The following is a 72,089-nucleotide window of genomic DNA, read 5'->3' on the forward strand; positions in this document are numbered from 1 at the left end:
CTTTTGATAGATCTAGACAAATCATTAAAGTGTGTTTTCTTTCATTTTGACTATTTAGCACTGTGCACAAGGCTTGATAAATCGCTCGTGTAGTAGATTTGCCTCTTCGGAAGCCATTTTTGGTGGCACTCAATAACTCAAACTTTTCTAGATAGGCTATATGGCGATTATATACGGCTTTTTCGAATATTTTACTAATGGTCGATAGTAGAGCTATTGGTCTATAATTTTCAATTTGATTTCTATCATCTTTTTTGAAAATTGCTTTTATGTGAGCAATTCTCAATTTATTGGGAAATATGCCATTACTAAGCATCATGTTGACAATCAATGTTAAGGGTTTTGAAAGTTCTTGCGCAGTGAATTTCAGTAGTTTTACAGGAATTTCATCATAGCCGACAGATCTGATGTTTTTTAGAGATAGTATTATGCTATAAATTTCACTTTCAGTTGTTGGTGTAAGAAATAGAGTTTGGTTCGCTGATGGTAAGCTAGCAGGATTATTTATTTTATTGTTTGCTAGTTTGGAAAGGAGACTAGCAGGGTTATTTAATTTTGGATTCGCAGGTTCCGAGCATTGATTTATGTAAAAACTGTTTACTTTATCTAGAACCAGTTTTTTATTTACGTTTTCTGTATCTAGGTTTCTTAAAATTGTGTCGCTTTCATTTTTTGCTTTCCCAGTGTATTTTTTAACTAGTTACCATGTTGCCTTGCCTTTATTTGAAGCATTTGAAATATATTGATTGTAAGATATTACCTTCGACTTCTTGATAACATTTTTTAGTATTTTGCAGTATTGTCGGTATTGTTCATTTGATATAAGTTATTTTAATTTCTTTTGATAGAGTTTCTTTTTATTTTTACATGATATTCTAATGCCCTTAGTCATCCAGTTTTTTGTGTCTTCATTTTTAGTATTAATTTTTTTTGGCTTAAATAAAATATTTATCAGATTCATTATTTTATTAATGAATATATCATAAGCTATATTTGGATCATCAGTAGTAGATAAATCTTTTCAATCAAGAGAGTCTATTTCAAGTCTGAATTGCTCCATCTTTGCTTCAGAGAATATTCTTTTGCATCGTGTTGCTTTGGGTCTCGTTTCGCTTAATGTGTATAATATTAAGATTTGTCCTTCATGATCAGAAAGTGCAGTATTTAGAATTTATTTAGAATTTTTGATTCATAGTGTTTACTTGTAGGGATAAATATATTATCTAGAAGGGTATGTGATTTTTTTGTAATTCTTGTTGGGTCAAATATGGTTTGATGCATATCATAGGTGGTTAAAATGGTTAAAAAGGCATTTGTCAGTGCGTCTTTTGTTAGTAGATTTATGTTAAAGTCTCCGCATAAGATTATATTAAATTTAGAGAATTTCACTAAACATGCATCTAATATTTTACTCAGTAAGTTGAAAAATATTTCAATGTCCCCTGAGGGAGGACGATATATACATAATAAAACTATTTGATGTGATGCACTTACAACTGACGAGCTTTCAAAATGTCCCTCAGCATTGTTTTGATGAAGTTCGGCGAAGTCTTCACTGTGGGTATTTGTGTCTGATCTGACAAAAATACATGAACCGCCATGTATACTATTGGCTCTAGAAAAGTTAGATAGAAGTGCGTAGCCATTAAGTTTCATACAGTTCTCTTCATGTTCTGTACCAGTGTTCAGTGAAACATATATATGTAGGTTTAAGGTGTAGGTCTCTTAGTAGAACTTCTATCTCTAGTGTCTTGTTTTTTAAACTGCCGTGTAGCTATTATCGACATCTAGTGTGCGATCTTCATACCTGATACCTTCTTTAAATATCAGATTGCCGCTTTTACGAAGTTTTCTATAGGAATATAGTAAGTGGGCAACTTGGCCATATTGCACTACATGGCCATATTACCTTCAGGTACCTTACATTCCGGTACGGTACCGGTACGGTAACCCTGTACCTGGTACAGAATCAACTTTGAAGGAGAAAGTAAGAATAATCAGTCAAAATGTTTGTGTAAGTCGGTATACTGTTTGACAAAATCATACAATACCACCATATTTTACTATCAATAATTGCATTGATGCACCTGCACCAGAACCTTAAGGTGTTCACAACTATCTGCTTGTTAGAAAATCCCCGAACGTCCAATCAACTAAAATCTCTTTTATTGTATTTGTAATCAACTTTGGGGCCCTTTCGATATCGCACGGTCTAACATGCACAATTATTCAAAAATTTCAATTTACGACCTATCTATATGAGCAATTATTTTTAATTGAAATTTTTAATATCCTTCTTCATTTTCATTAACTCTATAGATCTTTTTTAGTGAAATTCAACCGGCAATAAATATTGTCACAAGCGATTTATGTCTCAATCAACACAATTCGGATAATTAATATTTGTGTTACGCCAGAGTGAGGAAGATGGTGATAGAAAACATTCAATTCAATTTCAGGACAGGTATTTGAATTGCTCCAGCCACATACCATTATTCAATGTCGTACTTCGAGTTCAAATCCGGTGTTTACGAAACTTATCAGTGGAGATAGATTTATACTGTGATATAATGAGTTATGTATGTATGGGACGGGTAGCATATGGATTTCGTAGGGAAATATTTCAGAATTATCTTGTTGCGTCCTATGTGGAAACGGGAATGAACGAATTAAATGATATTTCCATATACAGGGCGGTATTCCAAAACGATCTTCAGACATTTTCAATGGTGGTTTCTTTTTTTAATCTCGAAGAAGGTCGATTGTTTTTTCAACGGGAATAGGCAGGGTTCTTGAAGAGGGAAATGGGTTACGAAATGCCGAAGATTCTGGTTCCCTTTTTGAAGATTACATTTGAACTGGTACGTTATACATACGTGTTTGTTAAAACATAAGGTGAATGCTCAAATTTCTCGGGCTACGTACATTTGAAGATGGCACCAAATTTTAATGGCACCAAAGTTTTAGCGTATGAACACAACCATGATAAAAGAACTATAAAAAAATGATATATATTGAAAAATCACCAAACACTATAAACAATAGAACAGATATCAACAACCTCAGCCAAATCTACCACACAGTTCTTTAACTTCAAAAATATCCTAACAATTCAACCACACTTCATAATAAAACTACTCCTATTACCCCTACACATAGCAAATAAACATTCCAACAAAATGTAAAAAAAAGACCCAATTGCAAAACAAAATTTTATATCCGATATCCTGCAGAACTGACACACGCACTGATATACATATTGACACACCGTTTTCCATCAACTATAACATTAATTGTTAAAATGATAATATGGAAGAAAGCCAAATATAATAATGAATTATGCAGTACTTGCCAAGGTATGTAACCCTCCTTTCTTGAATACTTGACACTCAATTTAATATGTTTTTTTTGTTTTATCTTCCAGCTGTTAATTACTGAAAAATGTAACCCACCTTCACTGATTAAAATATAATTTTACTGAAGATGCCTCTGGCCAGAGGCGAAACGTTTAATTGAAGTCTTTCTTTTCGTATATTTTAATTTAACATGTGCCCAATAACCCAAGAAAATTAATCAAAAATACATACAAGGGCTCAAGAAATTACATATATATAATATCTATATATATATATATATATATATATATATATATATATATATATATATATATATATATATATATATACTATCGTGTGCTTATATATAAAGGAAATTTACGGATATATTATAGAAGATTTCGGGTGTGAAATTCAAAACCATTTACAAATTTCACTTTGTTCGTGATTTTCTCTATTTATAACATTGAGATTCTCAAATATATTCTAAAACTCTTTCAAAAAGTGATTTGCTCATCTAGACCTTTAAATGCGAGATTGAATTTTTTTTAGCTCGTGCATCCAAATTAGTTGAATATGTCGAAAAGTTTGTTCATATTTTCAAAAAATTCTGAAGTAGCATCGGTTTCCTTAGGTAGGGCACAAATTTAACATACATTTTTAAGGCTGTCGAAACGGTGGCAGTGAATAACTGAGTTGCAAATTTAACTTTCATTTTCAGTTAGTGGGAAAGACATGAGACTCTGTTAGTTTTGGAGCCTCACGAATTGGATACTTTTTCCTACAGTATAAAATTCAATTATGTAATTCCATGTAATAGTTTCATACCATAATATAAAATTATATTTCATTAGCATATTTCTCAAAGCTTGAAATAAGATGAGGTATAAGATTAGGAGAAATATTTAAGATACTTTTCAACTGGATGTTATTAGATCCCATATCTGAAATAAAAAATCTGTTTTTTCGTTAACCAGCTGTCGCACCTCTACGAACGACAACCCTCAGAAGTCGAAACTTGTGCGAGCTATGGATTACCGAGGTATTACTTTTTACGTGTGATTACTAACACGGGTTGGACGATAGCAAGTGAAGATCGATTGTTCAGACTAGGGCTTGAACCACCGACCAACACGGCAGTCAATTCAAGTGAGTGAACAAAGCACCCACGTCGAACAGCTTGGTTACCGAAGATAAAAACAAATAACATTAGACCAATCTCTTTGAATTTGGTAATTGCCTCAAAATTACTTCCTTCAAGTTTCTACCAGGATAGATGGTATTTTAAAAATGATAAGCTAATGGTTGCGTCCAATTCAGAAATATGCATCTTACCATATTGAAGTGGTTGATACTTTTTCCTGCTCAATTTTTTTTTGTTACCAGTATCTTCGAAACCAATGATATAGTCGGGATGACTGTAGAATATATTGGCTGTTATATTCATTCCGTCAGCACATAAAATGCAGAATTCATCCTGAAGACATAGAGTGTCTACTTTCAATTTTAGCATTTTGAAAACCATGACATTTTCCAAGCCACAGGATATTTTTAATCCACTAAATAATTTTCTTAGAGTTTGTGGCGCTGGCAAACAAAACAGCTCCATTGAAACATTTTTATATACCTTAGGCCCAGAAAAGTATATTGATAAACATTTGTATTTAAATTCAATACTATGTCTTCTACCTTTGGGGTAGACTGGGGTTTGAATAGTTGTTAATTGAGAAAATCAGTGATCTCTCTTGATGGGCAAGTATTAATAATCAGTTCTTGTAAGTTTCCTTCTCAACTCTTTGCACAGTTTTTCGTTTTGTCTTCCTAGGTGTATGGTTTGATAAAATCGCAGGTGTCTGAACATAAGTCGTACTAGACTTGGGGTCGAGGTTTGGGAAAAGAGATTGCTGAATCTATTAGCGGTACGTCGTCTTTCTCAAAGGTTCTTAGCAATGTACTAGATTTTGGGAATGACGTTGTAGTAGAAGGGATGGCCAAATCTATAAAATTGAAAATGGCAAAACAGTAAAGGGTATTGTTTAATAACATTATGAATGAAAACGACATAATCATACCTATATCAGTATTTGACTTTGATGTCCCGATAAATATCGTTGGTACAGCATTCTACCACAGAAGTTTTTTCTTATGGCTACTTATTATCACATCATTTTCAAAATGACTGCCACGTAAACGATAACTGCTTTTGTACAGTGTTTCTAATATGTTGAGTAAATCGGGTCTGCAGTATGGTCCCAGCCATATTTTTGCTCTAGAATAAAAACCATACAGATTGAACTTATCAGGTACTACTCACTTTTCAGGATCTTTCGGGATTCAAAAAATTCCTCACTACAATTGTAGGCCTTGTTTTTACAATCATTGAAGCAGCAAACATTTACTGACTTCTTTAATAATGTCTTTTTTACAACTTCAATTTTCTAATAACCTAATAATAAAACAAACAACAATAATCGATTACAAAAACTGAAACCAATAATAACAGCGAGTAAACTAAACACAATATCAATTGCCGACCGTTTATTATAACTAATCCGATGCTTGTGGTACCACCGAATCCTTCGATACTACAGCACTAAACGCGCTAGATGAGAATCTCATCCTAAGAGAGGTTGAAGGTCCCCAGCAACTCGGGCGGATCACGCGGTAAGACAGTCTACTGGTTCTATTACTTTCCTTTGGTCAAGCCATACTAGCTGTCAAAGTGAACGGGAGAATATTCAAAAACGTTTCAACGAACTTGTCAATCAGTATTTCGTCCATTTCACGTTTTGAAAAAGCTATATTATTCTTAATTAAAACTTAAAAAATATGAGAGAACAAATGTTAATACATACATATAGAAACACGACACAATATAAAAATAAACTTCCAGTCCAGAACTGCTGCTTCAGACTAATTTTTGTTGTTCATCCATAAGACGTGAACTATTGCTAATCGGATGGCCTGATATGAATAACCAAAAAAAATCTTTTTCTGTTGTCTTCATAAAATATTTCTCTTACCTTTATTCGAAAATCAAGACATACATAACCTAAATATTAGGCAGAGATGTTGACATTACGGATTTCAAACGGTCATTCAGGTATCAAATTAACCACTCTTATAACCAGATACCACAAAATAACAAAAGTAATAATTTCAAGACGTTCAGAATTGAGTATGAAAGAATGTTATTGGAATCTTGAATTTGAAATTAAATGTTTCAAATTAATTACATATCATATAAGAGAAATTATTAAGGTTCAGTGAATGAGCAAATCTTGTGGTAGTTAATATTACAAAAATTAAATTCAGCGCTTCATTTCGATGTTATCACTGAATAACATTTGTTGTTACAACTTATGTAAAGACAGTGAATATTATATTTATGCATATTAATTTCCTGAAATATAAACCCTGATTTACCTCTTGTATCACAAGTGGCATAAAATATTGAGGGTTTAAAAACCGTTCCAGTGATACACTTATTGATATATTAGACAGTAATGGTATAACAATACGTTTCTCATGATGATTATTTTCATGAAATTTTAACTATGCTCAAAATTCACTTGATTTGCTCGTGAAGATCTCTCAATGAACTGAATCTATATTCACGCAACATTCAGACAGAGGGATTTCTGGAATGGAACAAATTTTCAAATACGAAAGACTAAGAATATATACATTACAAAAGATTTATTTATCATATTTAAAAATTGATTGATACAATAAAAATATATAACAATGCAGTTAGATCAAAGACAGATGTGAATATTTTCTTAAAAGTTGCCAGAATATGATTCATTTACATTTTGAGGTAGATTATTATCATTTATATCGGTCGGTAGCCGGTCGGTTCGACGTGGGTGCTTTGTTCACTCACTCAAGTCAACCGTCGTGTTGGTCGGTGGTTCAAGCTCCAGGCTGAACGATCTATTTTCACTTGCTATCGTCCAACCCGTGTCAGGAATCACACGTTAAAAGGTGAGACCTCGTCAGTCCTTAGCTCGCACAAGTTTCGACTTCTGAGGGTTGTCGTTTGTAGGAATGCGACAGCTGGTTAACAAAAAAACAGATTTTTTTAAACAGATTTATAAAATTTAACAGAATATAAATTCCACCTTTTCCAATATTTGATACATCTCAATATGATTTATTCATAGTTATATTATAAGTTATATTATTAGTGAGTAAACCTCTTCAATTTCAATACATATATTGTGAATAAAAATAAATATTACTTCTTAGTTCCATTAAGTTCAAAACTACTTTAGTTTTTGAAAAGTATTTCAACTTCATTTATTCCTCTTCTGAATAATTGTTTCCAATAAATCTTTTTGGTTTTGATAACTTCAAAACTTCTACATTTTGAATAATACAAATCGATACTGAATATTATGAGCATTTGGCTCTGGCGGTTGAATAATATTGTAGTGTGAAGACCTACTCTTGCAATAGAAAAGTCATCATAATGTTAGGAATCACACGTAAAAAGTAAGACCTCGTTAGTCCTTAGCTGGCACAAGTTTCGACTTATGAGAGTTGTCGTTTGTAGGGGACGCGACAGCAGGTTAACGGAGAAACAGATTTTAACAGATTTTTTTTTCTATTGTGAGAATTGATACATTACATACATACATTGCTTTAGCTGTGATCAGATACTATCCAATTCAAGGAGAAATCGGATTTTTCCTGACCAGCGGCAAAAAAAATTGGAATCAGTTTCACTTGGACTTTACAAACCAAGTTACGCACATTTTTCGAAAGCCTTCTTTTGGGATTGATATATACAAAAGTTGTTCCTTGAAATTCATCTCAGGATTATCTCCAGGATATGATCAGTTGATACTGGGCTTTTGCTTCAATGAATTATCTTGGGAAACCTTTGGATACTCATTTTTCCATCGCACATGTGTGTGTTCTTATACATTTGCACGCTCATCAAATTCTCTAATCATTGTTTCTATATAACTGAATTATTATGCTAAAACTCTATACATGCAAAACACAATTAGCAATGAAAAAATTGGTCGAATGAAATGCGAGTTCTTTGAGTCATCTACGTGTCCACTGATGGATCTGATGGATTCATTCATTACATCAGAATTTTTGAATTCAATTCAAGAACTCGCCTAAGCAAACACGTGAGGTTATTGAACGAAACGAATTTTTCCTCAACTCAGGTACTGTCTCAGGTACAAACCATGGAGAACATGTAGAACATAGAAACTATTTTCTGTAATGCGTTTAAATCACTTTAAAAATTGCATTTTTAGAGTGTCGAGAATAAAGTTTTATTTAGATCCTAAAGCAGAATCTGATCTGGTTTTGATAAGAATAACAACTCCTTGGGAATATTTCAAGATGTGGAAATTTGGGTCCAAATTGTATTCATGAATTATTTTCATTTCGACAATCATTGCAACGCTTTTCGAATGATCTCATTAATTAGTGATCCTTGCAAACATATATATTCTCAACAACGATTGTTCGTGTCCTAGAATAAAATGAAACTGGTGTTGAATGATTCACGTGTATATGCTCTATTTGCTGCAGAATCGCCGCATTTAAAATTGTCTAATTGACACGTTGATTAAAACCATGTTTTCAATATACACTCACTGTATTGCATCGATGAAAATTTCCCATTGAAAGCATTTGTTTGGAACCACTCACTCAATTTCCATTGTTGATGTAAATGAGTATTTTCGCCCACAATAGAATATAATAGACGAGTACTAGTACGCCACCTCTAACAATGTTATAGAACACGTTTGGAAACTACTATTGTGTGCTGACCGGGACATGGCAAACAAAAAACAGTTCAAGGGCTGTTGAACATTCATCGAATATCTTTTCACTGAATACATGGCTGGATATAGTTTTCAACGTTGTCAGGGTAATGTTGGTCCTCTTGACCAGAAGACACTGTGTGTACCTCTTGCTATAGGATGATTGTCGACGCAAAATTGATTACAGTAGAAGGTATAAATGTGTCACTTTTATAGCAACTTATAGGGAGAAAGGAAGTCCAAAGTGGGTGAGTCTATTCCAATGGGGAACACAAGAGCACCCCAGAGGATTGAAAATATCCTAGATATGATTTGGTGAAATAAATTTTATAATTGGGAAACAAAATTCAGGTCGACATAGATAGATAAAACCTAATATATAAATAAAGCATAACTGTTTTTATACGTTACAGAATATTAATTAAATTCATTATTTTAGGTACTCTTTACTTATTTTTAGAATTACAAGGGGGTCTCTGTAGATTTTGTGTAATGATTTTCCAAAACATACTCTTGAGTGGACACAGAGACGATATTATCATTGAGGCAACTGGGAGATGTTTCGGCGAAGGAAATTTCATGGCAGTGCTAAAATTTAGAGTTGACGCTGGTGATGACGTTCTAGCCTCACATATAAAAATTGTGGAAGAAATGCCAGTTACATCAGCAAAACTACGCAGAATGAAATTATATAAGTTATCACCTACAGGCGGCTGATTTGGTTGAAAGAAATAGGCCCAGTAATGTAAATGCCTAGGACAACAGCTCGATAAAAAAACGATATAATTCACAAATAGTCTCAACTGAGGCAAGGCTCTCTAAAAAGGAGATGGGATGAGTGTAGACAAGCTGCAAGACAAGATATTATACTCATCGAGAAAGTATTACAAATCGTGAAATTATGAAACAACAATGAAAATTACTTGGCGCTCCGAGGCGGCTTCATTGATTCCAGCGGCGCATTTGCTTTTTCAGCTGCAGAAAAACCCGAAAAAACCTGCAGCACCACATCATCTGAAGATCTTGATCTTCCAATGTCCTATCTTTCATAAAAAAAATGTAGGGTGTCTCCAGAGGCTCCAATAAATTCAAGACACCGACAGAACACGACTATCGTCAAACTTAAACCAGTCCTTTCTTATTAGTCAGTGGGCTATGTTTGAAGACTGGCAGTAGACAATTCTGAAGAAATGAACTTCAAACGTTCAAGCCAGTCTCGAATATACCTACACAGTAGGTTGAATGGACTGACGCCTATCAAAAAACAACTGCTCCCCTGGATAATACCACGAAGGGCGTTGGATTATATCCGACAGGCGTAAGTGCAGGAATCTTCACATAAAATGTCCTGCATATGCAATTGGCAATTCAACTGAAAGAGTCGACATTCAATTTTGGAACGGGCACACTTGTAGACCGGTTTCGGGCTCATTAGCCACTCATCAGTGCAAAATAGTGACCATCATCGACCTGAAGTCAATGACATTCCATAATTGAAAATCGGAATTCTCTCAGAGTATTTCATTTCTCTTCCTAAGTTGCAGCGAAACAACAACTCCATCTAGTGGACGAGTTACTAACCAACTGCATATCCGTAATCTGCCCGATTTCTCTGTATGAGGAAGAAAAACTTTCTTATTAGTCAGTGGGCTATGCTATTCTAAAGAAATTAACTTCACTGCCAGTCTTCAAGCATAGCCCTTATTCAGAGTAATCGGGCAAATTACGGATATGCAGTTAGTTAGTACCTCGTCCACTAGATGGAGTGACATTTTGTTGTTTCGCTCCAACTTAGGAGGAGGAATGAAATACTCTGAAAGAATTCCGATTTTCAATTATGGAATATCATTTACTTTAGGTCGATAATGGTCACTATCTTGCACTGATGAGTGGCTAATGAGCCCGAAACCGGCCTGCAAGTGTGCCCGTTCCAAAATTGAAGGTCGACTTTTTCAGTTGCATTGCCAATTGCATAGACAGGAAATTTTGTGTGAAGATTTCTGCTCTGACGCCTGTCAGATATAATCTGACAGGCGTCAGAGCATTTTCTGATAGGCGTCAGTCCATTTAACCTACTGTGTAGGTATATTCGAGAGTGGCTTGAACGTTTGAAGTTCATTTCTTTAGAATTGAACCAGGTCTTTGACTTGGTCTTTGGTCTTGGTGTTTGACCAAGGCGTAATAATGACTGCTAGATTGAATTGTTCATCTATTTCGAACCTTCGTAAGAGTTTGGTGCGGCTGTTAGGGGTTGAGTCATGTTTGAAGATCATCAGTGTTATTATTATATTATTATGTTCGATTATTATTGAATTCGATCGATTTATTATTTTTGATATACATATTTTTGTTATTGTTAGTTGTAGTGCAGTGGTTTTATATTTTTTGTTCAACAGGAAACCTTCAAGGAATCAGTGCTGCATGGAGGGGTTATATACCCCCATACTCTGAGTTGTAAACTGACCCCCCAAAATGACTTTCTGGATCCGCCACTGGTCTATTCGATCCTCCACTTCAGTTCGCGAGTGTTTCTTGTCGTTCACATCTCTCCAAACACGACCAAATGAGTCGATATTTTCAACGAAACCGATATGTTTATTCGATGAGATATCTTTATGCCAAATGACTTGAGTGAAATTCTGGCAAACTTTGAATGACAGTTTCGGCCCATAGCGGGACTGGCACAGAATATTTGCTATAAGTAGGTCTATTGTTTGGTTATATAGTACGAAGACTTTAGTAGAATAGGCCAATTCTGATTGATTTTTGCCAGTGTCCTGAAACTCTTTCTGCTGTTCAGCTATTCATTGTTTATTGGCAGAGCCTTGAGTTATTCCAATGACAGATTATGGTGCGATATAACTTGCGTGCTTGCAAGGAATTTAGCAACTTCATCACCTTCCAGCCCACGTTTATTGGTCTGACCTTTATATGTTCTATGACAATCGGATCATGGAATTCCATACATACCCTGGGAATCATTGACACTTTTGTCCTTGTGGGAACGATGGTATGTTGAAATTTGATTGTTGTTGGTGAATTTCGTTTTTATGTCCTGTTTTTTGGGAATTCGGTCAAATTTGTCAACATCTTCAATGTAGGGAAGGAAAGCTTTGTGGCTAACGTTGTTGTCTTTTGGATCTCTTAGACTAGATGGAGAAGTTTGTTGACGACGGATGGATCTGTCGATTTGATGGTCTGTAAATTCATTTTGAAGAAGCCTTGATTTGAGTTGAGCCAATTCTTGTGATTTGTTGTGGAGGTCTGTGAGGTAATAGATCTGTGCATGAGATTATTCGAAATGGGGTTGGTTTTTGTTAGATGATGCTGAGAGTTTTCTATGAGGAATCTGTTTGTGTGTATTGATTTCCTGTAGACCGTGTGGGTGAAGGAGTTATTGGATTTTGTGATGAGGACATCTAGGAATGGAAGAGATTTATTGGTTTCAATTTCCATTGTGACCTTTATATTTGGGTGGTTTCGAAGTCTTCCATGGAATGGTTTGTAAAGACTGGTGAAAGGGGAGAACCCATGGGGTCGCCATTTACTTGCTTATAAAAGATACCTTGAATGAGAAAGTATGTGCTGGACATAAAGTGACTGATGAAGTTGAGGGTGTCTTTGGAAATTTGGTGTTTTGTTTCGATACGATACAGGGATATTTGTAAATAAAGACACACCTACGTCGAAACTATCAAGGATGACAGTCTGTTGGATATTGAGGTTTTTGTGGAATCCAATGAAGTGAAATCAATTTCGTACATATGACAAGGACGAGGACTGTTCTGCCAGGGGTTGGAGAGTATTTGCAAGGAGTTGAGCAAGATTCTGTGTTAGAGAACCGGAAGCACTGACATTGGGTTTGTGTATTTTTGGGAGACCGTATATGTACGTAAGGATTTTTCTCGGTGGATGAGAACTTTCTCAGTTTCCGTAGGAAGTTGTTGATGAGAGTCTTGGTTTTCTTCTCAAGATAGAATTTTGGGTCTCTATCGGTGGGTTAATATTGCGAGGAATCGAGAAGTGTAATCATTTTATCAACATATTCAGAGGTGTTGAAAATAACTGCCTCTTATGTGAACCTACGATTTTGTAGATACCCGATGATAAAACAACAACTAACCCTTACCCAACTAATGATGCACAGAAAGCTGAAGTTAAACCTCCAGGCACTTGTGCAATGTGTTCCATTTGGAAAATTCGTCGCAAGTAACTTCCTATATATGAAAAGCTGCAATTGATTTCATTTGGTTGGAGCGGCCACCGATAGACCAGTTTTGGTGCACTACCTACCTGCTCATCAGTATCAAGAGGGTAATTTCAAACGGAGTGAACCGTCTAAATATCCCTAACGAACAAAAGCAATTCCAACTAGTCATAATCTCTTTCTGCATTTGATTCAGTAAGATGTACCACTGCGCCACCTGCAGACAAAGTCCGGAAGAAACTTCACAAATACATACTCCGATGTGGAAGTCAGAATGTAAATATATTCCGAAAAGGTGCATATGATGTGCTCCACAACAAACATTTGCTTTTTGTGAATACTGCCTTTTATAGTTAATCACCCAGTTAGGATTTTCAGTGCCCCAATATCGAATGTTTTGTGATGAAACCACTCCATTTGTTGTAAAACTAGCTTCATCACTGAATAAAATATTCTTTAAAAATGTCTGTCGTTGAGGTACTCGCCCTGGGCCCATAAGCAAAATTCCAAAGGTTTTTTTGATCAAATATTTTGGGATAAATGCCTCAATTCGTTTTTTTGCAGACTTCGCCCAATATTCTTTTAAGATTGGTTTAAATCTAAGCTAGCCACCCTCAAAGTATTTGAATTATTTCTGAAATAATCTAAAATAGTCTGATATTTCCATTACTTCTCCGTATATCATTCTTCAAAATATACGTGGATACTGTTCCAGTCCAATTGGACACTCGAATAATTTTATGTTATCAGTGTCATTGCTTTTCGAGTTTGAAAGTCGTGGATTTTTGGAATTTCTTCCTGACGTTTCGCTGACGCGAGTGGCTAGTTTCTTCAGAGGTTTAACCATCATGGCTTGCTGCCCGATGACTACCTTTTAGGCTTCATAAAGCGTATTTATGCCTTGTCAGGTAATCAGTTATATTTGTACCTGTATTTGTACCTGCATTTGTACTGTATTCGTACCTGCACTTGAACCTGGAACATTAACAATTTTAATAATAATAATAATAATCTTTATTTTCTTTTTGACAAACAGAAGTTTGTATAGAATTAGTCAAATCTTAGATCTAAATTACATAACTAAACAGGCAATACAAAATTTACAGTTGCACAATAAAAAAAGAATTAAAGTCAACTATTTGTTTTCAAGTAATTGTCCACTGAATAAAAACAATGGGATAATAAAAAGTCCTTCAATAATTTCTTAAAACCATTTATAGTTGAGCACGTTTTTATGTTCGCTGGGAGTTTATAGAAACATCTTTATCCCAATACGAGAGGAGACTTAAACTGAATATTATCCTTAGAAAATGGTACATGAAGATCATTTCGATTTCTAGTATTGAAACCATGAACCTGATTATTTGTTCTGAATGCTTTCAAATTACAATAAATATAAGAACATACTTCAAAAATAAACAAACATGGTAGCGATAAAATATTGAATTTTTTAAAATAGTATGCGCAACTAGTTCTACGGGATACACAAGCAATACATCGAATCAACCGTTTTTGAGAAACGAATACATTATTAAAATGTGTGGAAGATCCCCAAAAGCTTAATCCATATCTAAGGCGCGATTCGGCATGTACGTGATACAATATAATTAATTGTTTTTCTGTCAAAACTGATCTAAGATTCCGTAGCAAATAGTTTACCGAATTCATTTTTGAAATAATCATATGGCATTGCTTTTTCCAATCTAGGTTTTCATCTATGAGCAGTCCAAGAAATTTTACATATAGGACAGTAACTATCTGATTATCATTGATATTTAAATTAATTTGGTCAGTTTGCTTATTTCCATTACGGAAACGTACACAATTTGTTTTATCTGCATTTAGGAAGAGATAGTTCACAGAGAACCATACATGTAAATTATGGAGGGCATTATTACATTGTTGCACGAGAAACACGTTCGATGTTTCCGGGACCAGAACGGATGTATCGTCCGCATATATCGTGAAATGAACAGAGGAATCTGCTAAGATTGGGTCATTCGAGTAAATTAAGAATAATATGGGTCCCAAAACTGATCCCTGCGGAACACCAATATCTATAAAGAGGCGATTAGAATTTGTGGTATTTATATAATTTCCACTGACATCCATTATACTGACGTATTGTTGCCTGGCACTCAGGTAGGATTTCATCCATTTCGGAGCCGGACCCTCAAAGCCTACATTGGCTAATTATTTCAAAAGTAATTTGTGATCGACACCGTTGAATGCCCTGCTGAGATCACAAAATATCCCAACAGGGCATTGTCCCATGTCCATAAGCCGTGTTAAGTTCTCATAAAATGAGTGAATAGCTGTAGTGGTGGACTTTGATCCCTGAAATCCATGCTGATTAGTTACAATTATGTCATTCAGTTGTAAATATGCATTCAGTCTTTCCACGTAACTATATTCAAAAATTTTTGAGAATATTGAAGGGATAGTTATGGGTCGATAATTTTCAACACATGTAGGGTTCCCTTTTTTAAAAACTGGACAAACTTTACCGATTTTCATATAATCCGGAAATTCGCCATTTGCAAAGGATAAATTAACAAGATATGTCAAGGGTGATATTATTAGAGAAATTACTCTTTTCAACAAGTATGCAGGAATTTCGTCAAAGCCATATGATTTTTTGTTCTTCAACTTTATTTGTAACAGTACTTGCAGATCATTTTGTGTGAAAGGGCATAAACGTAACTTATTCTCAGTAGAAATTACATTCTCAAAATTCCTATCATTTTTGCCAGAAATATGAGAAATATTGGAGATTATATCATATGGAGCATCCCTAAAAAATGAGTTAAAAGTATTTGCCACATCTAAGGTATTTTCAATCGTATCATTATCAATAGATAAAACTATGTTGTCCCTTGAGTTGTTTTTATTAGTAAAATCAGATATAATTCTCCATGCACTTTTTGTTAGATTATCAGAAGATGAAATTATAGTTTGATAGTAGTTTTTTCTAGTTGATTTTAAAAGTTTAATATGTTCCTTTTTTTGTTCAGTATAGTAATCACGCATTTCTGGGAAAGTTCTAGATAAGAAATGTAGATTTTTTAAGTTTGTACTAGATTACAGTACTTCGTGATTTATCCATCTATTTTTATTTTTATTTTTGTTTATTTGTCGATTCGCCACTGGAAAGTTTATATTAAATTAATACATGAATACATCTGCGAAAGTATCGAAAGCGATATTGGTATTCACATTACAGTACACCTGATTCCAGTCAACGAGTGAAAGGTCATTGATAAAACTTTTTATAGAATTCTCGGTGAACTGTCTTTTTCTGCAAAAACTCTGAACATTAGAGAGATTACAGTTGACCTCCACTAACACAGTACGATGATCCGATATGGTGTTGTCAAATACACACGTTAGACCTGAGTTGCTGAAATTTACAAAAACGTTATCAATTGTTGTAATGCTGTTCGCAGTCACTCTTGTGAGCCATTAACAAGATTGTCATGGACATTCAAAGTCTCTAATACATTTAACAATTTTAAATAATCACTATTCATGGTTTTACTGTCAACATTAAAATCACCACATACAATAAAGCACATATTAGGTTTATATACATAATTCATGACGCCCTCAAGATTCTCTAAAAAAGTATTAAAATTACTTGAAGGAGATCTGTAACAATTCAGTATGCCTATCATCTTATTGTTATTGCCCTTTAAAATGCAGTAACAAAATTCAGATACCTTGTCAGAACAAAATCGTTCAACATTCACATTACTATACTTTAAAGATTCTCTTAGCCATATTCCTACTCCACCACCCCTGATAGAAGCTTTTCTTGTATAACTAGTGGCTAATACAAAATTGTCAAAATGAATTTGACCTATAGATTCAGCATTTTCCCATAACTCGGTTAGACAAATAATATTAATATTTTTATAATTATTGATTTCTAAGACAATGTCACAGATCTTATCAACATTTAAACTTTGTACATTTAATAGCATTGAATTTGGATTGAAAATCATTCCTGAGGTCGACTGTGTTTCCTTAGGTATAAAAAATTATTTAAACAAGCATTTTTGGGCCACACAGTTGGGTTCATGGCCTTCTCAAAGTTTTCCTCAAAAATACGAACCTTGAATGATGAGTAAACACCAGGATAACGAGACTTCATATTTTCACACAATACTTCTGGAAAGTGAGGCTTCAATAGATTTTCCATTGCACTAATATCAGTATTAGTATCAACTCTATATACATGGAGGTCAACATATTTAGGTATACCTTTTATAGTACCAGCAGTACCTTCCGTGCCTGTTCCAACAAGAAGTTGCCTTCTCTTATTGTTTTTATAAGTTACTCTTTTCCAAGGAGTTTGTTCAGATGATGAGTCTTCCTTCACATTCACATCCAATGATCCATGAACCTTTTTAATATACTCATTTTCTGTTGAGGAATAAGTTGGTTTTTTGTTCAGAGTAGATTCTTGCTTGGATCCAAGATTTAACATATCATCATCTTGATTATTTATTTCAACTACGTGATTTATTTTTTGGCGAATATTCATATCGGACGTATTACCTCTTTTTGGAATGGTCCCAGTTTTTTTCTCCGATGTTTCAGATATATTTGAAGATCTGGCAATGGTGGAGAGATTATGGTTCTCTTTTGATAAGTGTAGTAAGGATATTATCTTTTCTTGACGTTCAATTCCCTTCTTCAATTCGTCATTGATAGTTTTCAAAAAGTCCGTTTCCATTCAAGCACATTTTAGATCACATTTCAACTTGGTAACTTCCAACCTCAAATCTTCGATACCCTCGTTAACTACACCAGTTTCAGAATATTCACTATCTTCGGAGCCTTCCACATGTTTTCTTACACTATCACTTACTCTCACTGCATCTGGTCCTTTTTAGATATTAACATTTCCAATAAATCAGATTTTTTCAAACGATCTAATTCACGAGCTAAAATCTCTTCGGTTACCATGTTGCACATACATCTTATTGCCTGTTGTCCTGTTCGTTATTCTCGAATTCCTTAAAATGGAGTTCCATATTTGATTGAGGTTCACCGCTTCTTCTTTTCTGTTAAAATTATCTGTGTGTTTGTGGATCTCTATTGCCTCCCGTACCAGTCGGCTATGGTATCCCGAATTTCAAAAACCAAACATGAAATAATATCAGAATTTAACGTAGCATCTGAATATGTAATGATATACAGGGCGTTCTATTTAAAAAAATGGAATTTTGGTCTGTAGCACCTACACCAAACACCCTGTATATTTAAAAATTATATCAAACCAGATATTGCCTGTCACATAAAATGTGGGACACCCGGTATATATATATATATATATATATATATATATATATATATATATATATATATATATATATATATATATATATATATATATATATATATATATATATATATATATATATATATAGAAATAGAAGTTATTAAATCGGACATAGCACTCAAGAAAGTGGCAAACCATAGACACGTGTTTCGGGCTTTTGGCCCATCATCAGTATGGTGCAGCCAAGTGTAAGGATGGGCAACACTTGGTTACCAAAAGATAGAAATACAAATACACGGAGCCACCAGCAGGAGCCAACCGCACATTTGTGGTTTCAGTTGATAGATCTTGTGTTCACAAGAAAACTATCAAAATCACCACGGAGGCAGCAATAGCTACGTGCGTGACATCCGGGTCCAGGAAATTATACAAATATAAAAGTTATTGAGTGTCTTGATATAGAAATAGAAGTTATTAAATCGGACATAGCACTCAAGAAAGTGGCAAACCATAGACACGTGTTTCGGGCTTTTGGCCCATCATGTGCGGTTGGCTCCTGCTGGTGGCTCCGTGTATTTGTATTTCTATCTTTTGGTAACCAAGTGTTGCCCATCCTTACACTTGGCTGCACCATACTGATGATGGGCCAAAAGCCCGAAACACGTGTCTATGGTTTGCCACTTTCTTGAGTGCTATGTCCGATTTAATAACTTCTATTTCTATATCAAGACACTCAATAACTTTTATATTTGTATATATATATATATATATATATATATATATATATATATATATATATATATATATATATATATATATATATATATATATATATATATAAGAGCCCGCCGCTCTTTGCGGTTTTATGGTTTCTCTCAATTAATGAATGTTAAGCGACTTAACCACAATATATTAGTAAAAATCGCTCTTAAATCGGCTAGTCCGTTTCTGAGATCAGCGCACACAAAAATAGCAGACAAGTTTTCCGAAATTGATAGTAACGCATTTAAATTGACTGAAGTAAGTACATCAAGTAATTATTCGTTGGGTGCTCTTGGGATAACAGTCAGTCTTAATTCGATTTGGTCAAACCTAGCCCCACCAGCAATAGCTGTTTGCTACAAGAAGCACTTCAAAAACAATTACTGCCTTAAAGAAACCATCACTCGTTTCAGGAAACGGGAAAACAGAAATTATCTCGCTAACGAAACAACGTCAAGCCAACTGAAATTCCCTGGGGAAATGCCACCGGAACATCCGGTTTGACTGGCAAAGAGGATTTAGGTCCTTTTACCTAATTTCAGAATTGCTTGATCAAGCTTTTGTGCCAGTAGCACAGAAATTATTCAAGTGCTGGGTATTAGATCGGTTGTATGATCTTTTCGTTTCGTTTTATATCGTTTCAATTATTGATAATTCATCATTCATTCATAGGCATTGGAGGAAGTTTTTCCCGAGGATCTAAACTTGAGATGGTTACGGATTATTCAGTAGTTTTTAGCAACCTTCAAAAATGTATATTCTAGACGGATGGATGAAGTTGAATCATGAAAAATTGAGAAGAGTTATTTATGATGGTATTCGTGTAATATTGAAGCTTGTTCAGTGGAGAGATGAGGCTCAGAAAAGTGAAAAATTTTACAAATTTCGAAGAAATAAATAGTGGTGAGCAACAAAATTTTTCAAAATGATTTATGAAGAAGTAGATATTTTAGTATATGAGGAAACGTCGAAAGATAAACAGAAAGTCAAGTTCATTAGGTCTTTTATGTACAAGTTTATTTTCTTCTGTTAATTCTGGTGCAGTCCTTTTTCTAGGAGCGGGCCTCTTCACGAGCGGGGTTATTATTACATATCTTAGATTTTCACTGCGAAAATGTTAAAATTATTTCCTTATAGCTCTGTGAGACTCATTCTTTTCTGGTTTTGTTGGATTGTTCGGGTCCACTAACCGTGTTGATTGAGTTCTGGCCTAGACTGTGAGATTAGGTTATTGTTGCCACTGGGGCAAAATATTTTCGTCTCTTGTCTCGTGACATATCTTGTTTCGAACAAGACAAGAGGAAATTTTTCTCTTGTCTTCTTGGTCAAGACTATAGTATTTTCATAAATGTGCATAAATGTTCTTTTATAAAGTTGTAAATGCAGAAGGTTGCAAAACCTTGTAAAGCTTTGAGAACATAACTTGTAAATGCATCGCATACCGGTTACTGCAAATTCTGAATATCAAAGAAGAAGTAAAGATAATACAAGATGAGGGAATGTCCTTCTGTTGTCGTGAAAAACGATATTCTTGTGAAGAGAGGCAGTTAATCGAGACAAGATGGGAGAGGGCATGGCCGTAGCAAATGATGCTAAATGCCAAAAAAAAAACATAGCTCCATCTCAAGGAAAATTCTATTCATGAGAGTACATTTTTTCATCTCGAGCCCTTCTTCGCGCATCTGTGTTTGGTAAAAGAGTATAAAAGTATTGGAACATGTGATTTCAAACTGTATGTTGATCCTATAATGAGTAGGTATGTTTTACAACATCACGAAGTACAGTTTCATCTTTTCAAACAGTTATTATTGAATACTAACGAGGTGAACGCTATATCGTCAAGTAGGCTTGCACTACCGTCGCGTCGTTGAACGGGATTTTCTGCTCTGAATTCTTTCAACCATGACTGAATGACATGAAATTTTATAGTAGCTAAAAAGAAATAATAGCGTCGATGTGCGCCTTTATTCTGAGGGGAGATTACAGTTCTTCTTAGGGGTTGAAACGTTTTCACTTTATATAATCTTGAAAATGCATGGAGGTATGAACTCGAGATGAAAAATGTTTCATTGACTGTTTTCGAAAGATCGATTTTTTTCTGGTTATTCGCGTTTAAATATGTGTATTTTCCTAGTAGAAAATTCATGTTACGTTTTATTGAAAAAGTTGAGCAAACTTTAAATGATGCTTGTTTATGAATATTCGTTGCACACGACTTTTTTTATTTCAGTAATACTGAACTCAGAAGTTTGGGTAAGTTTCTGTTTGAAATCGGTTAGGAATATGTTTTTCCGATAACAAAAGACGAAACTTGTCTGAGCTAAAGATTAACGAGGTTTCATTTTCCAACGTGCGATTTCTTGAACGAGTTGGACGATAGACAATGAATTTTAATCGTCCGGCATATGGACTCGGCACACTGTTTCACCTATCGATCGATTGAATGAGGAACAAATCATTCACGCCAACCCAACAGGCTACCGCCCCACCCGTACCATTAAACTGCATATTTTTCCAAAACACTTGTAGTTTATAATTTTTAATTGCCACACTATTTTACTTATTTGAAGTCCGTCCTAGTTTGTTAAAATCCATTTTCTGGAAACGCGCGTGTTTTGAAGTTTCTGTGGCAAGATAAACAATCCGTACCCACTTCCAATTATATTCGAACATGTTCATGCAATCTGTCACCACAACTACCAAATTCCACCCTATCTGTTGGTGGATTTGTTTTGTCATGCCTTAAAGTGATTGCTTCTATCACTTCTTTGGAAGATTCCCACATTTTTTGTATCAAGATGGTGTAGTAGAATGCCAAACACTTTCCCAAAAATACTATATCGATGTTGGTGAATCTTCAAAACCAAAAGTCTAGTTGGGGGAAGGGGATATTTGCGGTTGAATCTTCACAAATAGGCGTTTGTAAACAGAAAATCAGCTTTGATAACGGAACATCAATCTACTAGATTTCCTAATCAGATATCTCTCGAATCCTAGAGACCATAACAGTTTTTTTAAATTTCATACAGATCATTCGTCTGTGAAACAATTCATGATATGGTTCTAGTTTTTGTTGCATTTACTGCATTCATTATCGGTGTTAGGGTACAAATTGATTTTTTTTATTGAAAATTTTAATGTTCCGTTTCGAATCACAAACTTCACAGACCTTCAACTCATGAAATATACACTCGTCATCGTAGGCTATTAAATGAGAAGTACGGGTCTGAAATTGAATGTCGATTTTTGGAAGTATAAACTGACTGTAAAGCCTTGAAAACGCAGCTATGATGGCTTGGGAAATTTGCAAAAACTAGACTTGAGTGAAAAAAATATTATTTGGAACAGTCGTAGAGGTTTCTTCGGTGAGTGGACACAAAAAACCGTCAAGATTCATTACCAAATGGGTTTGCTTCACTCTGAGTCGGTTTCAATTTGCATGAAAATCAGTTTGAAGAAATAATATAGATATAACCAATAAAACCGATCGTATCAAAAATAATTTATAGCGATAGGTAAGTAATGGTTATTATTATTATTATATTCACCAGTCCATCTAACACCAGTTTAGTAGAAACATTAGTCTGTTTGGAAGGTGTGACGGCAAATCTACAAAAAATATTTCTCAAAATAGATCTTTGAAAATCACTCGAATACCAATTCTAGAAGCTTCACAGTAAAACAGAACTTCTAATAAGAAACGAATTTATTTGCATATTCAGGCATCAAGACATCATCCACACACGAGTAGTTCAGAAAACAAGACATCAGAAACAGAAGAGAAACCTATCACACTATTCCTTGCGTGGATAAAACTATTCAATAGAGAAGATTCAGTTAATTGAAAGAAAACTATCGAAACAATTGACCAAAATTGAAAAAATTCAAAGCTAAATGCAGTAATTTAATATTATTTTGAAAATGGGAAGAATTTGGCTTTGTTATTATTTTAACTGAGATTTGATGAGTTTTTTGCCTGCAGGCAAATATTTTATAATTAAAGTGTGTTTTTATCTGTGCATTAGGCCCTCTCATTTTGTCTTCAATCGAGGACCGCCTGCCCGGTACTGACGATGCCCAATAGGCTCAAACAGCTGTATACCGGTGGCTCTTAAATTGAAATCAATATGGGAATGATCAAAGAGTACTTACTTATTCATTTTTGGATTTTCATGAAATTATTTTCCAGCAGCTTGACTGCATTAACCTTTCTAGATTATATATATATATATATATATATATATATATATATATATATATATATATATATATATATATATATATATATATATATATATATATATATATATTTGATTTCAGATGAGAAGTAATTTCCATCGAATTAGCGATATTCAATGCAGTTAAACAAATAACAGAGAAAGCTGATAGCAAAAAACCTCGGTGTGCCTTTCAAAGACCTTTGAATTGTTATACCACGAAAAACTGAAAATATATGGTATAAGGGGTGTGGGTTATGAACTCATCAGGTCATACCTATCGAATCGATCCTAAGTTGTTATCATAATGAATTCACAAAATCATTATACGCCTATATCTAGTAGAATCATAATTAGGCAGGGTGTACCTCAGGGATCGATCCTTGATACTTGAGGGAGCAACTTTCCGTTTGTAGCTTTAGAACATATCACTAGGCCCACGTATAGTCATTGATTTCAATAGTATTATATTTTGGGGTTCTTTAGTATATTCACAAAACATATTTATTACTCAAAAAGAATTCTGATCGTAAATCTAGATCGAAGAAGCTCTTGTAATGAATTTTTTTGTAAACTTGACAGCTCGTTGTACTTCTTGGGTCTTGTCTGCTCTGTAAAAAAATATTCTTAACTGTTTCACAGAAATAGTGGTCAGTATTCAAATAATATGAACATCAATATCAGGCATTGTAACGAACTGTAACCCGTGCTATAACTCTACCTTTGATGAGAAAAGTTAAAAATATTTTTTTTAATAAGCTTAAAACAATAACGAACGAAAAATACTAGTTTATTGTGAAAAAAGCGTGGGCGCTTTGTGCTATATTTTTTTTATATCAAGCGCCCGTTGCTTTTTTCACAATACTAGTATTTTTCGTTCGTTATTGTTTTAAGCTCAGAAATGTTTTCAACTTTTTAGTTCGATGTTCTTTAAAAGCGTCTTTTTAGTTTTTTAAACTATATTTATTTTTCATTTTTTAGTTTCGTATGCTATAAAAGCGTGTTTTTAGTCTTTTAAAACTATATTTATTTTATCTGAAATTTGGGATCAATCAGCCGTATATTGTTTATAAAAATTGCCATTGATATTTTTCGATTCCGGAGTGGGAGCCTAAAAATTAGCTACCAAGCCCAAGGCAGCAGTCGCGCAAAGGAGGGTTACAGATAAGGCAGCAGACGCGTGTGTTAATTGAAAAAATACTTTTTTCAAATGAAGAAATACATGTAAAGTATTATATCAAAGAGGTTACGTACAGCGCCATCTGCTCGCGAATAGATCAAGCAATAATGTCGATATATCAAGGAGGTACGGACAGCGCCATCTGCCCGCGAATAGACCAAGCAATAATGTAGATATATCAAGGAGGTTACGTACAGCATCATCTGCCCGCGAATAGATCAAGCAATAATGTCGATAATTCTGTCAAATACAGATCCCGAGCTTGAGAGTTACAAGCAAACAAAAAAACAAACATACATAAATAAATACATACATGCAGGTGAAGCTAATAAATGTGTGTTGAAGTAGATATGTAAATGCTGTTCAGCATGAATATTTTTGAATAAAACTCTTCTTTACTTCATGTAATTTTCAACTATACTTGTAGATGATCAAACATTTATGTATTTTGATTTGAAAATTCAACCATTGTGAAATCAGTACTGTTTTAAGGTAAATGAGAATTAGCTTCTCGAAAGTTTAATTTTTTTTGCTGTGTCCACTGTCGATTGTATTGCAATAAAATTATTCTTATCATTATTATTAAAATATATGATGGAATCGGCCGATACTTGATGAAAATCAATAACTAACATATTCTAAAAACACTTCATTGTGAGATTTTCACTGAACAGTTTTACAAAAACGCAACACGTGTTTTGCCATACAATGGCTTCCATACAATGAGCGTGTCTTCACTCACAATAAAGTGTTTTTAAGAGTACGTTCATTATTATTAAATATTTTTATATGAAATATGGATAATTCTACGTTTGACTGTTAGCCCATATTGATTAGTCTACTCATGTTTTCCCATTCATTTATTCATAATAAAAAATATTTCTACTACCCATTAACAAACTTAATGTTGTTCATATTATTTACAAGGTTCTCTTGTTTGATATGTCATTATTTCGTTGAATTTGTGTCTTCAGCTGATTTGGTTATTCTTTGTTCATGAACATTAAATGTTTCTTGGAATAGGGAAGACAATACATACATTGACGTAACATGCATCTATAGTTTTCATGGAAGCACGGCTAGAGATACTGATGAGTTATCTGAGGAGCGGCATGGCCCCCATAATATTCTTCTATTCGCCAGTACTACATTAAATTTTCTAGGTAGTGTTGTGGATAATTCACATAAAAACAATCCGATGGTGTCGCATACCATTTATTGAGAGCAGTAATACTGAGTTGCGATGTTGAAAATAAATTATTCGATATCGATTTGATCGATTCGATCAGATATATTTGCGGCACAATAATACTTACTCTTGAAACCCTGTTCATGAAAGAAGATGTACTGCATTAGATAACATTGTCGAATACTCATCGTTTCTGTCCATTGAGTAGGATGACATGACAGAGTTTTTATCCTTGGTCCATAGTATTCAGCTTTAGGTAGTAGAACATCGTCTGGGACTGAACAGATAATACTTTCAGTTCAGTCTTTTATGTAATCACTATTTTGGATAAAATTAATTTGTATCAACAGACCACGGGAAATATCCATATGGAGCCTAGGCAGTAATAGTTGTGACAAATGTATTGTGTAGGATGATTGGGTGAGGTTCTATAATTTCTCTCCTCAATGCAGACTTCAAAACTGCCAAAATTTTTGAAAAGGTTGATGACTACCTCTCAATTTGAGATCAACCTCATTTCGATGTTTCATATTCGATAGGGGAATTTCTTTACTAAATCTCCTACAGTGCGATGAACGATTTGTAACACGACTATAAACCGAGCGTTTGTTCTTGAATAATTTCAAAGTGTTGTTTTTTTTTCTTTTCTCCAAACTCGAAAATAATCTTCTACGGGTATTTCACTGCAAGCGACCAGAGTTTTCTCGTTTATACTGTTCCATTCTTTCGATAGAATACATTCCATAAATGTGCTGAACAACCCATAATCACCATGAATTAGCATCTGGAACAAATGGAAAATCGATTGAGAACATTCAATTTTACACATCATCTTAACATTTTTAATGGAATTAAGACACAAGTAACATCTTTTCCTATTTCATTCAGTTTTTTTTTAATCTGATGCAGTGAATATCGACAAAATCTTCCTAAAAAGACGAAACGTTTTTTCACTTTCGAAACTGATTATTTGATAGGTGAAATTGAAACCTTTTCACACACTGGAACAAAAATACTGTCTCTCGACGCTCATCTCGCGTCAGCTAGGTTACAGTTCTTCATGAATATTTGAACGAATAATTATCCGAAATAATTCCTAGTATTTTGTTATTGTGAATTGCTCTCTGGATTACCTGTTTTCATCTGTAATTACGTACAAGTGCGAAAAGTGGACTATTAAGAATGTGCCCCTATCATCGTTCACAGTGCTATTTCCACATTTTTCGAGTTCTAAACTCTCGAAAGCATCAGAAAACGTGTTTTCAAGTACCATTCTCAATAATTTGAACATTTCTCATTAGATTTATCTGATCTATGGAACCGAATATGTGAAATACGTTCTCTCTAGTGAACCATTACAGTCCGCTTAGTTCAACCAACACATTTTCATCTTTTTTTTTCGGGTTTCCCAACACGAACCACGTTCATATTCATTCATTTTCAAATTTGAACGAATTTTGGTTTGTATGGAAGGCTATAAATTTCGAGTCTTCGTCTTTCTGAAGAGTCGAGGATTCAGGAAATTTTCTTTTCGTGACTAACTCATCCACTATGCTTCGGAAAATACTCGTTATTTTCAGTTACAGATAACTTGTCGTGTTTGAGTATGTTGTCTATCAATGAAATGAATGGTTTCTGCAGCTGCAGCCATCTCGAAAATTGTAAAAATCAAGAGTAACTGGCAGTTTTCTTACACTATTCGCTTCATTTTTAAAATTCCATACATGGGTTGACAACATTTGTTGAAGTTTTAAAGAACATAGATGATCCAGTAAGAGTGTGGACCAATCAGTATTGAGCATTCGCATGGACACATTCCATCACCCCCACTACCAGCCTCCCTACCACACACTGAAATTATAAATGAGAATGAACACATAGCTCATCAGTCAGTAGTTGTTGAGACATCGAAATATAACCTTCATCCTCGCAGTCAATCCACAAATCACTGGTGATGTCTGCCGCAGCAGCAGACGAAACGTTTGGTACTTCAGATTCCATTCGATCTCGACCTACCAGATCTTGTTCTCTTCAATCGTTAACTTATTGAAGTGTACGAGCAGTTTTCAACGTCACTGTCATATTCATTTTTTAAGAAGTTTGCTGGTGTATTCTGAGTTGCATAGAAGAACTGCATCTTTCAGAAAAGTCTAGGATTTACGGAGCACTAACTGGATTAGCTCATCCACTTTGATGACTTCTCTCTCGATTTCATATCTTTCTTTGCTCAAAAGGAATCTGACCAGCCCATGGAAGACCTAAAATTCCCAGATAGCTATAGCTGCCTACGTGATCATGTTAGATGTAGCCTGGAAATTCTAGGTCTTCTAACTGGCTCCTGTTGTTGACTCCGTGCGTATGTGTTGTTTCTTGCTGTCGGCAAACAAGCGTTGCCCATCTTTACACTTGGCTGCACCGCGCTGATGAGGCCAATAGCTAGAAACACGTGTCCGCGGTTTGCCCTCCTTTTTGGAGTGTTGTGTCCACGAATAGTTTCAATATTTGATAAATATATATATATATATATATATATATATATATATATATATATATATATATATATATATATATATATAAATAGATAAGTGCTTTTTGATCATTTCCATATTGATTTCAATTTAAGAGCCACCGGTAGACAGCTGTTTTAACCTATTGGGTACCGGGCAGTACCAATATTGCAATTCATTTGATCGAATTCAAAAATTATAGAAGAATACTAACACCAGATATATCCCTGACAACTCACACCATTGTCCATAACAAAAAATGGCAGGACTACATTTTCATTCCCATTGAGATATGAGATCAAAATCAAACTGGATGAGTAAATTTAGATAGTATCTTCGTTAATTCTAGACTTCCCAGCAGGTGAATCAGCATACACCAACATATCGGTTCAAACTTCTGAAAAATTGATTATGAAAGTGACCTTCAAAACTGGTCCGCACTATACTTTAACAAGTGTTGTCAACCTGAAAGACAAGACAACGGAAACGGACATGTCTGAACTTAACAAAATGAGGTGAATCGATAAAAAAAACTGCTAGTTATTCTTGATTTTTTACCAATTTTCGAGGCGGAGCAGATTACAGCTTCAGAAACTATAGATGAAGTATCTGGGTATATGATTTCACAGCTCTTTTATTGATAGACAATATGCCCAAATACGACAGGTTAACTGTGAATAGTAAACTTTTTTTTAAAAATTCTTTCAATTTACTCAGTAAATATTCTTCGTAAGAAATTTTTTTGTGAAGAACTTAATACTTCCTACTGTTTTTATGGGTATATAAACCTTTCACAATCTGAAAATGATCGTAATCTAAAAAATAGAACGAAACCCAATGTAGAAGATATTTTGGATCTTCTGAAATTATATACCGACAAAGTTTTTTCCAGTTCAAGAAGGATTTTTATCAACAAGAATTTGAAATGGCAATGGGCTCATCCTTGTCACCGATTCTGAGTAACATTTTTAAGGAACATTTTGAAAGAACATGCATCAAAACTTACCAGAATGATTCAAAGATATGGCGGAGATATATCGATGATGTATTCGCTGTCTGGGACCATGACCCAGTTGATATCAATGTTCTCTTGAATCATTTGAACTTGTGAGTACACACCATAAAATTCACATTAGAGAGGAAAGTTCATAATCAACTACCTTTCCTCGATGTTATGATAAAAAAATTGATGAATACTCTTGATACGAGTGTTTATTGACAGAAAACTCATATTAATAAACGCTTTCACTATAAATCTTATTACCATGCTCACGTCAAAGAAGTATAGTTAGGTGTTTGTATGATAGGTCAAAGACAGTTTACAATTCAGTTCATGAAATAAAAGAGGACATAACTATCATTAAAACAGTTTTGGACCAAAACTCATATCCGAAGCAGTTTGTAGAAAGAGCTCTCAATGAAGATGGTGAAAGCAATACACAACATATCCCACAATCACCACAAATCCTACAACCATACACATTCCTCACAACTAATGTCATACCTTATCTTTCCGGTTTGTCTGAGAATTTGAGAGGCATCGGTTATAGGTATAATGAAGAACAACTTTTTGAACTACCAACACATAAACTAAGCCCGAAAACATGGTTGAAAAAACGAAAGCTTGTATTCACAATATACCTTGTTCTTGTGGAGAAAGTTTTATAGGTGAAACCTCAAGACCCCTAAGAAAAAAATTAACATCGTGAATTAATAAGAAGATAGATGGCAAGATCGGATAGAGGAGCATATTTTAAAATCACCTGGTGATCACGCTAAAGTGAATCTAAATTTTTCATTAAAAAATTAATGAAAAAATCAGAAAATCGAAAGAATCCGATATGTTCTTTTAGCAGGTAACAAGAGAATTTCGAATAGCTATGTGGAAATGGATCTTACTTGCCATTACTGAGAAGAGAGGTTGAAAACGGAAATATGAACATCAACTGACTTCTCAAAAACAACCAATATATGTATTCATGCATATGGCATCTGAACATTTCATTCTTTTGACATAAGTCAAAAAAATTAGAGCTCTCAAAATTTGAGGTGAAAGTTCTATAGTGAATTTCCGGTTTTGAAAACGGAAAAAGATTATTTACCGAAACTTCGACCACTAGAGAAAGCTATGCATGAATGTTGACTTTTTTCCAATCGATTATCTCAATTTGTAGGCATCATTTTATAAATATGACAAGTAACTGACTAATTGGACTTTTCAGTTGTTTATATTACGCAGTAACTTTTTGAAATGAACTTTTCAGTTTGCCCTTCATTACATTTTGGCAGATCCTCTGTTGATTTAGCTTCAGCAATTTGTCAGATTGTGGAAGGTTATATAGGCACCTCAAAGACACTAGGAATTACTCAGTAACTCATCGTGGTGAATTAAAAAGTTCGCTCTTTCTTTACCTGTATAATATTCTTGAAATTTTATATTTTTTCAGATATTGAAATATAACAATCCTCAAAAATGTTAATGATGAACTCTGATTATCCACAAAAAATACCTTTATTTAATTTCAGCGTAATATTCTTACCACCAGCAGAATATATTTCTCTCATACCTATAGTACGAAATTCTTCTTCAACAGATAAGAGCAACTTCTTTAAACAAATATTTCCTTTTTGCCTTTCATTTCGTCGTTAGTAAACAAAAAAAATACTCATTTAGCGGTTGTACTTCAAAAGTGAAGTGACGTAATTTTGGTTATCTTTAATTTTTTATTTTTGTAGATAAATGAGGTTCAAATACAGTCCATAACTGATTCGTGGGTTCCCAGCAAGCAAAATCTAATGATCACCAGTAACGACTACTGAATAAGAAATGGAATTAAATATAACAAAAATTTCACTATGATTTGAAACTTTCTCATTGTGTTGAAAAGAGGATAACCAATTAAATAATTTATTAATAAGATGAAGTTTTCAGTCTTACCGACGTAGAGAAAAACTCTAAAAATTCATCTGTCTCGTAGGTCTCCTTCAATTGATTCCAAGCACATTTTGCGAGGAAATATTCTGCGAAAGTATGGTGAATGAATTCGACATTGTTGTTCACTTTCTGTAAAATTCCTATTTTCAAATCTGTTTCTGATATCTGTGGAAAACTCGTATCGTGAGCTTTGAACAACGGCCAATCTTTTTCATCAACCAGCAATCTAACTGCAAGTTTTTGATATTGAATAACTGCCTTATCAAAAACTGACAACATTTCTCTGTCGACTGCAACGTTTCCTTGAGTCCTGCATTTGTCACTGAGGAATATTTCCTTTTTGGTTTCGATGAATAAATCAAATATAATGAGACAGTTGTGCTTGTTTATTGTCCGGTTCATAGTTTCTTTACTACCTTTGAAAATGTCTGCAATAACTCTGGTCAGCAGAGGTATACCCAGTAGCTTCAAATATCTTTTATCAAATTTTTTCATTATATTCTTAATCAATTTTCCTGAGTCGTGATCGGTAATATTCCTCCAAAAATTGGTGAAGAACATTATCTGGTTTTCCTTAGAAAATGGAAGTAAATCAAAACATTCCAAACACATTCTACCCTTAATATATGCCTCTAGTTGTGGTCTAGAAGTTACTATTATTTTCTTTACATTTTCTTCCTTTGAAGTATTAGCCAAAAAGTTTAGCACGATATCTGTATAAGTTGGACTTATTTCGTCTACAGCATCAATTAACAGAAATATCCTGTTGGGTGTATTGAATATGTTCTTAGAGAACTGCGTATTGAGTAAATTTTCATATTTACTATATTTCAACATTTTCTTCAATGTTATGTTATCTTGTTCTTTCAAGCATTTTTTGTATAATTCTGTATACTCATTCAAATTAATTCTGATGATTAGACAATGATTGTTACGACATTCCTGAATCAAGCAACCCAATCTTGTCAATATCGTAGTTTTGCCCATTCCAGGACCATTTGATATCAGAAATACTTTTCTCCCACTTGCATTTACTGCCGCAAGAAATTCTCTCTCAGAAAATTGATAACATTTTCTGTCTGAGATTTGAATGAAACTTCTCTCTATATAATATTGTTCAATTTCAGCTAATCTGGGCACTTGAGTGCCAATTTCTACATTATAGTCCTTTATCAAGTGAATTATAGTTTCTGGGTTGATGATTATGTTCACTTTATTCATTGAATCTCCAATGACGCTTTCAAGAGTGGTTTTTTTTACCTTGAAAAAATATTTCTTTTCTCAACAAATATTTCTTGAATTCATTTTTCAAATCCCCGAAACAAATTTTTTCTTGAAGAACTTTGTGGTAGTCATCCTCTTCAACTAGGGTTATTTTAGATAAGACCACAGCCTTTTTATACTTGTATTTTGTTGTTATAACATGTATCAACTTCAGAATTTCTTTCGCTTTGGATTTTGTTAATCCCGAAACATTTACAAAAAGTATCATGAATTTATGCCACAGAAATGCATCTATCACCTCCCGAACAAGTTCAGCATTACTGTCTTGTTTCAGGTATAGGGTACTTTCTGCTCCGTATGTAGCTCTGATTGTGTCATGTATTTCAAAGATACTCAATAGCTGATGTTGTTCGCAAACAACATTCAAAATTTCGTAGTCTACCACAGGTAGAGGTTCATCAAATAATACACCATAAGAATCTAAATTCTGGAAATATTTTTTACTCTGGCAGTTGTATAGAAAGGCTTTCACGTACGCCTTTATCAGCGGCATCTGATTTTTCATATGGAACCAGTCTCTCATATTAGCGATAAAATTCTCTTTGGAAAAACCGACTCCCCATTCTTCGTTCAGATTTCGAATCGAGTTCTCAATCGCCTTGTCGAGTTCTGATCCATTCATATAAATGAATCGAAATTTTTTGCAAAATTCTTTGGCCTGCAATTTTTCCGAATCTTTTAGATCATATATATTCGACGTATCGAATAACCTATATGACTTGGCTATCTTGCTGAATATAATTCTGGAAGGTATTTCTTGATTTTCTTGAATTATTGGTTCTTCACAAAATATTTCTTTTCCTGTTCCCAGATCAATGTTGGTGCAGATGAAAACTCTTGCTATCTCGAAATCATTTTTGATTTTGACGAATGAATTGAAATATGAACGTATTCCGAAGTCAGCGTTTTTAGAATCAGCTCTAAAGAAATCTGCCCTGATAAGTTTGTTGTCAGTTTTGTATTTGGCCTGCATCAAATAATATTCTTTTCCTATCCGCAGCACCATGTCATCAAATTTTCCGACATTTTCTTGTTCTGTAGTCATTTCCCAATCATCTACTTGTAAAGCTTCCAAAGCGAACAAGCCGAGCAGCTCAATCTGGTAACTAATCCCAAGGTCACTTCCTGCTTTTTTATTACTGCTGTTTTTTCGTGAAGTCATTGACAGGATACTTCTCTGAAAGAAAACAAGAATGATATTTATTTTTGAAAAATATAACCTATGAAGATGATGTTACAGTGTAAAAATAACACTCATACATCCAATTTATCGTAAAATGAGGTTGCTTGCAGAAAAATAATGTGCATTTCTCTAATGTCACCCCCTTTTAATTTTTGAACGGGTCTACTCAAAAAATTGAAATTTGCGATAATGAATTTAATGTATGAAAACTTTATTTTGAAGTGAAATTGACAGATCAAACTATGAAGATGGCGACTGGGAAAAAAATTGAATGGAAAGGGGTGGTCTTGTGACACATCAATTTGAAGCTCCTGAATACTTGACAACCCTAGAATATGAAGTCAATATCTTCACCTACTACAAAATGTATGAATATTTAATAGTTTCCTGAAGACAAACACAATAATATCGATATTTCTAGATATATAACTTTTTATTTGCCATATGGAAATTCCAACAACCCGATAAGATTTGCTAAGTTATTTTTGTTTATAAAAACGACAAACAATGTCAGTACGACAATCAACATCATTGTTCAGTTACAATATTCTCATTTAGTTTTTGGTTGGTCAATTATATGGTCAATTATCGTCCATTGGAAGAAAAAATTCAAGCGATTTTTATTTACTGTGCGATGCGTAGCACGAGACCGAAAGGATTTTCAATGAACGTTTTCCGAATCGTCCTATCTGTAGAAAATATTTGAGGGAACTTGTATCCAAATTCACAACTACCGGTAGTGTATATAACAAAAACCTCCAGGTCATCCGTCTATTCCGGAAGAACAGCAAGTGGAAATAATTGGTGAGATGGTAGTAAATCCTGCATAGTCTATTCAAACCGTCGCGAATGTTTGTGAGGTGTCTCCTTCTACTGTGTGGAGATTTTTGAAGAGAAATAGATATCATCCATACAAAATTAAAATGGTACACGAAGAAACTGAAGATCACCCTTATCGAAAAACAGAATTCTGCGAGATAATGAAGGAAACCATTGCAAGGCATCCTACCTATCTCCACAATATTTGTTTCAGTGACGAATGTACAGTTTTTTCAAACAGCAATGTTCACAGATGAAATTGCCGTTATTGGAGTGACACCAACCCTCACGTTTTCTGGGAAACACATACCTAATATCCAGAAAAAATTTACGTTTGGAAAGGAATATTGGAAAACCATATTGTAGGACCTCTATTTATTGATCAAAATTTAACAGGGAAACTGTATTTGAATTTGCTGGAAACTACTATTGACCCTCTCATCACTGAAATCGTCGAAGCAAATCCTAATGAATTCGATATGGATATTGTATTCCAACAAGATGGAGCACCACCACATTACTCCAGACAAATAAGAAACTATTTGGATACTACTTTTCCCGGTCGTTGGATTGGCCGTTGAGGTTCTACAGAATGGCTAGCCTGCTCGCCAGATTCAACACCTTTGAACTTTTTTTATGGGGCTAATTGAAGCAAAAGGTGTACGAAACTGAACCTGCTTCAATACTGGATATACGGCAGAGAATAATGAATATTTGTAAATATATTGACGTTACTGTGTACGAAAATGTTCGGCGTGAAATAACCGATAGGCTGTTCATATGTCAAGAAGTTCAAGGCAACCATTTTGAACATCTTCTGAACTGACCTCAAGCTTATTACCTCATATTATGTAGTTAAATATCAATGTATTCAGCAATTATTAAAAGTTTCGCCATTTTGTAGTCGTTGAAGATATATTGACATTATATTATAGGGTTGTGAAGCATTTGTCGGGAACTTCAGAAGATGTGTCACAGGATCCCCTTTCCATTAAATTTTTTTTCCAAATGGCACCCAGTCGCCATCTTGAAATTTTCATCTGTCAACTTCACTTCAAAATAAAGTATTCATGCATTAATTTCATTATCCAAAATTTCAATTTTCTGAGTTGACCCGTTCAGAAAATAAAAGAGGAGGAGGAAATTAAAGAAAAGCACTGTATAATTTTCAACTTCGGTGCTCTAATGAATCGGGGAAAAGCGACATCGGCATGGGTGGCGTCTGTATTAGTGTAAAATGGTATAAAATATCTCACATTTCCTCTCGATAAGGGCAAAGTGAAATATTGTGAACTATTTCTGATATTCTTTATCATTGTGAAATTTAATTTGAACGTGTTAGAGTTATCCTGGATATTTTTCATGAATTAAAAAAATGTGAATGAAGAAATTTCTCGATTTATCTCTGTCATGAAACAATTTGTTGGAGTTAGTTAGTTCGTAATTGGCCATTATTATTCATTAAAGTCCTTCATGTGGTTGGAATTTGATATATTCATTTTATGAGGGGATTTGTGGCTATCACATGTGAGTTTTTGTATCTCCTGCGTTTCATTTCTCATTGAGATATATTGATTGAAATATTTTAAATTTCTGATAGAAAGGACTTAATTTTATATGTACTCATCAATCTTCTCACGCAAATTCCACCTTACATATCAGATTTGAAATCTCGAATAAGTGGGAGTGACTTTATCTCGTATAAAGCAGACTGTTTTTGACCTTGTTCAATTGCTACGATATCCAAGCGACCGGGGAACGCATCAACTGAGGAACTTCCACGAAGCTTGACACTGCATCGGAATTCAACAGATAAATGAAAAATATTTCATTTAAAAAAATGTTACCTAATTTTGTGAAAGCTAGTTTTTTGACCTTGGTCTGCAGGTTTTTATGCCTGACGTTTCGTATACTACTGCGGTAGACATTAGCAAAGGCGGTGTGGTAACGTTGTTGATGTTCCCTTTGTTCCGAATGCCTCCGCTACGATGGTTGTATTTGATTCTGGTTTTGTACTATTATTAGTGGGCATGGCTTGGTTTCTCTTAATTGGATAGCCCTATCAGGCTAACCAGGCGAATCCAGCAAAATTGCAAAAAAAATACATCAATTTGTAGCTAATTAGTTGCTAATTAGTTGCCAGAACAACGATTTTGTTGCTCGTGCCGATCCTTAGAAATCACAAATAATGCTATCGTGATATCAAGGTAGCAAGGTAATTCAATGAATTATATAGTTTCCCTTTGATCTTCACAGAATATTTAGTTGCTAAACCTTGTATATAGCGAAAAAATTTTGAATAATTTTTTTTAAATTTTTTATGATCTTGCTATCATGAAACTGTTTTTTCCTGGAATTGAAGATGTTCTAAATTTGTTACTCACCAAGAGTGAACTTAAATACACCTTGAGTAATAGCAACAAAATAGTTGAAACCGATCGGCCGATTTTCAATTTTTTTTTTATTTTCCACGTTCTTGCTATCTTGAAACTGGTTTTCCTTAGAATAAAAAGTGTTTCAAATCTGTTGCTCGCCAGGAGTATACTCAAATACATTTTGAGAATCAGCAACAAAGTAGTTGAAACCGATCGGCCGATTTGAATTTTTTTTTTCATTTTACTCGTTCTTGCTATCTTGAAACTGGTTTTCCTTAGAATAAAAAGTGTTTCAAATTTGTGTCTCATCAGGAGTTTACTCAAATACACCTTGAGTATGAGCAACAAAATAGTTGAAACCGATCGGCTGATTTTATTTTTTTTTTCATCATCCTCGTTCTTACTATTTTGAAACTGGTTTTCCTTAGAATAAAAAGTGTTTCAAATATGTTGCTCATCAGGAGTATACTCAAATTCACCTTGAGTTTCAGCAAGAAAATAGTTGAAACCGATTGGCAGATTTTTAATTCTTTTTTTCATTTTTCTCGTTCTTGCTATCTTGAAATTGGTTTTCCTTAGAACAAAAAGTGTTTCGAATTTGTTGCTCACCAGGAGTATACTCAAATACACCTTGAGTATTAGCAACAAAATAGTTGAAACCACTCGGCTGATTTTAAATTTTAAAAAATCTGCCGATTGGTTTAAATTGGTTTAAATTAGTAAAAATGTATTTGACAATGTGATAAGAAAGTGGGATAATCAAAAATAAACACTGAAAACATCAAGGCCCGTAAAATACTTCACTGCGGTACATCTGAGATTGTTTCTTTTAGGGATGACCGGATGACCATGAGTAATCATTCAGTTTGACCCTGTGTGATTGGCCTATGAGATAGCTGGTCATCCATTTAAGAGAAATGTCATCGAATCCTATGAACTTGAGCTTGCTGAGGAGTAAATCGAAATTAACTAAATCGAAAGTTTTACTTTGATCAAGCAGTTCTAAAATGATGACTTTTGATTGATCTCTGAATCTCGCAAGATCGTCGATTACTTTCAAGAGGACAGTCTGTGTTCCGTGTTTTTTGCGGAATCCACACTGCTCGTACGGGAGTATTCGATGTTCTTCAAGAAAAGCTCTTACTTGACACGAAACATTTTTCTCGAATATTTTAGAGAATGAGGGCAGAATGCTGATGGGGCGTAGGTCACTGAACGTGGTAGGTGTCATCTTTTTCGGAATTGGAATTATATTATCAACCTTCCAAACATCTGGAAAATTACCCTGTCTGAAGGATTCGTTGAAAATATGTTTAACTTCATCAATACAGTGTATCACTAAAGAAATCATCTTGAAATTTATATTGTCAATACCTAAAGCATTAGATTTTATTTCTTTGATAGCAGTCAAAATATCATCATCAAGATTTCTCCAAGTCATTTCTGAATTGTTTTAATTTTTTTCAAAACAAATTTTATATATGTCGTTTTTTCACGTTTTATTGCTTCACTGACGTAGTTGCGTGAAGTTACATAGTAATGTCTAGCTGCTGTCTTTTCTTTGAGATATTTGGCATGAGCTCTGTCACGGGTTTTCATCATCAATCTGATATCATAAGTAATATACGGTCAGAGATTCTTCATAAGTTGTTGTTATCCGAGTAGAATTTTCTATAATTTGATTCATATCGAAACTAGAAACTAGGGCAGTGAATAGTTGAGTGTCGCGAGAGTCACAGTTTAACAAATTAATATTAATATCACCAACTAACACCACAGCAGATGTTTCCAAATACACTCGTTCCAGTACATCACCTAACTCCTGCATACAGTCCTCCACATTTGTTCCTGGTGGTCGATAAACTCCACAGGATACTTTTTGTTTGTTTATATTGACTATAATCCATAGCTGCTCTAGACCATTTGCCGAAATAGAAGAGTAGTATAATTTGTATTTATACAGTGATTTGATGAAAAAACATACTCCACCACTTCTACCATCACGGTCTATACGTATCAAGTTGATGTTAGGTATAGTAACAAATTTATCTGAATATTCTGAAGCGAGCTATGTTTCTGTGGCTCCATTTATTGAAATGTTATTTTTGACAGAGTCTTTGAAATCACCAAAACAATAATTCAAAGAACGAATATTCACGTGACCGAATCTTATGTCGAGTTTTTTGAATTACTGATAGAAGGAAAGCGATAAACATATTTGATGTATATGTTATTCTCGTTTTGTTTTCGTTCATAAAATTGCAAGAGAACCTCTTAAAGAATTGACTCATCGTTACTAATCTGTACATTGAAATTGAAATTTTCAGTTCACGTTTATTTTTCAATACCATATAGACGTCTTCTCGTCTATTCATAATTATTTTCAGATGAATCTCTGATGGAATTATTTGGATTTACCTCAAAGTCATTTTATATATCTTCAGATATTACAAAACGTTGTTTAAAAATTAAAAATTTAAAAATTATTTCATCATTGTTCCTGAATCGATGATAAAGCACAGCAAAAAACGCCGATTAGGTAACTCATGATCGGGGAACGAATTGCTTTAGTGTTGGAGTGCACTTACGATATTTTTCCAAGTAGGATTCTGACATATCACAGTTTTCTTGAACAGTAGTTGACAGTTACGACAATTTATGACATTGTCATGATATACTTGAGAATATTTGACAAATAGTATTTCAACAAAGTTTCAAGGCAACTTGGTTAGTAAATGTAAAGAAATGAACTTAAAACAGTAGGTTGAATGGACTGACGACTATCAGAAAACAACTACTTCCCTGGCTAATACCACGAAGGGTGTTTGATTATATCCGACAGGCGTTAGTGCAGGAATCTTCACAGAAAATTTCCTGCATATGCAATTGGCAATACAACTGAAAGAGTCGAACTTGGGTAGTCATAATAATTCTGTTTTATCGAAACAAACAGATTTTTTCTAACCGCATCAATATGACGCTCCAGTATTTTCTGATCTGTACAAAAACGGCTTTAATGTTATCATTATATCAAATACGGCTAGTGGATTCCTTGTAGCTGCGCGTCGGTTACTGTAAGGAATACTCCTTCCTATATGTATGTACAGAGGTATTCAGAACTCAAGGTTTTATTTTCTCATTAAATCAATTCAGTACATACCCACATTCATTATTGAATAATGTTATGTCAAGGATATTGAATAATAATAATAAGTTCATTAGAAGAGTCTTGATGACAATATAAACAATGTACAAAAATAGAGCAGTATCGTGAAACTACAATAAACAATAATTCCACGAAGCTGAAACTGTCCGTGGTATTGAGTTTATGTATTTTTGATCTCTAAACATTATTCTAAGAGGTGTACATAAGTGTTGGAAAACTGGTAGTGACCAAGTTAATAAATGCTAACTCATTAATAAGAAGGTGTAGCTCTCCAAAAATCTAATAATATTGTAACGAGTATAATACCCTAATAATCTAAATTACATATATCTACACACATACATATGCACACCGATACGAATATTTACCTATATATAAAAAACAAATACAATAATTCACGATAATACAATAATTTACTGATAAACATATTATGATACAAATAAATTTTGAATTTCAGATGCACAGTAATGTGAAGAAACATACATTCATTATCCGAACAATTGTAGAATAGCGCTTCTTTCTATGGAAAGTATAAAATGCCATACTTTTTTTTTAATTGAAAAAGGGAGTATGATTCGACAATTTATCTTGGTAGGTAATTGAAAAATCGTGGTGCTAAGAATGCTTGGCATTTATAACCTATCGGTTTCCTTGCAATTGAAATTTTGAGTTTATTGGAGTCCTTTGTTCTCATGAGATATCTATGCGATAAATAATCAGGCTCGTTAGTTTTTTTGTGTTGGAACTAATAGATGACTGACTTGAAAAAATATACTTGTCTCAAATCATGCATTTCAATTTCTTTAAATAGGAGAATGAATACGAATATGTTCTTTTTGTATGGAGCATAATTTTAAAGAAAAGTTTTTGCATAACTTGCAATTTTTGAAGATGTGTTCAAGATGCAGCACCCCAACTCAAAATCTCACACGATAATCGAGATTCAATTAATGCAAAATAAAATATCTTCAGAAGGAACAGAGTCAATATTTTGCTCATGTATCGGAATCTCCCTAGTAAAGTCTCAGATTACTAGTGACACTATCTATATGACGATCTCCGTGGGTTGGGCTACCTATCCCGTGGGTTGGGCTACCTATCGGGCGCGTCCCCAGGTGGCGGATAGGGGAACGGCCAGGGGACTGGGGGCCCGGTCCGGGAAGCCAATGTGGCCTTACAGACGGGGTCGCCGGCATCCTGGTCAGTGGCAGAAATAAGTAAGGTGAGGGGAACTAAAACCCCCCAAAAGTCCTGCAAAACATGCCACCGCGGACCAGCCTACTCAAGAGGTGTAAGGAATCGTACCGACAGCTGAATGGTCGCAGGGTGATATGCGGTTACGAACGATCCCCTTGAGGAACCGGGCGGAACCTCATTGTAACTAGCCTTCCTCTGGTAATGCGGGGCTCTGGCAGAGGTGACCAACCCTTCCCTTGCTACTCGTGGGAACATACATGAACACTGACAAAAAACAACCAATCCCGAGGTTGGACAGCAATGCTCACCTCAATTTGCGGCAGGGGCTGGGGATGAATAGAACTGTAATGCCACTGCAACTTCCAAAATGTTCGTGAAGGCCGCCTTGAGACACCTCAAGGTAGCCATCATAGATGTGACAAACCCGTACGGTAAGGTTACCGCAGAACGAGAGAGTCTCATCAAAAAACAACTGTTGGAGGAGCTGGACAAGATCATCTTCTCCGCTTCTGGCAACAACAGCAAACCGCCCAGGTTCTCAAGTCGTGGACATACTCTGGTGAAATCATCAGAGTGGTCTGCGACGACGACGTGACGCTAGACTGGCTGAAGAAAGCCACAATGAATATTAAGCCGTAGGAGGAGGCATCACTTGCGGTCGTCAGTGTGGATAAGCTCCCAAAGCTTACCAAAGCCTCACTCTGGATCCCGGAAGACGTCCATAAGACGACATCCGGTGGAAAGGAGAGGTGCTGGGTCGGCTGAAGGCACAGAACCCTGACCTGACGGTAGCAAGATGGTGCACTTTCCATCATAAGGCTAAGATGAACTCACTAGGGCACCTCTTCGTCTTCGAGATCGAAGACAATGATATGGCTGTACTAAAGAAGAAGTCGATGAGGTTAAGCTACGCGTTTGCCTCACTGACTATTAGGGTAATGAAAAAAGAAGCAGAGGGCACCTCTGAAAACTCTAGGTCCTTGGAAGTCAAGCCACCTGAAGTGGATATTGACCACAAAGCCACCATGGGTCCCGAAAAGAAAGTCGAAGCATCTGAACAGATGACAGTCGATGACCTGACGGAGGAGGCACCCAAAAACAGAGAGGCCACCTTTCCCCTAGTGGGGGAGCAGATGGACCTCTAAAGGTAACTTGAATCCAAAAACTGTCTCATGGGCAAGGACGTTGGAAAAAAGATAAAAATCATACAATGCAACCGCCACCACAAAAAGGCGGCAACAGCAACACTATGACACCACCTTGATGTATTGGAGGAGGCAATAGCTTTGATCCAGGAGCCGTGAATAATAAAGACCAAAATTACTGGTTTCAGTAGCCTAACTGGTCAAATTTTCAGCTTACCGAGTAATCAGCAACCTAGGACGGCTGTCTACGTTTCTAGGAAATACAGAGCCTTCCCGATGGCATAATTCAGCACCTCAGACCTCACTGCGGTTGAAGTTGAATGTCCAGTTGGAAAAGGCAAATATATGGCGTTGATATTCGCATCGATGTACCTCCCTTCAGATGCAGCCACCCTACCACCGACCAGAGAAATGGAGGTACTAGTGAATCACTGCCTCAACCAGAGTGGAGCTCATATTGGGTTGCGACTCAAACTCTCACCACTTAAGCAAGGATATCAACGCTCGGGGTAAGTCCCTATATGAATATATAATTAAGAAAGATCTAACAATCTTGAATAGAGGCGCGGAGCCGACATTTATCAACGCCTGTAGCCAAACATCATTAGATATCACGCTTACTACAGCCAAAATATCAAACAAAATCCAAGACTGGCAAGTCTCGGACCATATCTCAATGTCAGACCACCGCTGGCTGAACTATTCGGTAAACCAGGATCTCAGGACCACTCTGAAATCCTGTGACCCGAAGAGGACGGATGTAGCTCTGTACAATCGACTCTTAAGAGGAGCTCTGCGGTACACGGTACACGGTACAAGGTATCTATCCACAACAAAATAGACACTGCCTATAAGAAATCCTATCCGATGAGGATGGTTCAAACAGATGACAGAACCAACACATGGTGGTGCCCTGAATTGGAACACATCAGGAAGATAGCGAGAACGACCTTTAATAAGGCAAAACGTACAAGACTCGAAGAGGACTGGGGTATATATCAAGCCAACCTCAGAGAGTTCAATAAAGTCTGCAGACCAAAGCAAAGAGAAGCCTGGAGAGCCTATTGTGAGGCAGTCGAAGACTTCCCATTAACTTCTATGCTACAGAAGGCACTCTCAAATGACCACCATAAGTATCGGCATCCTGACGAGGGAAAATGGCGATAAAGCCGCCAACCTCCAGGAGAGTGCTGAGATTCTTATGAAAACTCACTTTCCAGGTTCTGTCTTTCCTGGAACGACGAACTGGACGGATGTACCAACAACACCCTCACAATACGACTGGCTATCGGCTAGTGCAGTAATTGATGAGGACAAAATAAAATGGGCTATATTGGGCTTTTCCCCCTTCAAGTCACCAGGACCTGACGGTATAAGACCAGCCCTACTTCAGTGAGGACTGGACACTCTTATGCCGCACCCGGTTGGAATATTCAGAGCCTCTCTAGCTCTGAGGTATATTCCCAGTAAGTGGAGAGAAGTAAGAGTAGTATTTATACCCAAACCAGTTAGGATGGACTACACCCTACCAAAAGCATTCCGACCAATTAGTCTCAAATAGTTTTTCTTAAAAACCATGGACCGGCTATGTGAGCGGTACATAGGAGATGAAGTACTTCATCTGAATCAGCATGCATGTACTTCGGGAAGGTCTACTGATTATGCCCTTCACCATGTGGTTGTCAGAATCGAGAGATCATTGGACAATATAGAATCCACCCTGGATATATTCATAGATATCGAGGGAGCGTTTGATAAAACAACCTTTCCTACAATTACTCAGCAACTACACTCCAGGAATGTACCCCTGGTAGTAGGAGAATGGATACTGAAGATGCTCTCTAGTAGAGCAGTAAGTATTAATGTAGAAGACATCACAGTGAAAAGACTGGTCATGAGGGGATATCCACAGGGAGGGGTCTTATTACCCCTTCTCTGGAACATAGTTCTGGATACCCTAATTAATCACCTTAACAAAAATGGATTCTACATAATTGCATACGCAGATGACAAATTTGTAAACACACTGTGCGATACAGCGCAGGATGGGCTCAAATTGATAAAAAACTCACTGTCGATCAATCTCAAGAAGACTGAGATGGTCTTTTTCACCAGAAAAAGAAGTCTAACGGGCTTGAAGAGGTAGAATACCTTGGTACTATCCTCGACAGAGAGCTAACATGGAACTCTTATCTACAGAGTAGAGCAAAAATAGCATTCGTGTCTTATGAGCAATGTCGGAGGACAGTGGGACGCGCATGGGTATTTCACCCCATGTGGTCACTGAATCTGAATCTACACTGCAATAATAAGACCTATGTTAACGTATGGAGCCATTGCATGGGGACCGAAAGTTCTACAAGCAACGGCCATCCAAAAAATATACCAAATACAGCGAATGGCTTGTTTAAACATCACAGGAGCCATGAGAACAACACCAACCGCGGCAATGGAATTAATCACGGGCCTGACCCCTCTTGATCTGTACGTTAAAGAGGTTGCCTTGATGGTCTTGATTGCGCACGGCTGGTTTGAACCTCGAGGTAGGAATGGGTCAGTTCAGGCTGGGCCTGTGGCGGGAAGCGGTTACTGCGCAACCTCTGCTGCAGGCAACAAGCGATGCAATTGAACCCAGGTTTATCTTTGATAAACCCTATAAAATACAAATAAAGCAGAACATAGAGTCAGATGATACAAATGCAATATGGATTTATACAGATGGCTCAAAAACCAAAGAAGGCTTAGGGTGTGGAGTGTACTCCAGATCACTAAGCCTAAGAATTAAGTGAAGAATGGGAAGAAATATCAGCGTGGTCCAAACAGAACTGGTTGGTATCTCAATCGCCACAAAATAATTAACCAAGAAAGGAATTTCTGGCAAAAACATAACAATCTGCACTGACAGCAGACAAGCCCTATTAGCCTTGAACAGACAACGTATAACCTCAGGGCTAGTACTAGAGTGTCACCAAGATTTAGCCAAAGCCTCGGTAGATAATTACATTTTCCTGAGGTGAGTTGAAGGGTACGACAGGAGAAAAGGTAATCGCCTTGCCGACAGTGACACCTACGGCCTGATGACTTCGACAATTGCGGAACTAGTCGAGTGTTACACCCATGATCAATCCTTAAAGAGATGTGACGAAACCAAACGATGTCATTTTGCCATGATCACCTTGGGCGACCCTGGGAAGCTGGCGCCAAAGAAATATTTGGCAATGACCAGGAAAAATCTACGCCTAACAGTAGGATTTCTGACTGGTCACTGTCAACTAAGGAAACACCTCCATAATATGGGGCTGGTGGACACACCTTTATGCAGGATGTGTGAACAGGAAGATGAGACTGTCAGGTATGTTCTGTGCGAGTGCCCGGAGTTATCGTCAATAAGAGAGTGTGTGTTCGGCAAGTCTTGGCCTACACCTGCCGATATAAAGAATATGTCTCCCAGTGATCTGTCCACCTTCCTGAAAAGGACAGGATGGACGATGACCTAGGAAAACAATTCGTCGGGAGGATGTACAATGGGTCACATGTGGCCTAAGTACTATGGGCCTACACTCACCCTCCCTACTCTACAGATACAGATCCCAACGTAAATGACGGTCAATTTTTATCCTTAAATATTCAACATTTAACTCTCAAAATATTGCCATGGTTCTTCACTTCTAGAAATTTGTAGTTGGGTAAACTGTTTATATAACTTGTGATAGGCAAAAACATAGTTTTATCAATATTGATAATTAACAATTTATGGTTGAACCAGTCGATAATTGTATTTAGATCTTGTTCAATTTCAACTTTGAGATCATTCCATGTTTCAGTAGAATAAAAAATTACAGTATCGTTAGCAAAACTTATAATTTCGCCAGAGGTTTGTGAAGTTAATAAGTTATTGATGTAAATAATAAATAGTATCGGTCCCAAAACCGTCCTTTGTGGTACTCCACACGGTACTAGCCTTTCCTTGCTCACATAACCATCTATTTTTACGCATTGCCGGCGGTCTTTCAAGTATGATTCAAATATACTGTAAACATTTCCACGAACTTTCACATCTTGCAAGTCCTCCAACAGCTGTGTATGGTCTACAGTGTCGAAGGCCTTTGCAAGATCAAGGAATACTCCAATTGTAGACCTGTGATTTTCTATTGCATGGTACATTTTTGTAGTAACTAATGATATAGCATCTTCCGTTGATTTGTTTACTTAGAAGCCAAACTGATTGGGCAAAATGATTTTGTTCTTGTCTAAAAAAGATAGTAATCGTACCTTGATAATTTTCTCTAAAATTTTAGCAAAGTTACTAATCACAGTGATAGGTCTATAGTTTGAGAGTGTGACTTTACATCCTTTTTTGTGAATGGCTTTGATTACTGCAGTTTTGAATTCTTTAGGAAAGACTCCTTTTTCTAAGGCTTCAATCAAAATATAACATAGGGGTGTCTCTATTTCAGTGGAAATTTTTTTGAGTGTTTCCACTTTCATTCAATATATACCAGGAGCTTTGTTATTTTAAAGTTCTGATATGATTTTGACAATTTCAGTTTCGTTTACAGGTTGTAAAAAGATCGAATTTGGATTTATTTTTCTACTTGGTGGTGAGGTAAGGGTTTGATGATGTTTCTAGTGAGGTTTGGGTCAATTTCTTGATCTGATCTAAGGATTTTCAACAACGAGAAAGTATACACCTCCTTTTTGATCGTCCATGCTTGTGAGCTAGCTTTAGGTAAATTTCATTTAAATATCGTTTTAGTGATAACGGTTTCACTCAGAAAAACATGAGCCTTTATTAGTTTTTCGAATTAGGGTAAAGTTTTGGATAGGCGGCACTTTCTGATTGTGAGAATAATTTTGGCAGTACTTACGTTTTCTGACGTTTTCAGCCTTTTTTTCATACTTTGCTGTACAGATATCGCCGTACAGATACTTGGCCGATTTATCGATCAAGGTTAATCTTTTACTAGTTTGTGAGTTCATTTATGAACAAAGCCGATTCATTATTATTATTATCATTATTATAGATATAACAATAAACGGTAAGTTAAAGTACTGAAAAAAACTCAACAATAATAATAATTCTACGAAAACTGCCAGGAAGAACATCTTTTTTGCAGACCACCTAGCACTGGAAAGTTTAACAATGTTCATTGCGGATTTTTTGTTTATTCCACATCCCAGAATGAAGTTCACGATGAATGAATTGAACAAAGGCTCAGAAGCTGTGATTGATTATAACAAATATTGCAGAGAAGTTAAATATCTAGTTTCCGTTAAAGTGACGTGTATTATATTCAATATCATTCAATTAGATTTCGATTTTATGAGTCTACTTCAAACTGTAATGTCTCAGTGGTAACTCGTTCAATTCAATGCACCTTTGCCAACATAACACAAGTCAATTAATTCCGTAGTCATTAAAAGTGTGTTCTCGGAATTCGATAAAATCGATAAAGGCCGTTTTTGCCTGTTTTTTATTGGCGAAAGTATTGCCGAAATACTTGAAAAGATTGTAGTTGGTTAGCGACAGATATGGGGAGTATGATGGATCAGGCAGAACTTTAACGCTCAATTCGTTAATTTTCAGACTTTGACTTGTGAAACTTGTGGACGGATGTTGTCGTGAGTAGGATCGGACCTCTTCTATTGACTAGTGTGGGTTTTCATCTTTGAGAAATGCCTGGGTCGATCATGACTTTCTCCACACAACTCAGATCATCAGCCTCATATTATTGAACTTAGATTGCACAAAATGACCTGCACAAAAAGTTTCAATTAATGCCTGGTTGTAGAAAAAAACAGTACCTGCCTATCCATTGAATATTTGGGTCTTGTTATTGATGGATATGAGCTGGGATAAACAAGTATTATCACAAAGGATGGTACTTTCAACAACTACATTAATAGTTCACAAATAGCACAGAACTCAATTTTGAAAATGATATCGATGAGAAATAGACGATTTTCAACGGATCGTTCCTATCAAGAGACTCATTTAGTTTATTTAACGTAAGATCACTATATAGTTAGCTGTGTCTAGTATGGATCTTTCCGAAATTTAGCAACCATGTAACTCATATAACTGTGAGGACTAGAGCCGTCGAGAATTTAATTATTGAAATACCACTCTACAATAAGGGCTATACGCAAAGATTCGTGTTATATTATGGTCCAAAAGTGTACAACCTACTTCCAGTTCAGTTGAAAACAATCAAAACAATTAATGAATTAAAATATGCTCTCAAGCGATTCTTAACCGAAAACTTAAAAAAAACAATTCCTAGACTATAATAACAGGGGCTGCCAGCAGCTTATCTGATCTCCGGCCATTTCCCACCTTATTAAATATTTTTTGTATTTCATTTGAGTTTAATACGATGGGGAATGAAGATTTTTATTATCATTATTTGTATATTTTCTTATACAAGTATATACTCAACTTGTATCTACTTCTTTTTGTTTTTTTATAATTATATTACCATTGTCATAATATTTTCATAAAATGTACATAGATACAGAACAGAATACAGTGAGTAATATAACACAGTACAGGCATTCAAATGCCTAGGTGAAAGTTACTCATGTGATAATTATTTATGTCACATAACAAATTTTATATTATAGTGAAAAATAATTTTGATTCGATTTGTCATTGACTGCACCTCTCAAGCTCAAGCTGCACCTCTCAATTCTTTATATTTGCCCCTCGCCTTCCAAGAAAACATTCTGCATACGTCACTGCTTCATAAAGATACTATTTTCAACGAATACACTGAGTGCTTGTTTTTTATCATTATTGACGAAAACACATCTAATTCTTCCTCATGGTGAATTCTCTACGAAGGCATATATGAATACAATTCCTATATATGAATATAATTTGATATCAAGATAGATTTTAGAATGTACTCTAATTAATATTCGCAACAGTTTTGAAGGGGAAGATAAGTAAATTGTTAAGGGTCTTCCAACAGCGACTTTCGAACTTTGACAACTGTTGTCGACGCTACATCTGTCAAATTAGTTGTCATTTATTTAGTCTGTTTTCCCAATCGTCATGAACGGATATAGCATTGAACAACATGAACAAATAACAAAATTTATCTATCAAAATGGATGTTCTGTTCGGGCAACTTTCCGCACACTTCGCCCATTTAACGGTCGCCATAATCGTCCTACCGCAAGGACTATTCGCAATGTGATGGATAAATTTGAATCCCCTTGGTCACCGTAAACACAAGTAAGTTCACTCCCCGCCATATTTGGATCAAGATTCCTCACCTCGTATTCAATGCGCGGTCGAACTACAGCGAAACCGACTGAATCTGAGGCGTTTACCAAGCGAGCCAAATTGAGGCATAGAATAGTATTACAGAGTGAGTCGTTTTAAGTGGTGGTTTTGTATTGTGAAATATTTGTGTCTAGTTTCAAAATGAGCAAGTGTCAAGCTGTGGGTTGCTGTAATTTGCAGGGTGATGTCGGCATTCATTTTTTTCAATTTCCAATTGACGAAAAAAAGGTATGTTTTTCTATTATTCATTATGTAAGATTGAAGTAATGAACATATAACGAAAATCATAAAATAAATTGTTATAGATCATAGTGAAGTGATTAAAAATCAATAACTTCAGTAATCAAGATAAGGATTGCAATATTTGTTTCCATGAAATGAGCATCAAGTTACACTTTTTCTACAATATAGAAAAGGATAGAATAGTTGGTTTTGAGGAATTATTTAACAAGAAAACGGCTTCTATAGCAAAATATGCCTTGGTAGTCATGGCAAAAGGCATACATTTGAACTGGAAACAGCCTGTTGCATACTTTTTCACCAATTCATCCACATCAATACTGTATATATAAAGTATTGTGATTGAAGCTGTTAGACAATTATCAAAAATTGGATTGAGAGTTAGGGGTATCATTTCAGATTTAGGTTCTAATTTTTATAAACTTGCCAGAAAAGATTTCGAAGTCACTGTTGGGCAGCCATATTTCTTTGCTGATGAGAAAAAAATATTTTACTTTTTTTGATACTCCTCATTTGCTGAAATGAAGCAGAAACCATTTTTTTTGACGACTTTTTGAAATTTGATGACTATACAACAAACAAAAGTCATATTGAACAACTTTACAACTTGAATGAGGAAAAGCAATATAGACTAGCACCCACACTTACTGATTCTCATTCATTTCCAATTAACTTTCAAAGTATCAAGGTTAAATTAGCCACTCAAGTTTTCAGTCACTCGGTAGCTACAGCGATGAATACCTATGCCAGTTTCAATCAGATACCATCAACAGCAATATAAACGGCTACATTCATTGAAAATGTGGATAAACTGTTTGATATTTTGAATTCAAAACGATTTGACGATGTCAAACATTTTAAAAAACCTTTTTTCGAAACATCAAAACAAATTGAATGAAAGTATTTTTCAGCAAATTAACTGTAATATCAAAAAAATCTCCTACATATTGAGACTCCTATATATTGATGAGGAATATAAATCAGGACTGTGTGGAAAATTATTTTGGTCAACAGAGAAATACTTGTGGAAATGCCAGAAACCCAACTCCTATTCAAATTACCAGAGCTTTCAAAAACACACTTTCTCTTCAGTATTTCACATAGTCAGAAGGAAATAACTATCTAGAAGATACTAGTCAGATTATATGTAGCATTACAGATGCAGACATAAATAGAATGAAGATTATTGTGGAAGTTTAACAAAATCCCTATAAACCTTTGAGAGTAGAGACAAATGATTATAGAACTCTAGCTACTCCAGAAGGCAACAGCTTGGGCTATGTTTGTGAATATCTTTTGAGAAAATATTCAAGAAAACATTCATGTGAAGTATGTACAGATTTTGTCACGGCGGCTAGTACCACACTGAATGAAACAAATGTATATAGTCATTTCAAGGCACATGGTAATACAGTAGCCAAATAGTTTGGAAGTTTATATATGCCTCCAAATTCATTTTTACAATGTATCATTCATCCAGAGACAGAATTTCTTAATCATTTCAACAATTTATGTGCCACTGATTGCATAGGCAACCAGCTCAAAACACTGTTTTCAAAAATTTTACATTTCTCACCCTTGTGATAATTTTCCTTTGGATTATTTATTTTCTCTCTTCACGAGGGTAAGAATTTATTATACTTTGAAATTTGCCAATAAAAATTTGGAAACAAATGTTAAAAAAAATCAAAAACTCATCATTCTGAAAAACTTTCAGAATAGATTAGCATACGTTTGTGACCTACATTGTATAATCTTACTACATAAAATATACGTTTATTTCACCACCTTGTCTTATTTTCGATCAATTCCTAAACGTTTCACAATCATATGAGAAATTTATTGGAAGCTCCTCGTATCAATGATGAAGTCAGATCATGATCACATACTTTTTGAACGAACCTCGTGCAGAGGTGCACAACAGCTCTTAGCCTACACCCCTGCCCCGCTACATGCCAGCAAAAAATAAAATCTCGACCCGAAACATCAAAGAGACCGACTGGGAGTGAATTTACTTCTGTATACTTATATAAGGTGCTCTGGTTCAGTAATCGATCGACTAATACCTGTACGTCGATGAATCGCAAGATCTGCCAAAAATAACGACGCTATTTGTGAGATCGTGCCAAAGAATCGATTTCGCATCGCTCTCAAGAACTTGGCATTCCGCAGACCACTACTTTGCGAATTTTGGGTCGTGACTTGGGCCTGCACCCGTACAAAATTCAACTGATACATTAACTGAAGGTAAATGATCATAGACAACAACGTGTGTTCGCTGAATAGTATTTGGCTATGCGGCCAAGTTTTGAATGAATGGGTACGTGTCGCATTTGGGACGATACCGAACCACATAAGATCTAAGGGCGTCCAATGCATCCCGAAAAAGTCACTGTTTGGTGTTGGTTTTGCGCTTTGGGCGTCAGCAGACCATATTTCTTTGAGAATAACGTTGGCCACAGCGAGCGCTTTATTGATTACCAACTTCTTTCGGCGTGAACTGGATGATCTGGACAACAACGACATGTAGTTTCAAAAGGACGGCGCTACTTACCACACAGCTCATGCCCCATTGGATATTCTGCACAAGAGATTTGAAGGCATGAGCATGTGAACTGGCCACCGAGATTGTGCGATTTGAGCCCGTTTGCCTTTTTTTCTGTGAGACTGTCTTAAGTTGCAGGTGTATACCATACTTTGGCAATCCTCACAGCCAACATAACATGCGAATGTGTTTTACCCAGAGAAGCCGTGGCAAATATTTGAACATTTTAATATTCCACACATAATGGTATCAATAGGTCTTTCAAATAAATGAAAAAATTCTATGATATCTCACACACTCTTTGTTTTATTTAAATTTAAAGAGCGCTTAATGAAAGACCCAATATTTGTGTATAGTTTCAAAGCATTATCATTCAGAAAAAACACAATTTAAACGGTTTCACCGTGAATGAATTCAATGATGTTGAAGATAATATAGAAAAAACCTAAAAAATAAATATAAAGGCACCTGGTATCACATCACTCTCATCAATGTAGGAAACTTATCTTGAAACAAAAACGTGGAGCTTTGGATAATCTGAGTAAAGATGCAAATCATCGTTCTGTGATAACGATTTTATTTTTGATCAAAACCCTAGGTTGATGGGTTGACTAACGTGATGATTAGTACCTTGTACTTACCTACCTGGTACTTATTTTTTAGTTTTCAGTATATTATCTGCGTTATTATTTCTTCATAGGAAAACAGTTTACCTTGAAAATAGACTTTACTCATTTATTTTTAATATAACTATAACTTCAATTACTTTAATCTAACTATTCGATATATAATCTTTTCAAAGACTCCACTATAATCGGTGCCAAGAAAGATTGTCCTTCGAACAATTCTGAGCCTTAATATATAACCGCGCGGTGTTGCAATTTTTGTACAGTGGAAGCTCGCCAAAATTAAGGGCTCTATGATCGCCATTTTGTTTAGGATGCCATTTTGGATAGAGTTATTTTTTCTAAAGTATATGGGGTTTTTATTGTCAAGCCCTTTCATTTTATATCAATATTGATGGAATAAAAAAATATGTGTGTACTGTAGTTTGGTAGTCAAGCCTTTTCATTTGATATGTGTATTGTGGACAGTTATACAAAAATGTAAGACACTGTTTCGTATCGGCAGCTATCTTAGATTTAAAATGACTCTGAATATACATAATTGTATTGTCATTGAACCTGCAGGTGTGCAGCAAATTTCATATCAATCGGTTAACACATGGTGGGTTAAATTTCAATAATTAAATTTGGGTCACACAAAAGTACAGCTAAATAGAACCGTTCATATAATTATTCAGTAATCAATTCACATATTCAAAAAACACTTCATTGTGAAATTTTTACTAAATAGTTTCCAAAACTGTTTAGTGAAAAATCTCACAATAAAGTATTTTTTTGACATCAAATGACGATAATTGCATCATATAAATTAATTTTCAATTATCCAATAAAATAACTCTATAGATTGAGTTTTGTTAAGTTTCCTAGAAAAATATTCAAATGACTCACCCTTAATGTAAAATGTGATATATTATGACACTGGTTCTGAAAAAGTTCAGAAGTCTTTCTACGTTTATAATGAACTCGAAGCGAATATAATGGGAGGATTTCTTAAAGAAACCATTTTGATGATGTGTATTCTCTAACATTCAAATCAAGACTGATACAGGTTTTTTTCTGCGAATTTTCAATGAGTTTCAAAGTAATCAAAGCGACATAGACAAACACTGGTAATATGAACAAAAATGAAAATTGAACCAATCGGATGTCGAGAACAGTAAGGCCATCAAGTACGATATATGCCGACACAACCCGATGTGATATTTTGGCTGCAGGAAAAAGAATAGAATGACGTCTCTACACGTCTCCCTCTGAGGTCCACCCACTATAGATAACATTATAATCTGAACACGGAAATAGATTATCTCAATTTAACTTCCGCCAACTTGAAAAATGCAAATACAGATCGGTTCCAATAATTTTAAGCGTAATAATATTTCTATACGCCACTTTTGATAACCCGGTTGTGGAAGATTTCCAGGATGAAAGCTGGATGGAACTGTTTTCCAACAAGAAATCAACAAAATAATTTCTCTGGATGGCAATAACGAAGATGAAAAATCAAACAGAAATGTGAAGGACCTATTCTTTCCTGAAGTTCATACTTTTCATGGAAATTAAACAGACACATTTCAAGCTGAATAAAAAAACAGAGAAGTATATTAACGAAACGAAATATGCGGTCAGATAGTTCTTTGGAAATAGCTCGAATTATCCTTTCTGAGCTGTCTAACCAACTGAATCGATTCAAATAACTTGCTATAAAAATGGACACTCTTGACTGGCCGATCTCATCAAATTAGGGTGGAAACTCATTCATATAACGTCGGGAGTACCTCAAGAGTCTCATTATGCACCCCTTCCATTCAACATCTCTGTTAATGACATAACATAATGTTTTGAAAATTCAAATTTTAACAAAACTAATAGAAAATTTCACACCTCATAGTCCCTGACTGATAATCCACTAACACGTGTCAGTCCAATGGAGGATCTAGGAGTTTTTGACGAGCAATTGATCATATAAATCATATTGCTGACATTACATCGAAGCTACTGGGCTTTATATTACGAAACCGCAAACTATTATCAATCAATTCAGTTAGAATGGTGTATCTTGCCTTAATAGTATTCCGCTTAGAATATGGCTCGATTATTTGTCACATTGGAATAAGTTCAAAATGAATTCCTGAGATTCTGTGCTCATGATATAAGTAATACATTGACAACCATGATTATACACTCCTTCCTAACAATCCCAACCTAGACTTGTTGAGCAGAAAAAGAGAGAATGCTGACCTTATATTACCTTATATACACATCAATTATTGACCTTATTACATGCCCGAAACTTCTCAGGAGGATTCACTTACATGTGCCGAAGAGAACTCCCAGAAATAAATATCTGTTTCACGTTTCCTTCCATCATACAAACTATAGAATGCACTCTCTTATTGATGTTTCACTTATACAGTTCAATGAAAAATCCTACATCTAGAGATAACAGGTATAGGCCTGTCAAAATTCAAATGTCGTCTCAGAGGGACATGAAAATTAATTATACACATATAGTACAGGGAACGAGACTGATGGAGTGGGTGTCATGAGAAAATGGGAGAATAAACGCAATTATCCCAAGAGACTGTACTGTTTTCTGGAGACTTGGACTAAATGGACAAGTCAGACAGCTCCCAAGGTACCAAAAAAAAATTATACACCAAATTCCTAATGTATTCTCTCATTACTTATACAGTGTGTAAAAGCCAAATGGAATAAATTCATTATTTCGGTTACTGTACATATTTTAAAAAAATCCCTAAACACGTCAAATGTAAATTATAATTCGACCTTATTCAACGTAAAAATGACACTGTACCCTTAACCCCCTTCGAATGACAAGTACAACCCCCAGTTTTTTTAATAGGAAATATAAGTTTGTGATATATTGTTTGGAAGGTTTCTTCGTTCTCTATTCGAAAATGTTATCGGTCCTAAGTTTATTACAACAATTAAGATAGAATAAATTAAAATCATGTGGTTACCGAAATTTGATAAAATACACTCAAAAACTAAAATGTAATGCAAAACGTAATGAAATGTAGAATACGAAAAAGAACTATGGATGTTGACGAAATAGATGTCCAAAATGTTCACCACAAACGTCTTGGCAACATCCTAATCTCAAATAAAACTGTCTTCTAACATTATTTGACATATCAGTCGCGAACTACCTAATCGTAAGCGTTATTCGTTCTTTTGAGTCATTCAAATCTGAAGGTTAAGTTTCGTACACATTACTTTCTGTATAGCCCTATAAAAAAATCTAACGATGAAAGATCAGGTGATCGTGCTGGCCATTCAATCGATCCTCGCCTCCCTATCCACCGATTGGTAAATGTTGTATCGAGGTATTGCCGGACATTAACTTGGTAATGTGGTGGTGCTCCATCCTGCTGAAACCATATCGTATTCACTGAAATCTGAAGGTTTTCTGATTCGGGATATAAATTTGTTTAACTTGGAATGATATAATTTTGAAGTAGTGCCAAATAATTATCTCCATTCAAGTTGCCCTCAATGAAAAAGGGACCAATGATATGGTTTCCTACAATTCCTTCCCAAATCTTTTGAGAATATCGCATCCAGTGAGGATTTTCTATTGACCAGTAGCGGCAATTTTGCCTAATTGGATAATATTTTTATCCAACATGTCCATCATTTGCTCACATCTAATTTGAGTACATCACTTATTGCATTGGCAGTTGCTTTATTTATCTGACCCACATGACCAAGCTCGCGAAACTGCTTCTCTATTTTGCTCATTGTTCTTTGACATATGGGCGGTAAATTAGAAAATTTTCCATGAAATATGCGAGCTACTTCCTGTTGTGTTCCGGTTTTATCTCCGTAACTAATCATTTGTAAGAATGTTATTTTATGCATTTCCGTTAACATAACCATTTGTCAGACTTGAAGTTAACGAATGTCAAACTTAAATTAAAATACTGACAACTAATGTTGTAACATACTGAACAAGTTGACAAGGCGTTTTAAACTAACGTTGCCACAGAAATTGTTTACAGTTTTTTGAAGGATACCATCTAAAAAGAACATTGCTATGGTTTTTGCTTACTTTCTTGTTATCAATACCTCAACATAAAATGAGTTTTGAGTATATTGCAATAAGTTTCTGAGTGTATTTTATCAAATTTCGTTATCATATGTTTTAAATCATTTTATCTTTTCTCTTATCTCTTCAATAAACTTGAAAGCAATAAAATTTTTGAATAAAGATAGAAGAGACTTTTCAACCGATATATCACAAACCTATACTTTCCTTTCGAAAAATTGCGGGTTGTATCTGTCAATTTGACGTGTTTCGGGATTTTGTTAAAATATGTACCGTAACCGAAATAATGAATTCATTCCATTTGGCTTTTACACACTGTATGTATCCTTCATATTTTCCCACCATTATCTTTGTATTTTAAATTGTATAATTTATAATTCTATTCATATTAGTGCTTTTACTCATTCTCACGTGCTTGAGTTTACTTTGAGTATCTCTTTTACATTTTTAGTGTTTTATTTAATCAGACTGTATATGAATATTCATCACATATGATGCTTGTACTATCATGAAAGAAGTGATCTCGTTCAATAAATAAATAAATAATTCACTGCCGTTACCAGTCAAATTTCGTGAGGGTGATGTAAATTAGGATATCCACCAAACAACAAAAAGAATATTGATAGTGAAATGAATCTGTTGAAAACCCTTTACCAACACCAGAACAAAAATCCGGTCCCACGAGGCGCGTTTCGTCAATTGAGTTAGCGTTCTCAGGAGATCATTGTGACTAAACTTCAATACTATGTTAGTATTTCAATATGCTAGTGGACTAACTACTGTTTAAAAAATCTGTTTAAAATCTGTTTTTCCGTTAACCAGCTGTCGCACCCCTACGAACTACAACCCTCAGAAGTCGAAACTTGTGCGAGCTAAGGATTAACGAGGTCTTACCTTTTAACGTGTGATTCCTAACACTACGTGTTAGAAGTACCCAACTACTACTTGTTATTGTTCCTATGCTAAACTACCTTCAATTTGTTATGTATGTCCCCAATGTGTGTGGTAAAATTATTTGAAAAACAAAAATTCAGGGAGTATCTTCGTAATGCCTCGACCTTTCGAAAAGAGGAAGATTCATAATGCATAATGTTTACATATGAACCCCAATACACCAATGAGTTGGTCCAAACATTCAAAACATTGAATAAAAGAGTGGCTCTCAAAACTGCACGTACACTTCAACAAGTTGTTGTTGTGTAGTCCGAAAGACAAGTCGTTAGAAAAAGAAAAGTCTGGAATTTAACGAAATGAGCTGTGAGGATTGTGATAGGAAATATATTGGTCAAACCAATATATTTACAGAAACATTTTCAAAAATGCAATTGCACTCTTAAATTAAACGGAACACCACAAATAAAATATTTAGGAATTTATATAGATTGTTGCCTGAAGTGGAAAAAACATTCACTTGAATTAACAAAAAATCAAGAAAATGTCTTTATAAGTTCAGACTTCTGAAAAATATATTTGAAGTAAAAACACTATTGATGTTTTATCATGCATTATTTTCCATTATTATGACCTACGGAATCATAGTCTGTGGTGGTGCATATGAAAATTCGTTAAAATATGTCAAGTCTATTCATAAATATGCAATAAAAATAATTTTTGAAAAACCTTTCAGATTTTCATCGAAAGTTTTATCCAGAAAATATTCCATTTTAAATATCAGACAAATATTTCACAAAATCAGTACCATCTGTATAAAAACAACATTTTGCAAATACTGACATTATAGAACATCAGTATGATACAAGATCAAAGACCAATAAATGCTTTCAAATTGCCAATTGCTACATTTAATGCAACAACACTGCATATGTATTGGTTGTAAAATTTACAATATAATTCTACGAGAAATTAAAAAGTTGAGAACAACAGCATTTAAAAAATAGTTCAGTTCAAGAGATAATTTATTTCACCCTCATTCATAATAAAATACTATCATTGATACATTTTTCCTTTTCTATATATTGTTTCACGAACAATATTTATTAACAGTTAACATTATCTTTATTTTTCAACTAACCAATTTTTTAATATTTATAGACATTCATTTGATATTGTACATGTGTTAATAAATTTGAATTTGAATATTAGCTCGCTACAAAGAACATGTTTCGCATATTCGGTTTCATAGAGCGGGGAAATCTAGTGTCGCTCAACATACCATAGAAAACGACACAATAGGTTTCTGGATGCCTTTTGAAAGTTGGAAATCAAAAAGTGTTAAATGAGTTCTATGAATAGGGACAAAGTGTCTATTTCAAAAAGCTCTTTTTTTGGTCTGATACTTAATAATTCTAAATAGAAAAAAATGCTGACATAGAAGAAATACATTACAAATAAAAGTAGTTTAGCATATATAGGAACAATAACAGGTAGTCGTTAGGTAATATTAAAGTTCAGTCATAATGATTTCCTAAGGAGACCTAACTTAACTCAATTGGCGCAACGCGCGTCGAGAGACCGTATTTTTGTTCTGGTGTTGAAAAAGTGTTTTCAATACAACAAGAAGAATAGTTAGCATTCTCTGAAAACGTACAGACCAGTAACAAATTCTTGTAAAGTCTGGAAGACATGCATCTAAAGAACCCAAAAGGCTATTTTTATTGTTTCGTTATCTTACTTCAAATATTTGTGTTTCAAGAACGAGGTTCCAGTTGAATAACTCTATATTCGAAGGTATTAATAGTACAAAATATAAGATCCTCAATATATCGAAAAATATCTGAGGGCACTATCAATGTTTATATTTATGCCGTTATTTCATTTTGGAGACTCTTGGATCTGTTATAAAATCTTATGATGTATCCGGATATATTAGCCGTAGTTTGAAGCGTTTTGTACCTGACGTTTCGTCTGCTGGTGCGGCAGACGGTGGAAGTTATCTACCTTGCTGAGATCCGCAGACTGGAATGGTCCTGGTGCGTTTATACTTACAATGTGACTAGGTGTAGGACAACTGACTGCTCTTGTACCTGATTGCTCCGACCTTTCTTCAATTAGTGGAAAAATATTTGGGTTATGAAGTACCGGTATCAATGTCTTGTTGGTGGTGTCATGGTGTCAAGCTCTCAAGATACACTTGAAAAATTTCTGAATTCTGAATCCCTCGGTTATTGTGGACCTATATTTATATCTGCTCAAAAGGTATGGATAAGGGTGGAAAAGAAATATTAGAATGTCATAAAAACAAACAATGGTCGCTATAGTCTATTTCAAAAGAGTGTAGAGTAATAAAATCTCATTAAGTATTCAAAAGCGCTACAGGGTGATCCGTCAATAAATTCTGTCACTTCCCTAGTCCGCATTGCAAAATTATGTCGTTTCATAAAGAGCAGGTAGGTATCACCCTGTTTTAAGGGATTTGTCCATTGTTATCGACGGATAAATACTGAGCCAGAGGCGCGCTAGTGGGATAATTGCCAAAAGAATATGCATTCATAAAAATTATATTAAAGGAAATAAAAATTTAATACAGCAGAACAGTGTTATTAAAAAAATATAAAATGTAACAATAAAATATATACGAACCGAAATCGGGAAATACTCACAAACATACACGAACGAACTTTACGTATTGAAACACTTGTGGGGACTTTAAATCAATTTATTCACAAAAACGACAAGAACTTTACTGGATACGTTATTACAATTTGACACTTGAACAATACTAAAACTGTGAACTTCCCTTAACGTTTAACAACACTCTATTTATACCCTAATTGAATGTTCTAGAGATTACTAGGTACAATTTTCGAGAACCTTCCGAGAAAATAATTATTCAGACTACCCTTAATTCTAAACCCTAACCTAAGCAAAAGTGTCACTGTCACTGATACACTGGTCTCTGTCCTGCTTATCCCGCTACAGTATATTTACAATTCAATTAAATTATTCTACATCAGTATAGTCTTCATCCGAAGAACTGTCATCATCCCCTGGTGTTATAATTATAGGGTCAACCACCTGATCGACCAAGTTGTCCAGTTCCCACATTTTATCTTCCTCTTTTAAAACATGCTGGATTGCTTTTTGCCAGTTTTCTGATGTGATTTCCATAATGGCTTGATCAAACAATACCTTGACATCTTTCATTTTAAATGTGGTATTGTGCCTTGCAACATATCCTTCAACTTGTGCCCATATAAGTTCTATAGGATTTAATTCGCAATGATATGGCGGTAGGCGCAGCACAGTTACTTTATACTTTTCTGCTACATCTTCTACGGCATATTTCATGAAGCGAGATTTATGTTGTTTTACTATGGCTAGTATTTCAATCTACCGTTATGTAACATGTCTCTCGGAATACGAACGTCTTGCCTTAAAATATATCTTCCAACATTTCCAAATATCTCATTCATTCAATAATAATCCGATACTTTACAATTTTTACCATACAAAATCATACCTTGAAGCGTCCTGATAACCTAATTGATCTCGGTGTGATATTCGATTCACCTCTTCGTTTTAATAAACCTGTATAGATTCCGAATTGAAAACACTTGATTCTAAAGAAACTTCTAGACTCAAATTATTATTTTCTACACTAGTTTGAACTACAGTGAAATATGCTTCTGTAGTGTGGAGTCCTTACTTTCAGGATTACATCGGTCAATTAAAAAAAATCATATTCTGCGTTCTTCGACCACCAAACGATACACAATATAGGACACTATTCTTTACTTGTGAACACCATTGATTTCCTGCAAATCAATCATCCCAGTACCGAAATTTTCATATTCGGTTATTTCAATGTCCACAATATCGATTGGCTCAAATTTTTAAATGTCAATAACGAACAAGGTCGCGAAGCTGAGGCCTGTCTGCACGTCGTCATGAGTTCAATCGGGATGGAGCCCAGCTCCCTTACCCTTTCGGCTGACTTTTGTCGAAGAAGGACAAATGGGTTCATGACTGAGGAGATGGCGGTATGAAGTCCTCAGACATCAGTACTGCCCTTCACGGGATACCCCTACCTATCTGGGGTGGGAAAAAGCTATTCGTCCGTTAACGGTGGACATGAGGGCCTCATTCGACAGAGTGTTGGGGCCTTCTATATCGGGAGGGGTCGTCTACAGCATAGTCTATAGCTTCCCTAACTAATGAATTTTCGTGAGTTTCCGCACCTTCAAAAACTCGCCGATTCTTCGACTGAATGGACTGCCGAATGGAAGACAGCTGCAAATCTCTGCGGATGGCTTCATTCCGCATGAACCAAGGAGGATTCACAATCATCCTGAATTAGTTTATTTTGCAATACCTCCAGAATGGAGATATTATATTTCGCCGCTTGTCCCCAGACGCCAGAAGCATACATGATGACATGCTTAGACATCGTGTTGTAGATGGCAATCTTGTTTTTCAAGCTTATGTTTGACTTTTTGTTGATCAGAGGGTATAGACTTACAATCCGACCCACGATCCCAGATTTGACGTACATAATGTGCGGGTTCCAAGTGAGCCTATGGTCTATTAGACGGCCGAGGTACTTTACCCACGCTTGCCAGTCAATTTCCCTTCCAGAGATTCTCACTTTTCTGGCCGTTGGAAGAGAAGATAGCAATCTTTCCATGGTTATCGCCTGAGTCTTGTCCGGGTTTACTCAGATCTTCCAATCGAGGTACCAGAGCTCGTCCAATGCACGTTGCATCTAGACGACGCCATGCTCCCGACCCATGGAAGATGAGAGAAGAGACGTGTCACACGCTCGGACCTTGGGAGGTCACTGGTGTAAAGAGAATACAGCGTCGGAGAGAGCTCAGCCCCCTGTGGCACTCCAGCGAGGATATCTATCTTATCAGACAGAAAGCCCTCTACTCTTACCTGAAAAGTTTTGTCTTTTAGAAAAAACCCAATCCACCGGATCAGGCCCCGAAACAGGTTGAACGCGTTCAATTTGTGCAGAAGGCCTACGTGCCAAACACGGTCGAAGGCCTTCGAGATGTGTAGTAGCACAATATGTACTTTTTTATTGGTATCAAGCTCTTGGATAGTATTTTCGACCAACCTTAGAGCCTGTAACTCAGTGGAGTGTTCTCTCCTGAAGCCAAATTGTTCATCAGGCAGAACATTTCGGTACACAACTTCTTTTTTGAGCCTTTGAAGAAAAACTCTTTCAGCCAGCTTAGCCGCCGACGAGAGTAGACTCATCGGGCGATAGTTCTGTGGGAACAGCGGGTTCTGACCCTGTTTTGGGATCATGATGACGATCGCATGCTTCCACCTTCTGGGGAAGTGTCTGAGGGACAACGAACTGTGTATAATGTTCAGCAGACATTCGACGCAGTTTTCTGGAAGTCTCTTCAACAACTTGTTAGTTATTGAGTCGACCCCCGGAGCTTTCTTGGCCTTTGCGGCCCTGATGTATCCCTTCAGCTCTCCAACAGAAGCTGGACGGATGTCATCATCGTCATCCTCCCTGAAGATTCGGTGAACCCGGTTTCCCAACAGCATATCGTGGTCGATGTCGTCGTCGTTAACGTTGAGCTGAAACTGACGTTCCATCGTGTTAGCAAAAGCTAATGCTTTGTCGGCGGGGGAGTAGCACACTGCTCGCTCTCCGTGAATGAGCTAGAGGGCAGTCCTCTTTCCCTTGAGCCTGCGAGTGACTCGCCAAAGCTCGTCACTCCCAGGTTCGAAGGATTCCAAGAGCTCTTCCCAGCTTTCGTTTCGGTGATCAATGATCACCTGTTTGACTTGGTTGGCCATTCTATTTGCCGCAATTTAGTCCCCTGGGAAAAGGGTTCGTCGATAGAGCCTTGGGGAAAGGGTTCGTTGATAGAGCCTTCTCAAGCGATTTCTCTCTCGTATCAAGGCTTTGATACGAGGGGAAAACTCATTACAGCTCTTCAGCGGACACTTTTCCCTGAAGGTGGCCGGTCGAAACGCATCATTCACAGAAAGCTCGAAACGTTCAACTGCCGTGACGAGTTCTTCGGGAGAGTCGACTACCTCAGGTGGGGCACGCATCTCTCTGAGCTGGGCTGTGAAGACATCCCAGTCCGTCTTAGATCTCACGCGATAATCAGGGGGAGGAAGATCATCGCCCAATACCAGGATTACTGGATTATGATCGAAATCCAGTTCCGACAGAACGTAAATTTCGCCAGTCAGAGAGACATTTCTGAGAAGCGCGATGTCTAGTAGTCAGATGTGTCTCTTGGGCTAGAGCCACATCGATGTTGTTCTCGATCAAAAAGTTCTCAAAGTCAAGTTTTTTTGAACGAATGCCATTAGCATTCCAAAAAACTATCTTCAGAGATCGCGGCAACGTTGGTTGTCTAGACATTGGCAGTTTCGGTTATCACGTCAGTATTCACCGTGAACATTTTCTGTAGTACGGGGAATTTAACAAACAGCTTTTTCATCTGGTCCAGTGCGGCACAGATGTCTGAAACCCCCTGAGTCTGAGGTGAGTGTTCAGGTCGAGGGGAGGTGGGCTTTACTGTACTGCTTGCATCCTTGGATGCAGCTTCAGCAAAGCTGACCCCCTCCTGGACGCGTCCAGTCCCTGCAAGTCTCCCTGGAGGGGTTGGTTTTTTGGGAGTTGGCTGCCCTTTGCGTTGTACCTTGGGGTACGCAGGGCAGCCGCGGTAATTAGCGGTGTGGACCCCTTTGCAGTTATTGCACTTCGGGGGTCAGTCCTGGCCTTTTTGCCAAGTGCCAGCGCACTTGACACGGATGGGCACTGCTAGGCAATTGCGCTGACAGTGACCAAAACGCTGACAACGGTGGCACTGACCCACCGAAGTTTTTGGGTGTTGGGGTTTGACCTGAACCTTCACACTCTTGTGTCTTTGGACACAAGAGTGTCTATGAACTCAAATATATGCTTCTGATCCCTGTTTACCAAAACAAGGATCAGAGGCATCGGTTTACCAGCGCGCTTCATGCGCGTGACACTGGCGAGGTCAAAGCCCTTGGCTTCGAGCTCCTCACGAATATCGTTGACTGCCAAGTGCTCTGGCACTACCCTGAAAACGGCACGAATTTGCCGTTTCTCAGGGAGCGAATAGGTATGGTGACGAATTGTCTCCTTCACCAAGAGTCTTGCTAGTCGACGATAGTCGTCAGGACCTTGATACCGTCGTGTAAGTTGACGGCTTTTGAGAAGTTAATATTCTCTTGAGCCGTCAATTTTATCAGTGACACATATTTATCTTTCTAGCGGACGACGATGAACGGGAGTTTAGCCTTAGTGGCCGAAGAAGAAATGTTTTGCTTCAGAGGGGTAGGAGGGGTAGACTTCTCGTCATGAACTGATTTAATCGTGCCCTCTGAATTCTCAGAGGAACTGTCGTTAGAAATATTTGTGTTGGTGTCCATTTCGGCATCGATATTGTTGTTGCCGATAGATGTGGCCACCTCATTGACCCCATTTTGAGCCACTGGATGAGAGGAGGTCTCGGACTCAGAGTAATACTTCCGAGCCTCGTCTCTGACGCTTGCTAGAGCTGCTCTCTTCTTAAGCTTTTTTGGCTTATTTCTAGCTGGCTTCGCTTTCTCACTGACTTTCTTTGTCCACTCGTCGATGCGACACTTTGAATCGCCTCTTCTTGGAGGCGGAGGAGGTGAAGGATTCTACGCTTTCATTGTCATCACTAAATTCTTGTTTGGAGAAACACTCACGGTCAGATGGAGCACTAGCCACTCCCAGATTACGTTCTGTCAGCGAGTGACAGACGTCCCTAGGGCTTGGCAATGCTTTGCCAAGCAAGTCTGACTGAGTCAGGCCCAGGGCAGAAATTGATTGACTTATAAAGCCAATAATTTTGCCCTTTTTCTTTCCAGCCAGGCTGCATAGCAGTTCTTCCATACTGCCGTGGCACGAAAAACTGACTTTAAATACAAGAAACAAGCTTTGAGCACCAACAACGCAACGAAAATGAAATAATTGAGCGTACTCACCACAAGTGTAGTAGTCTGCTCACAAACAACAATAACGCACACACTATTGAAAGCAAGAAAAACACCACAGCACGGCTGAACATTCACAGAAAACCACCAAAACACGCTTTATCGTTAAGACACGTCTGTACAGTACGGCTGTCAGCAAACGAATATATGTGTGTGTGTAAGAAGCTGAGGCTTTTGCAATAAGCAGATGACTTACTCAGATTATAAATGAGCCAACCTGGAATATGCTAGGTTTCTGGAACTATACCTATCAATCAATCCAGAAATTTACACAGTTACCGTAAAGTCTCCATTGGGATTTCCAGACCACAAAGTCATTTCAGTAATGAGTGAATTACCGATAAATGTTGGGAAACAATCTGAGCCGCGCAAAGTTTGGCATTACAGATCTGCTGAGTGGGATGATCTTCAAGAACATTTCTGAAACTTCCCACGCTATCATGTTGCTAGAACTGCAAAGGCTCAAAAGTTTGGAACACTATTCCAAACTAGAAAACTGTAGACACCTCAGCACCTTTTGATGCTTCATAAAGCTCAGATCAGATCTGTGTGTTCTGACCTCAAAAAAAGCAACTACTCCAACAGCGCAAGTTCACAAACAATCATCGACGAATTGAGACAAAAGTAAGTTGAAGAAAGTTTGGTTATCAGAGTCTAATTCTCAGAAAAAAAATACTCCAGGTAGAACAGCGGAGTTCCACAGAAGTCAGATTTGGATCCTACACTTTGGAGCGTGCTCTACTATGGACTACTTAGGATGGAACAACCCACAGGTTCAAAATGTAAACCTTTACGGGAAAATGGCCAAAATAAGCTAAAGAAGAAACACAGAGAAATTACATCACACATACCTATAAATGAAAAGAGTCCGAACACATCATCCAGTTCTAAACTCCAGACATCACCAGAATATTTTTATTTTGCCGTTGCGGAAATAATCTTAGTACCTAAAGATTTGAAACTCAGTACACGGATCGACACCCGGAAAAGTATATATAACATTTCAACAATTATATATTTATCACAAAGCTACAACTACTACATAAAACCAAGTTATTATCACAAAGTATTTTTTATTCAATCGATAACAGAAATAGCAACAACAATCAGCCATCAGCTGTCGCGGATTGATCACATTGGAGAGACAGATTTGGCTCGCGGGCCTCAGATTGGAAACAACTGTGCTAGGCGATGTATACTGTTCATTAACATTCAGCGGATAAATTACAACTGCTGAATGGGTAAATGGAAAAGAAAATAAAAAAATATGAAATGGAACAACTGCTTGGTTTCAATAGGGATTATTATGTTTACAAATCTGTAATTTCATTTATGTACTTATCTGATTTAGATTGAAAATTGCGAAGGTACATGTGTCAATAGAATATATTCGATTGTTTCTCTTGCATAAATAAAAAGGGTTCTGGCTCATTTAATCGAATCTATCGAGTGTGTAGCGGCTGTGGCTGTTATGTGAAAGACGTTGACTCCCAATTTAAATGCAAATACCTTCAAATACTTCATCGACAAGTTTCGCGTTTCGCTGAACACATACTCAGATCGAATCACGTTTAACCTCATTTTGTTTTACATGGATTTATCCATGACACATTCAGAATAGTGGGTATGATATATGAAAGCAAAATTTAGAAAGAAATTAAATCGTATTTAGCCCAATGAATGAAATTGTTTTGTACTCAAATCCAAATAAAACGCTAGTTCCACTACGTGTGTGCGAAAATTTGTCTATACTTTCGGAGTTACAAGTCTACCGTGTTCGTCAAGTACTGACAAAGATTAATACAAATACAATCGAACAAATCGAATAGATAATTGGAACATACATTTTTGAAATGTTTATGATATTATTCGTGTAGTCAAACTGTGATACTGGTTTTCTAACGTATGTAATGATACAAAAATGTCGTTTAGCAAAAATAATATTCTTAATTGTAAAACAACTCCTGAACTCTTGCCTGCTTGAAGGTCGATCATCTTGCAAGGGTTTCTACATCTCTCGCTGAACAGATGCGTAACAGATGGGTCTGAACTTCCCCCCGGCCTTGTCCTGGCGTCCTGGCGTTCCTGACTCACAACGGGTAATGGACATAAACGGTTCAGTACTCTAGTAACCTTCCCAGTTACGGTACGTATTACAGCAACTCGGGCGACGTCATCTCTACCCCTGATCAATTCTACAATTCTTCCCAGTCGCCACATCGTAGGAGGAAGATTGTTGTCTAACTGAAGTTCGCCCTTGTCTCTTTTCCATCGAATTCTTTGTTAGAGTTCGCATACATATTCACGGCTTCAGCGGGTCCAAAAGTGTTGAAGCAGTCATTGTAAATGTTGGTACTGAGTGAGGCGATTTTCGTTAACAGGTTGAGTCAAAGATGGTTCTGGTAACGACTTCATTGTTCTTCCATTTGAAAAATGTGCCGGTGATAGACAGGTTTAGTCATCTGGAGAGGCACTCATAGGAAATAAAGGACGGTAATTGAGGACGGATTCAATACGAATAAGTAAAGCTTGAAAATCAAATACATACAGGGTGGCCCACCACATTCGCCTCGGTATTTCTATGAGAAATGAAAAGAGTTAGGGAAAAACTTTTAGCACACTTATAAGTTACTAACTAACCGTTTCTGAGAAATTTCTAGAAATTTAAAAATACAGACCATAATTTAAAAATTGTTTTCACGCTGTAACGTGTAACGAGCTGCTCGTGATTAAATGTACTGCTTAGCTCAAAGGTTCAAGTTAACTACCACATGAAATTTTTAATGCAATATTATTCCGAGTGACGAAAAAAATTGCCTCAAAATTTAGACACACATTTAATTGAATAACTTCTTAAAGTTGAATGGAACGCTCCGTATTTGGTGACGCAATTTGATGCAGAACTATATTAGGGTTCCCTATACCTATCTCTTCTGGTTTTCACACAAAAGGCGTTTTTATATTTTACTTATAAGTAATTTTTTCATCTTAAAAATGGAACACCCTGTATTGTTATGAAAAGCAAAAAAGTATTCTTGAAGTCATTTGATCAAAAAATTAAGAATCCTAAATAGTTTATTATTTCAATAATTGCTCAAAATGGTGTCTATTATTCTCGATACATAAGCGAACTCATTCTTGAAATGAGTGCTGAACTCTGGATAACTTATTATGCGATATGGAACGAAACGCTCTTCTTATTCGTATTTTCATATCCTGAGGTGTTGTTGGCGGTGAATAGTGACAATACCTTTGATATATCCCCATAAAATATAGTCGGGACTTGTTAGGTCCGGAGACCTAGCTGGCTAGTTCTGTGGACCGCCTCGTCCTATCCATCAATTTGGATATTGTCGATCTAACTCGTTTCTAACATGTCTATCAAAGTGTGCAGAAGCACTACCTAGTAGCATCCACATCCGTTGACGAATGTTAAGAGGTATGCTTTCCATATCCAGTCCAAGTTCCAGTGATTGTAATATTCCTAGTAAGGTGGAAAAGAATCCAAAGGTTAGAAAACTTACACTACACAAAAACAATGAAGAAAAACCAGGTATTTACCTATTCCACTTCAAATATAAAATATATGCATATATAAAAGAAATTGTCCAAGAACAAAAAACTGGACAATTGAATCAAATTTTGAATCAAGGAACTTTTATTGCAGAAAGTAGTGACCCTGAATTATTAACTGAAATTTCACAGACAAATATTGCGTTTCGATATTCACAATAATTAGTTCGGTGTAGGCTTAGAACATTTTTAGAATTAGTTAATTTTCTCTTTTGATAATTTATATATTTTGTATTTAAATTTTACTTTTTTATTAAATTGTTCTACATTTTCTTAATTCAATTGTGTCTTCTTCAAATTTATTCACAGGAAAACCTGCTACTGAGATCAATTTGAGTAAGTAATCGTTGTATTTGTGTCTGAATCCGCCTGAAGTGTTGAGAAAAATCTCTATACACTGGGTTATGGGATTTCAACTCAACATAAGAGTCTAGCCAAATCAAAATTATTATTTATTTAAATAAAAATCAGTTATAAAAATAATAATAATAATAATTGTAAGAGTCAAGCCGAATCAATATATATATATATATATATATATATATATATATATATATATATATATATATATATATATGTATATATGTATATAATGTATATATGCAGCTTGACTGCATTAACCTTCCTCGATTTCATATATATATATATATATATATATATATATATATATATATATATATATATATATATATATATATATATATATATATATATATATATATATATATGCAACAAAAGTAGTTCTGAAACTAGATAAACATACAAAAAAATGCAGATCGGAATCAGTTCAAATTATTTTTATTTTTCACCGTCATCATTCACACAAAAACATTTCTATTCATTGTCCAAATGTTTCTTTATGAATATTTGTTTGTTGCTGCTTTCATCAACTTGAGTTCTGTTTCTCTTAGATCTTCTCCGATCACCACGCCTTTGCCTTTCAATTATAGCCTGTGTTCCAAATCTTTTTGTCTAGTTTGATAATTTGAAAACCGAAACATTCTGTATTGAATTTTTAGGTGAATAGTTGAGACAAGAATATATCAGAACATTGAGAGTTGAACTTTCGTTCAGTTCTATTCCTATTACGCCTATCAAAAGTTTGGTGAATAAATATCTCAATACCGATACACGTCGCTATGCCACAACCATTCCAATAAGCTTTGTGAGAAAAGCACAAGAACGCCGGAAAGTTTCTGACTCAAGTAATCCAACAAGAATGCAGAAATGGAGTTCGTATCTGTTTTACAAGTTTGAATACTTACGAAATGGCGTCTCCTACATTCCGGATTCGCAAACACTCAAATGAACTTCACATAATTTGATGTCACAAGCTTAGCTTTCGACATACGGCTTGACTTCCTGCTTTCGGTTCGACTTATCTAGTCGACAAAACACGGAGTTTCATTAAATTAGTCTGGAGTAATTTGCCTTTCTTTTTGATTTTATTGTAGCTCTCAAATGAATCATTTCACTTGGAGCTTTAACTTCATATTGAAATGATAATATTGGTAAATAATGACAATAATGATCTTGAAAAAATAATTACCGAAGCAAGCCGTTTCATTTTTAGAAATGTTGAAATGAAATTTTGAAGAATACAGAAACAAACTCAATAATTTACTCAATCGAACAAAAAAATTTTACTATGAAAACAAGATTGATGAAGCTCAGGCCAATTGTAAAAGACATGAAAAATAATATAGAAAATACCACTATTATTGAAGGGAACAGCAAACATACAGTAGATAATAAAGAAAAAGCTGATATATTTCATGAATTTTTATAACCTCAATTCTTCAACCTATTGATGAAAACGAGGTATTAATATCAGTTTCAAAACTCAAAAATAATTGTTCTCCAGGTCCTCATTAAAAATATTTACCCCAATATATTGAAAACATTAATACATAATATAATCAACTTATAAAAACTCAAATATACTGCACCAATGGAAAGAATCTAGACTCACCCTCGTCTTTGAATCTGGGAATCGAAATGAAATGAATAATCATCGTCCCATCTCTGTTATCAATTCTTTATAATTTTTTGTTGAAAAATTACTCAGAAAATGTTTTATTGAGTTTTTTGATAGATATCATGTACTAACTGAACGACAATTTGGTTTCATCAATTTCCGTAAGAAAATGTCATAATATATTTCATAGGAAAACAACATTTCAGCCAACAGTTGAAGCCTTGGATAAATTATCAAAATGCCTGGCGGTTTTCAT

General features: G+C 35.6%; 1 protein-coding gene across 2 annotated transcripts; it reads right to left on the minus strand.

Annotated features, from left to right (window-relative positions):
- Positions 1-26,404: 26,404 nt before the first annotated feature.
- LOC111513932 (uncharacterized) lies at positions 26,405-54,414 on the minus strand. 2 transcript variants are annotated; one of them, XM_074182179.1, is made up of 3 exons: positions 54,174-54,414; positions 31,418-33,875; positions 26,405-26,756 (listed from the first exon to the last, which is right to left on the minus strand). In XM_074182179.1, exon 2 carries the CDS (start codon positions 33,858-33,860, stop codon positions 32,655-32,657), a length of 1,206 nt encoding a protein of 401 aa, XP_074038280.1. In that variant the 5' UTR covers positions 33,861-33,875; positions 54,174-54,414; the 3' UTR covers positions 26,405-26,756; positions 31,418-32,654. The 2 variants fall into 2 exon arrangements, with proteins under 2 accessions (XP_074038280.1, XP_074038281.1); XM_074182180.1 differs by lacking the exon at positions 54,174-54,414 and adding an exon at positions 38,848-39,002.
- Between the last annotated feature and the right edge of the window lie 17,675 nt (positions 54,415-72,089).

The sequence above is a fragment of the Leptinotarsa decemlineata genome, unplaced genomic scaffold (assembly GCF_025532065.1).
Source record: "Leptinotarsa decemlineata unplaced genomic scaffold, Ldec_3_MD MMD2_tig00026328_RagTag_RagTag, whole genome shotgun sequence".
Taxonomy (NCBI): domain Eukaryota; kingdom Metazoa; phylum Arthropoda; class Insecta; order Coleoptera; family Chrysomelidae; genus Leptinotarsa; species Leptinotarsa decemlineata.

Bases quoted from the DNA above. Each gene is read 5' to 3' on its own strand.
- LOC111513932 (XM_074182179.1), bottom strand. From the start codon at position 33,860: ATGACTTCACGAAAAAACAGCAGTAATAAAAAAGCAGGAAGTGACCTT.